We start from the raw sequence: 65,565 nt of genomic DNA on the forward strand, positions 1-65,565 counted from the left end.
CTTGTTGTTATTCATTTTCAGAATGTGGTGTTGAGGAGTACTATTACAACAAAAAAACAAACAAGAAGGTAGGGGGAGAGAATAACACTCTTTCCTCAGGACATTAACGACAACATTGTAAAAACTGAGGAGGAAGACGAGGTAGGGAAGAGCATTGAAGATGTTTTTGAATGTATGAAGTAGCACGGTTGCATTCTCGAAGAATCTTGCATCTTCAGAGGCTCCTTTGGTCCCCAAAATCCACAATGAGAAATCATTTTTCGAATAAAAGTTTTTTTTATATTTTTTTATAATTAAAATAGAATAAGTACAATGAATAAAATTAACTATTTTAATTACAACTCAAATGATTAATTCACAAAAGGGATAACATACAAGACTCCAACACATAAAAAGTTACAAAAATAACCGATTTATATATAGTTCAAAGGGGTAACCCACCAAGTTACAAACACATAACAAGAGGTATTTATCACCTTTAATGTGAACAAAGATTAAGATAACAAGAGTCAAACACCAATAATAGTTATATATATATATATATATATATATATATATATGTGTGTGTGTGTGTGTGTGTGTGTGTGTGTGTGTGTGTGTGTGTCTGTGTGTTTAATAATGATTCATACTCACAATGTGAATGACGTCTGAAGCATTCAAATGTTTACATTACATGAGGCGTCAACTATGACACCGATTGAAATTTTCCAACCAACTACACTAGTTGATATTTCCAACTCAATTGTGCCACTTAAAGTATAGACATTCTCTCTATTAGCAATTATGATAACTGACAAGTTTTATTTAGGCTAAATTACCTTTTTGGTCCCTTAACTATTTAATTGGTTTCGGTTTGGTCCCTTAATTAAATTTTGATCCCTTAACTTTCTCTTTTGAATTATTTTGGTCCCTTAACTTTCTCTTCGTTATACATTTTGGTCCTTCCCGTTAAATTTAATTAAAAAACGTTAGGGTTTAGAAACTCAGCAACAACACCGTCAACAGCAACAAGAAAAAAATCCAAAAACTCATAAAATTCATACACAAACCCAGAACTTCATAAACAAAAAGAAATCCAAATTTTATAACAAAAACCATAAACAAGAAAAATCATTTCTAACTCATCTTCCAATTATCTTTTCCATACAAATTCCAAAAGCATAAACAAAAATCATAATCATCATCATTTTTTCAACTCTCAATAATCATAACCCAAAACCATAAGTCCAAAGACCAAATAGAAAAATAACAAATGAGGCACACAAATTGCACCACATTCATGCCAGCAAACACAAGAAAACAACAAACACAGCAAACCGCACACAAATCACACTCTCAATAATCATAACACAGAAAACATATCAATTGGGGAAAACGAAATTGATTATTGTTCTTAAATTGGGGAAAATGGAAAAACGATTAGGGTTTCAGAATTGGGGAAAACGGATTCAACAATTTACGATTTGAGAAAGAAATTGTTGGAATTGTTGTTGCTTAAATGATTTGTTGAAATGATTTGATGGAATTGTTGTTGTTGACATTGAGATTGAGTATATGTGGTTGTTGAAAAGAGAAGAGAAGAAAATAGATTTTTTTTTGCTGTGAGAAGATGAAGATCTGGAAAACGTGAAACTGATCTGAAAATTTTAATGAAGAAGTTGAAGATAAGGAAAAAATATAATAAAAATTTTCAGAGCCAATGTTATAATGACATGTGTACAACAGTTAATATTTTTTTTATTAAACCCTAACGTTTTTAATTAAATTTAACGGAAATGACCAAAACGTGTAACAAAGAGAAAGTTAAAGGACCAAAATAAATCAAAATTTAGTTAAGAGACCAAACCAAAACCAATTAAATAGTTAAGGGACCAAAAAGATAATTTAACCTTTTATTTAATATATTCTACCGTAGCTTCCATTTTATATTCACGTAAATTTTAATGTTATTGCTTTTAACAACTAAAACGTGGACAATTACTACCATCCAAGGAATCACACAGTCTCCAATCAACTGTTTATATATATATATATATATATATATATATATATATATATATATATATATAATTCAAGAAATTTCACAACACGCAACAAGTTGTTTGCAAGAGAAATAGTTGCAACATCACGAAACAAAAATTTAAATCTCACATCTGATAGATGTGATATGGTTATTAGTGTCACTTTTATTAATAAAAATTATCCTTCCCTAAGTTTTTATAATTTTTTAAATATAAAATCCATGAGTAGAAGTAAGAAAATAAGAATAAATTCGAATCTTATAGCTTAGCCATTATTCGTTTAAGAGGAATATATATATATATATATATATATATATATATATATATATATATATATTTTCCTTCAAATTATACCAACATATTTCCTTACACGTTAGTGCTTTTAAACACACTTCTAATCTATTAACATTCAAATGATTTGACTAAACTATGCACAAAAGATGAAAATGAAAGAAAAAAAATTTAAAAGATTAAAATGAAAGAAAAAAAGCTTAAAAATTAAGTGTCTAATGTTGACAAAATAAGGAACCAAAAAAATGTGTAAGCTAAACAACACATAATCTACTTCCTTGTTAACACAATTCAGATTTTATAATCCAAACTATTTATTAAAGGTTTAGTTTATACACTATAAAATTTGAACTCTTTATTAAAGATTCACTATATACATTATAATCTATCTCTAAAATAATCTTTTAGGATGTTTGAAACATTTCAGATTATATCTTTTGAACTATTTTGAAATGTTTCAGTTTTTATATTTCAAACTATATATCTACAAGTTTTGGATAGATGCGAGCAAAACTCTATTACTGCCTTAAATTTTAGAACAACAAACATAGTTTAGAGTATATATTCTAAATAAAAAGTATTTTTGGAAGAAAAAAAACAAAATGCGTGAGAAACAAATAAAGTGAAAAAAGTAATAATCAAAAGAATTCTGCTCTTTACCCAACACATTTTGCGCGCGTTCAACTGAAATACTGAAAATACACTTGCGTGAGTTAACTCACGTAGGTGTTAAATATGTGCAGCTTAACTCACGATGCGTGCTGTTTTAAACACAGACAAAATCTCATTTCCTCATTTTTCATCTAAAATCTCCAAAATCTCTTTCAAATCACCCAAATCCAAAATTCCTTAAAGTTCAAATCAAACAACACTCCATTAACAAGTAAGTTTTCATAATCAAACACCATTAAACTTTTATGTTTATATGTTAGATTTTTTCTCTTAAATTAGAATTTTTTTAGATTTAGGGTTTGTTTAAATTTTGTTTTTTTTCTTCAAGAAATCATACAATGTTTACATGAAAATGACCTGTGTTGCTTAAATGTTTAGATGTTTGCATGTTTATGTTGTAGTTATGAGTTTTAGGATTTATGTATAATTTACACTCCAAATGTTTGATGAAATGTTTGAATGAGTTTTTCATTGATTGTTTTTAATTTCTTATTGTGTAGATTTGAAGCAATGGCTGATATGTTCGACGTTCAAGCACAGTTCAACGGTGGAGAACCTCAGAGGTTAAAGGTTTGGTACCTTGGTGTCACCTTAAGAGATCTCAAGGATCAACTGAATGAATTCAACCAAGGAGTCAACCCCGGAGACACAAGGAGGGTGGAATACGTTCGGTATAAACGTCCAACATTCGACGATGAGAGAATATCATTCAGTTGGGTGGAATTAGCGAACAACGGCGACATGAAGAGCATGTTTTGGGAGCACAACATGTTACCGTGGATCGATATGTGTGTAACGTTGCTGAGATTAACTGATGATATTCTCAACAGCTCTGAAATTAAGTTTTATTGTCAACAGCTCAACAGTTTGATTCCGTCAGAAGATCGTGATTAGGTAGAGAATGCACCTTTCAACTACAATTGTCTTACCTCTGAAATTGGATAAATTCAAACTTGCTAAACAACAGCTCTCAAGCGTTCACCCAAAAGTTTTATTGTTCCTTTCAAAACAACATTTATTATGCATAATCAGCTATACAAGTTTAAAAAACGTGTAGAATTAAGTTTTTTACAAGTTAAAAAACGTGTAAAAAACATAGGTTAGAATTATGCTATTCTCCCAACACATTTTGCTTGCTCCCAAGTGAAATATCGAAAATACCCCGCGTTAGTTAAGTAACACAGGTGTTAAAATATGTGCAACTTAAGTCACGCACGCACGCCTAATACCACAACGTGACTTAAGTCACGCACCACTAACCGGTGCGCGTGTTAACTCACGCAGGTTTGTCGGTGGTCTGAACTCAAGAACACACGTTTTTTGGATTGTGTTCAAGTAATTTTAATTGGTTTTGCACATTTTTTTACTATGTTTTACACGTTTTTTGACTATATTTGTGGTAGATATTACATATGTTACAATCCCCCCTATAAATACACCTCCAAACTTCAACATTTCCTCAGACCTCCTCACTCTCCCCTTATAAATCTCCTTCTTTTCCTTTTTTTTTAGTCTTTATATATTTTGGTGTAAAAAAAAGGCCAATCAAGGGGTAAAAATAAGTCAATCGAGGGGTAAGAATAGGCCTATCGACTTGGGATAAAAAGTGGTCAACCATTGGGGTAAAACTAAATCTGCTTCTTTTTACCCCTAAAACTTTTTACCGTGCGTAAAAAGAATCTTCTTGGGGTATAATAAGAACCTGATTTAGACTTACCCCAAGGGGTGATGTCTTTTACCCCAAAAAGATTGGGCTCTTAGCTCAAAGTTGGTCTCTTTTTGCCCATGATTGGTCTCTTTTTACCCCAAAGAACTAGATTTTGTAAATTCGAATAAAATGTATCAATTATTGTAATTGTATCAATGATATTAATAAAATGAGATGTTTTATGTATTATTTTATGATTATTTTTGTTCAATTTTTATTCTTTTATGATTATTGTAATTGTAATTTATGTATTATTTTATGATTATTTTTATTCAATTTTTATCAATTAGTAATTGCATTTATTTTAATTATCTTTGTTCCATTCTTTTTATTTATATAGAATAAAAAATTGAGACCAACCTTGGGTAAAAAGAAAATTTATAAGAATAAAATGTATCAATTAATTTTATATAGAATATAAAATTTCTTGGGGTGACATAGCGTGACTTAAGCCACGCTATGCAATTAGGTGTGCGTGAGTTAACTCAAGCAAGGGTGCGCGAGTGATTTTTGCTGGAAGAAGAGCAGAATTCGAAAAATTATGATCAAGATCTAAGAAGATTGCTTTTTAGGCCCCCCAATATCTCTTTAGGCCCCCTAAAAATACAAAAATAACCTTTATAATACATCCGGTAGTTACATACCGGTAGTGCATTTTAAATTTTCACATTTTACACCTTCGGTATGTACATACCAGAGGCACATTTACAAATTTTCGCGTTTATCGCATTATGTTATTTAAATGTACATGTTCTGCTATGTTGGAAAATTCACAAACTTTTGGTAGGGTGCATAAAATTTACAGAAATAAAAGGATCAAACTTTTCATTGAATATGACAGAACTCTAAAAAAATTATGCAGAAACAATACGAGAGAGGAAGAAGCAAGGTTTACCTTCTAAATGATTGCAATTAAGTAAAGATTGACGCCATTTGTTCTATTAATTGTGATGAAAACACAACAAAAATTGGCCAACAAACGCAAGGTATGGAACAATATTGAAGCTTAGAAAATAACTCTTAAAAAACTACACCATTTTATACAGATAACAACGTGGGTGGAGTACGGTATATATATACCGGAGGTGTAATTGAGAAATCGCAAAATGAATGTTCCTCCAGAACATAACTACCGAATGCGATAAGCGTGAAAATTTGTAAATGTGCCTCCGGTATGTACATACCGAAGGTGTAAAATGTGAAAATTTAAAATGCACTACCGGTATGTAACTACCAGATGTATTATAAAGGTTATTTTTGTATTTTTAGGAGGCCTAAAGAGATATTGGGGGGCCTAAAAAGCAATCTTCAAGATCTAACAGAAAATTGGGCCATGGGTAAGCCCAAATAGAAAGGCCCGGCTCGCATAACTATTGGCAAGTCCATCGTATATAACAAAGAGAAAGTAAATTAGGGTTTAGAAGATTGCAGCGCGAAGGGATTAGAAAGGAGTGTTCGTTCGCCGCTGAAGTTTCTGTTGTGCTGCTTCTACATTGCAATCATGGTATATCATTTTCTCGACAAATCGAAACTTCATTTTAGCTATTCCAATTTTATTCATTTTTTTTGTTTAATTTTATCAGATCATTACTGAGAAAAATCGTAGAGAGATCTGCAAATACCTCTTTCAAGGTATGTTAATCTTGTGAAATAATCTAGGGTTTCACTTTGTTGTGATTTTATCGTGTTTGAATTGGGTAAGTTGTTGTTGTTGTTCAGAGGGAGTTTGCTATGCAAAGAAGGATTTCAATTTGGCTAAGCACCCAGAAATTGATGTGCCAAATCTGCAAGTGATTAAGCTGATGCAGAGCTTCAAATCTAGGGAATATGTGAGGGAAACTTTTGCTTGGATGAACTATTACTGGTTCCTTACCAATGATGGAATTGAGTTTCTCAGGACTTATTTGAATCTTCCATCTGAGATTGTTCCTGCTACTTTGAAGAAGCAGGCTAAGCCAGCTGGAAGGCCCTTTGGTGGTCCTCCTGGTGATCGCCCTAGGTAATTAATTCGACGTTGTTGCTTTGAGTTTTTTTTTTTTTTTTTTTTAATGTTTTGTTTTTTTAGTTGTTTGATTGAATGGACTGTGTTTGGACAGGGGCCCACCAAGATTTGATGGAGAAAGGAGATTTGGTGGTGACCGTGATGGATACCGTGGAGGCCCTAGAGGACCTGCTGGTGAATTTGGAGGAGACAAAGGTGGAGCTCCAGCTGACTACAGGCCTTCTTTTGGGGTAATAATCTTATTAGATTATTGTTTCATTTCAATGAAGTTTGAATGTTGTGTTTGTTATGATTTAGTCTATTCATTTAGATACAATGATGATTCTATTTATCACGATTTCGTCTATTCATTTAGATACAATGATGATTCTGTTCTGTTCATTTTGTAATGGGGTTTTATGCGTGTTAATTTTGGTAGCTTAATTTTTACCTCAATATTATCTTTGATTTGATCTCCACAGTGTGGTTCCCTTGTGTCTTGTGTATATTGCTCTGTCTAATTTTCATTGACAAGTAGACTTGGATTCAATTTAGATTAATTTCTCAATCTTAAAAATTAAAAATTTAGTTAATTTGTCATATAAAAGTTTGCAATTGGTTGAGAGTACATCTCAAACTTTTTAAGAACTATGGTCATTTCATAACTTCTAAAATCTTGGGTCTGAGTTATGTTCCCTGTGTTCATTATAAGTTATAATTTGAACATACAAGTTTTCTTGTGTTGTACAAACTGATTTGTCATGTTTGTTCAACTATTAGATGATGATGAACATTTATGTGCAAAACAAGTGTAGTGGTACACTAGTGTAAGATCTTTAATTGTTTTCTAGTTTAATAGAGTTGGTTCCAATGGTTCATTGTTCTATACAAGTTGAGTTGATAGGGTTGAGCGTCGGAGGGTTCGGACATGAACTTGTCATGATGGATGAAACCGATCACCGCTCAATTCTGCCCATAAAAACATTTGGTTTTGGATGGTCTCGGCTAGGGCGGGTCACGGTTTGGGGGGGGGGGGGTTGGGTTGATTATGAGCCACATAAAATGAGTAGGTTTGGATTTGTACAGAAAGAGAAATATGAAAAAGAAAGTGATAGCTTTTAACACCTAGATTTTTACTTTATAGAAAGAAAGAATGGAGATAAGAGAGTAATGTGACTAAATTTAGTAGTTCTTACAAGAAGAGTAGTCATAGTGCTACCTGGTTTTGAGAGAAGAAAAAAAATGGAGATTATGTCTTGCTGTCTGTTGCTAAAACTTTTTTCTCTCAGAAAATATAAATACCCAGATTGAGAGAGGAGGCGTCAAAAAATTGGAATGATTGTCAGATGCTTCTTTTATCTCGGATAAGTAGCAAAGGTTTCGTTCCATTTTAATATTATTGAAGTAAATGAAAGTAATATTAGTATAAATAAATATAAAAATTGAGTGGGACAGTGCTTGGATAGACATATGAGAATAGACTAGTACTATTATCAGTATGTCACAGGTAGGTGTGGCCACCGCTGGATTTAGCTTTTGAAATCCAAGGCCCCCCGAATCGCCTCATATTGACTCGATTTCCTTTGTTTTTCACCCGTTACCCGTCTAAATCCGACCTGATCACCTGAACAGCAACCGGTTTGGACAGGTTTCTGTCGGGTCACGGGTTGTTGCTTGGCCCTTCAATTTGGTATACACTATGCTGTCTCTACCTTCTTACTTTGAATTATGGTGCATTGTTTCAAGTTTTAGTATTATTTGGATTTCAAGTGTTAGATATATCAGTAATTCACATTCTGTTCCTGCTTTCCTCATGTATATACTTCTATTGGTATACACTATGCTGTCTCTACCTTCTTACTTTGAATTATGGTGCATTGTTTCAAGTTTTAGTATTATTTGGATTTCAAGTGTTAGATATATCAGTAATTCACATTCTGTTCCTGCTTTCCTCATGTATATACTTCTATTGGCATATGATTCTGATCAAGTTTTATTCTCCTGACTTTATTGCAGGGCCCTGGTGGTAGACCTGGCTTCGGTCGTGGTTCTGGTGGCTTTGGAGCACCAACTAGTTCAAACGATGCTTAAATGTAACGATTTCCGCTTCAGCTCATGCAGTTTTGGCTGTCATTAGATTCTATAGTATTTCCCCCTCCACTACAAGTTGTTTGAGACATTTTATTTTATTATTGTTATTCATGCAATGAGAATTTTGAATCTAGTGTTTTTGCTTTAGTAGAATGATGATTTTGTTAATGTTTGGATGATAGATCACTGTTGGTAAAAATGCATGTTCTATTGATGGTTCCTGATTTTGGATTAAAAATGACTTGTACTTTGAAGATACTTAAGAGTGTTTTACAAAGCTAACAACTCCCAAAACTTTCTAAAATCATTTCTGAATTGGAGATTAGTCATGTTAAACACATTTTTTTTTAATTTAATGTTATTTTGTTCCTTTTCGATAACTTCAAAAATAATTTCTCTGTAGTATGTACGTGTTTGTGTAATTTATTGGCTACAGATATCATGGATTATGTTTTTTATGTGGAAATTCATTTTTACTTGGTTCCTACAAGAATAAAGGATTATTGATTTTTTTTTCCTCTCGTAAAAGCTCCAAATTTTGTTGACACCACCATAAAAATGTTTATTTTTTGGCTGCTATTGAAATTTATAAAATTTAATTGTCAAGAAACTATCGTTTAATCTTTCTTTCTTTCCAAAAAAAAAAAATAACAATCGTTTAAAACAACAAGTTTAAGTTGAAAGATTAAGTTAACGAAAAAATTTAGCGACTAAAACTTTAACTAATAGATATTTAAGTTCAATCATATTTAAGTTCTATAATACACTTATTAGAAGCAAGATATTTTTAACAACTAATAATTTCTGTTTTTGATTGACAATATATTTAACTTCATCAACTATTAATGTCTGTTTTTGATTGATTTATTATTTGGAAAATTAACTAAATAATGAGTATAACTCCCTCCATAATGTAGGAAACATTGCTTCTATTATTGTACAGGAGAACCCTCCATAATGTCTTAAGATGATAATAGTCTCAAGAAGAGGTTGTTGTACTTGTAGGGATAAATATTGTGAAAAGGTCTCATGTGATGATGTGAACATGATTTACAAAACCACTAGCAAGTTGTATGCTCAAGCCATCGCCAGCTTCTATAATCCTACAACTATTTTTTCGGTCAAAATTAATTGCTTCGTATTTTAAACTAATCGTATTAAAGTGGTGGTTTTCAATATAGTTATGACTTAGTTGCCACTTGCCAAGGAATATACCTACCGAGCCTAAAATAGAAACGCATTAAAACATATTTGAATGTTACTTTTTCCACCCTGCGTCTTTCCTTGCGCGTCCTATTTTTTTTTTTTTCAATTTTACTCCTGGTCCGTTTTTTTGGATTGTTTTGTTAGAATTTTGCGGATGTTTCCGGATTTGAAAATCCGGAATAATGTTTTACCAGAACTTTTGCAATTTTAAGCTTTACCATTCGTAAAATAAAATGCAAATAAAATAAAAAACAGAAATAAAAAGACACAAACATAAAATTAACTCATTTTATTAATATATGAACATTGACCCATATGACCCTCAGATGAACCGCACTTCGTTGCAGCGCGGTTCCATCCTCATTGACCGTTCATACAAACCCTGAAAGTTTTCAACAAGACCTTTATCTATGAAAGGACAACGATGGAAAACCATGGTTGTAGAAGGAAGAAGAGGAGGAGAGAATGAGAGAGGATGGTGTGAGAAATGGTGAGGTTTGAAAGGCTATTTATAAGTTATCAATAGGCTTCCATCTTCAACAAATACCTTCATTCTTCACTTCACATCTTTTCTTCCATTTTCTTCAAATGTTTTTAGTTTTTTAGAGGTGTCGGTGGTGTCATGGTCATTGTTGATCATTCATATGAACCCTGCAATAGCATTGCAGCTTGTGTGGGGTTCATATAACATTAACAGAGACCATTGACATCAAAGAAAGACACAAAAAAGCACATAACATCTTGTCCAGATTTAATGTTCCGGAAAATCACTAACAATCCGGACCAGATTATATAATTCGGACCAGGGGTATTTTTGGAAATTTTGGAAGGCGCGCGAGAAGGCATTAAGGTGGGAAAAGTAATACTCCCTCCGTCCCAAATTGTATGACGTTTTGGGCATTTCACACATATTAATAAATGTAATTAATATTGTGTGGGAAAGAGATATTATGAGTTGTTTTACAAAATTGTCCTCAATAAATGATACGGGAAAGATAAACGAAAGAATTGAAAGAAGAGAGAGTAATAAATAGTTAAGGATATAATAGGAAAAATAACATTAATTTTTCATTTGTATTGTAAAGCGAGATATAATTTGAAACAAAATAATTTGGGACGGAGGGAGTAGTGAACATATTTTGTCAAATGCATAATACGTTTAGGACTCCTTAGAGGAGCCGGTCTTACAAAATCCGTTGAAAATCACATTGAACAACTTGCTCAATAATATATTTTTTCCGTGCTGAACTTGATCCTTTTACGTCAATATACATCATCATAAGCAGAAAGTTGTTTAATTAGAATATAAAAAAAAGTCTTATAGATAAGAGGGCGATACAAACAATACTAGAGAATTGAAGTGAAGGAAATTTGGCATCACAAGAGTTAAGAGAATCGAAAGATGGGTAGCAAAAGCCAAGATAATAATGATAGAGATTTAGTAAAGAAGGTTTTCACTCACAAAGGTCGATACGTGCAATACAGTTTGTATGGAAACTTGTTTGAAGTGTCCTCCAAATATGTTCCTCCTCTTCGCCCTATCGGTAGAGGTGCTTATGGAATCGTCTGGTTAGTTTCACTTTCGCAACTTCCCTTCCTTTTCTTTCTCATGTTATGGATTAAATTGACTTATTTGTGCTTATATATCGACATACATATAAGACTGTTTGAGAAAACTCATATCAACAGCTTCTAACATGTCCGTAAACTATTTTTTGCTTATCTACATAGTTTATGTATAAACACTTATATATGCATAAATATTACTGTAAAAAAAATTCATAAATATCAATATCACACACTTTTTTACAATATTTTCAGTGCTGCTGTTAATTCTGATACACATGAGGAAGTTGCCATCAAGAAGATTGCCAATACATTTGACAACATTATTGATGCTAAAAGGACTTTGAGGGAAATTAAGCTTCTTCGTCACATGGACCATGAAAATGTACTATTCTAACTTCCAAGGTTTTTTTATTTTTTATTATTATGCTATAATAAGGTCCTGATGATGAAAATTATTCACAGATTATTGCTATTAAGGATATTATACGACCTCCACAAAAGGATAATTTTAATGATGTTTACATTGTTTATGAATTGATGGACACTGATCTTCATCAGATTATTCGTTCTAATCAACCTCTCAACCCAGACCATTGTCAGGTACGCTTTTCTGTGATCATCTTATTGCTAATTTGCTAAGATATTATAAGCTGACGACCATTTTGAGTGCGATGGAGATTTGCGGAAGTGGATTGTCCTCAGTTACTCAATCATGGTGTTGTACATCTAGATTTTCCAATCTTTATCAAATAATCCACATTTTGTCTTTGATCGGCATTGCAAAATTGAAATTAACCAGACGGTTGAGATCGTACGACTGTCATAACATATCAAAAAAGTGTTATTGAATTTTAAGGACATAGTCTCATTCTCGCAACAAGATGTTTTGACTTGTGTTTTTCCTTTTAAAATGAGCTTGCAAATTGATATTTCATGAATTCTGCAGTACTTTCTATATCAGCTGTTAAGGGGACTGAAATATGTGCATTCGGCAAATGTCTTGCACCGTGACCTTAAACCAAGTAATTTACTTTTGAATGGAAACTGTGACCTTAAAATTGGGGACTTTGGTTTGGCAAGGACAACATCCGAAACAGATTTTATGACGGAGTATGTCGTTACTAGATGGTACAGAGCCCCAGAATTGCTCCTTAATTGTTCAGAGTACACATCTGCAATTGATGTCTGGTCTGTTGGTTGCATATTTGCTGAAATTATGACCAGAGAACCCTTGTTTCCTGGGAAGGATTATGTTCATCAACTAAGGCTTATAACCGAGGTATGAGCTTGGTGCTTCTATTTTAACTATTATACTTAATGTATTACATTGCCTATCTCTTGCGTAGTTTTTTCATTTGCTTTTGTTCTGTAAAATTAACTAATACATGTTGTAAAAGGAACTCATGCATTTTGTTTTCCTTTCGCGCAAAAGTTGATAGGTTCACCTGACGATTCGAGCCTCAGATTTCTACGAAGTGAAAATGCCAGAAAGTATCTTAGACAGCTTCCACAGTTTGGGAAGCAAAACCTTTCGGTGAAATTTCCTAGTATGTCGGCTGAGCCTCTGAACTTGCTAGAAAAAATGCTTGTATTTGATCCTGTTAAACGAATTACAGGTATAACTTGCTCTCATTGAATCATGTAGTTTCTCTTGTCTTTTCACATTTATGAAGTATTTTTACTGAATTGCAGTGGATGAGGCACTATGTCACCCATATCTTTCATCACTTCATGACATCAATGATGAACCAGTTCCTCCTACGCCATTCAGTTTTGATTTTGAGCAGCCAGGATGTACTCAAGAGCACATTAAGGAGCTCATCTGGAGGGAATCAGTGAATTTCAATCCCGATCCACCGTCTCAGTAATTCTTACTTCTTTGTGTAAATGGAACAATATGTAGTACTTCATTCCCATCATATGCAATGTATGGTCATCATTATCATGACACATTGCTAAGTGCAGAAAGTTCCTTTCCTTGTAGTCTAGTCCTAAACAGTCTAGGTTGCCATGTAAAATGAGTAATTATTCAAAATCCAGTTAAATATTGCAAGTTACAAAAGCTTTGTGTTATGTTGAAGTTTGTTAGGAGGAAGAGTCTATATATAAACTTAAAAGGTTTGTAAAGTAAGGGGTGTTTCACTTTGTAAACACCAGTGAGGCTTATGGTGACAAAAATCGATAGACTCTGATCCTATATATAAACTAAAGTCAGACTATATTGGTTTTTCCAATTAAAATTTCTTTTCCCATGCACCATACTTCACGCACGCCCTCCACATTTCCAATTTTACCTTATTTTGATTATATAATCCGAACCAATTCTAGAACATTTCGGGATTATATAATTTGAATCTTCTAAAAACTCAGAAAACACCTACAAATTTCCCTAGTTCATGAAATTCTTTTTTGTTATGTTTTCGTCTTTTTCTTCGTTTTTTCAAGTGTTTTCCTTCTTCGCTTTAGTCTTAGGACTTGGGACAGAATTTCCACAACTTGTAACGTCTTCATAGGCTTCTTGAATTTCATTCCATGTCTTCCAAAACTTCCATGAGGTTTCTTGCTTTGCGGAATTACATGACTTTTCACTAAAAGACTTTATTTAAAAACATTACAAAATTTCCCTTAAATTACGAGCAACTTCTCTAAAACTCATCTTTATTGACTCAATTAACTACCAAAATGATTGAAACTCATCAAGTAACAAAATAGCTCAAATCTTAATTTTTTGCACAAATTTTTAGAGAACATATCTTTTCAAAGAAGTTTCTAAGATCAAATTTCATTTCATCTTGAGGCTTGACTAACTTACCATTTTCATGCAAGCAGGACAAGCTTATAGTATAGATTATACTCTCAACCACACTCTTTTCAAAGATACATATGTGTATCTTCTAAAGCAAGTGGAGCTAGTCACATATGCCCACTTCAATCGTCACATGAATGTAGTTCTTGTTCTTGACATAGTCTAAAAAAACATTCAAGATCAATATTATATACACTTTAGAGGTCGTTTTAAAGTTATAACGCGATTTATTTTAATATGGGATATATTTAGGAAAATATGATGACAAATCAACTTGAAGTTAGACTATACCCTACGGATCCTTAAACTCTAAAGTATTACCAACCTTTCATTTTTTAGGCCAAAACAAAATTGGATTCTAGCAGAACTGTTTTTTTTTTACCAATTTTTTACTCCTGATTTTCTATATATATATTTTTTTGTGCAGACCCACTTTTTTTGGTTTTATCTACATTTTTTTTGTTATAATAGAAAAATTGAAAGATATTTGGCTAGATTACGCCATCTGTTGTACACGTGGCGGATATATTTTGAGTTGAGAAAGTTCGGGAATTTTGTAATTTCCATTTCCGCTTCTTCTTCGGACTTTGTTTTCATTGATTCTTCTGAGTTCTGACTCTGCTTCTGTTTCGTGGTTCACCTTTTTGTAAGTTTTCATATTTTACTCGCATTCCTATACGATCTTGAAATTCATCAAATTAGGTATAACTTATTCAAATTCATCCATTATTTTCAGTTTCTCTTATCTTCAGAATTAATCAGTACTCTTATTTGTGCTTATTTTGCTCTTTCAAAATTAAACCTTAGATGCTTTTTTCAAAAACTTCACTATTGTTGTGATATGCTAGCTTTATAGTAGATTATTAGGTTAGCATGTCCTTTTTAAAAGAAAAATTTAATTAAAATATTCTCAAATTCGTTTGAGTGTTTCACTTCAAACACTTGATGTTAGAATTAATTTGTTAGCTGTTTTTTACAAGAAATTATTTTGTTAATTTAATTGATCATAGTTGTTTACAAAAAATACAATTCAATAATATTATACAAGTATAATTCTATTTTATTAACAACCTCTTGCTGGCGTTTTAACTGTTTCAAACTCAGTAGCACAGACACTTTTATACCAAAGGCGTGTCTGATGTCCGACATGACACACTAGGACATGTGGTTACATTCAATAATTTTATTTTCTCAAATTATTATGGGTCAAGGGCACTGGTTAAGGAATCTATAAATAGAAATTTATGTCTTGGAAATATAAGCTGTCACTTTTTATTAAGTAATAATTACATTACTTTTTAATAAAAACTTACTTCATTTGGTGCTTAACCAATGCCCCAGGGGCCCTGGTTAACATTCTCCTTATTGACGTGTCAGTATCGTGTCCTGGTTTGTGTCGCTGCTTCAGTTGCATCGAGTTTTTCATGCTTGTACTTCAGAAATCTATGGCTTGCTTTCTTCCAATTGCAGGTGAGTAACTATATAGCTATAGATAAAGTTCATGCGTGGACTTGTTGCATTTCTACTGCTGCGTGCGAAAAACAGATTTAAGCCGGTGTACCAAGTGAATGGATCACAGGGTATGTGCAATCGCTTTGATTTCTATATAAATTGCAATGATCATATTGATTCTGAGTTTGTTAGATAATATAGTTTTTACTGTTAGATACTAGTTGGAGTGTTGAACAATGGGAACTTTTAAATATAAGAAAAATATTAAAATTTTGTACTTGAAACAACATTTTGTTTTGAAATGATATTTTGCATTAATATAGGTATATTGGCACCTAAGAAACAAGAAAAAGATGAATCTGGCGAGATGGGGCTAGCTACTAAAGAGATGAATGACCCAATAGTCGCCCATAGCCGGCCTCCACCACTTCCTCCTGTTATAGGATCGTTGGTTGCACTCTCGTTGTTGGATACATGGTGGAACCGCAGCACCGATGAGGACAGCAAGTGATGTGAGATATCATAGCCTCTACTTAAATATAGTCTTAGAAATAAACATCGCAGCACTGAATGCGTAGCTTAGCAATCGTATCATGAAGCTCCATAGCTTTATGTAGCTATCTAGTAGTGGATTAAGGAAAGGTGCTACAAGTATATTGTAAATTTTCATTATCCATATTAGTATTGCATGAGGTCTTCGTAAGAACCCTGCAGGAACATGCATGTATGTTAATGGATATTTTTGGGTTGATTTAGAGTCAATGAAAAACCTATAAACCATGTTTAACTCACATTCAGCTGCATTTGGAAAGTCATCAAACAATGAAGTCATGGTCTTCAACACAGTCTGAATTTCTCAAGAGGAAACAAACACCAATTGAATCAATCCAAAAGAAAAGAAAAGTACAAAATTGGATATTATGTATAAGAATTACAACACTTGAAAGAGTTAGGTTCTGTTTTTGGAGTTACCAAAACTATGCTTCCAGGTTTGACTAGTGATTCAATAAATATCTCAGCTCTCCTGAATTCAATTATATAGTGAGTATATGTTTTACAAAATAGAAACTGCTGATTAAAGAATTTGTTTTGCTACGTACCTAATTGTCATGTTTTCTTCTACTTTTTCTAATTGGAAGAAGCTGCAGCCTGTTGTGAATGGGATTTGTTCCTTTTTCCATTCTACCATGCCAAAAAGATATTCGTCAGGCTTGTACCATTTATACTTAGGAAACAATACTTAAATAGCAGAAAAGCAATAAATCTTGGAAAGGAATATGACCTAAGTGCCATTTTGCCGCCACAGTTAAATCATCTCCCTCACATATATTTTTGACTATGAATTTCACATTCTGGCCCATGCCAGCAGTAAGCTGCTGTAAGAAATGCATCACTTCCTGCAATGTTATGTCTAGATTATCTGGTGTAGCTATTTACTCGATGCAATCGGGGTTACTTCTAGGTTATTACAACTTAGAAGGATGGTTGAGATACAAACCTTCTTTCCTTGAAATGGATTGATGAAGGTATAGTCATAAAAGCAAGCATCTTGTGATATGTATTCATCCAATTGTTTTAGCTCTTTCTCATTGATACATGTGTAGAAGTGATCTACTATCTCTGCTGGAGACATTGAATTTTTCCCGGATTTGGGGCCTCTTTTTGATAATATGGCTGAAATTCTATTGCTATCCCAAGTTCCGTTTTTGACATTCTTGACACAAATGCTTCTTTGTTGTATCTCTATCTTTTTGTGCAAATTGCATGTTGTTTTGCGAGGCGAGAAACTGAGGGTGAGTCTCTTTTTAATGTCTAAGTATATTCCCGGATAATGGCATGAAACTCTGGTTGGGAATTTGGCTACAACATCCATTTGTAATCTTTCTTGAGAAATATTTCTATGAACGTTTGCAACTAATATATTGCTGCCTATTTGATTTACTGGAGGAAATGAATAAAGACCTTTCTCTAGCTTTGGTCCAAGGAATCAAATTCCTAGATTGTTTAGTTTCTTCGTTTCCTTTACTTCCTCTTCCTTGACATGAAATCCAAGAATATTACCTCATTGCCTCATTCCATGGTCCTGTATAGATTTATTACAAATACTACTGCCAACATCTTGTTGCATGAATCTCATCCTCTTATGTCATGACACACTGCTATTTACCTTAGCCTCAACCATTGTTGTCAAAATTTAGTACATAATTATTAGAATATTAACCAATTTAACAAAATACATAGTAGCAGCATTGAATGTAAATTAAAATTTAGTCAAGATAAATTGTTATTGATTGATAGAATATTTTAGTTCCGTCTAAGTATTTAGCAGATATGACTTATTTTTGACACCCTTGGTTTTAATTAGGATAATGGAATTTGATTGATGTATCATTGGCCTTGCATACACTTTATTTTAAGCAGCAATGCCCCATATACCAAACCATAGTTATTAATTATTCTTCTATATTAAACACGGCTACACAATACTATGCCGTTGTGTAAGGAGGGTTAATTACATGCGGAAACACCGGTGAGATGTTATGATACAGCTTAAGAGACAACACACGTCCATGCCTTGCCAAACAGGAGGCAGTACTGAATCTTTCTCTCAATATATATATAATTGAGTCAAGAAATCACAACCTAGACAAACATTCATCAGAAACAATGAGGAAGCAAGTAAAATTGGAGAGACATTTTTTTACAATTTAAAATTGTATATAATGTGATAGAAGTGGTAGGTAGATACTTGGGGTCCTTTGATCATTTGATTTTGAATTCAACCCTTGGACGGTGTGTATGAAAAACATTTGATGAGAGAGGTCAACCTCTTAAATGAATCTCATTATCACGAGAGAATTAATCTTAAAATTATGCATTGAGGATGCATTTGGCTTGCTAACACAAAATTGGTATATGTAAAACAAGTTTCATGACATGTGACGCCGCATCATCATCATCATCATCTGTACATAAACAATAAACTTTTGCTTCCTGAATCCCACCTAATTAGCATGCCAAACATTAACAAAATAAATCTCCTTTTATGACTAAACCCCGTTACCAGATACAAGACAGGACAGCTTTTAGATACCACATTGACCCGCACGTGTTCATCATTAACACTAGTAAAGGCTGAAAGCAACACTATTGTATCTTTGAAGCTATATAAATAGAGTAATGATACATGTACCACCTCATGTGGCAATACACCCTTTACACCCATACAAAATTCTGACACGTGGCAATCTGGACCCCACACAAATAGAAGATAAAGTGTGGTTGTGAGATGAACTTACCAAAATATCCCTAATACATAGGGTGTACAATGGGATGTAGGAATAAAGGGTGTTCATGTAACATTTTCCATATAAATAACCCTATGACTTGTTCTGCGTTGAGCTGAAAGGAATCTTGTAAATTATTCAAAATTAGCTGTCATGCTCCCTAACCTCCACCACTGAGACAGAATTGTCACACCTTCTTTCTAATATCAATTTCTAATAATTTCATTCAGGGTTCTATATAAACTCTTTGTCCTTCACCATTTTCATAACAACACACACTACCTTACCTACATTCAACATATATCAGTTTATTTCTGTTGTTAAAAGATAATAATGAACACTAGAATGGGTCGTGTTGCATCTGCTGAAGTTGTCAACAACAGGAACAGGTTTAGAGGCAAAAAGTCTCTTCCAAAAAGAGGACAAATAAAATCAAAGATAGCAGCAAGTGCTTTTCATTCCATTGTCTCAGTAATTTCAAGGGCTTCAACTTCATCTGGTTTGCTTTCTCCAAGAAAAAACTAGTCTCAGTTGATATGTATTATTATAGTATAAGGACATTTTTGTTTGTATATTGTATCTAGTTTTCATGTTTTCCTCTATAATAATAATAATAATATGTCTTTGGTTTACTAAGCGTTTGATCCATGCCACCTCCCTTCTTATCTTCCTTATTTTTAGTTTTTGATAACAATCATTTGACTGATTGTAAGAAAATGTTAAATGAACTATTAATTAATTAACTAATTGTTTGGATTGAAACTAATAAGTTGTTAAAAAATTATACTTAGTCACTTATTTTATCTTTATATTCAGTAAACATGTAATTAAGTAAATATGTTCTAATATCTTTCGATTTCTTTTACCTAATGACTTAATAATATGATGTTAGAAGAGTTGGTAATGTGGCTCTCGTGGAGAAAGAATTCATGTTTGATTCCAAGAGCTGGTCATTTGAGGAACAATCCAATTTCATGTGTAAAAAATTGTATGTGTAAACTCATATATTTTTTTAAACAGTGAAAATTCTATTGTTAAAGGAGAAAATTATAGAGCACTTAATCCACAAGCTGAAAAAAAGTATAAAGGATACTCGACCACCAAAAATACCCCCAACTAAATCATGACAAATACAAATCAAAGGATTTAAAAATCATTCATAGTACATATAAGACTCCATTGTTCCTAGCTAGCTAGAAACCATCTTCATGAAATCACTTTAATTGCTTCGATAATCTCATCTGCCTCTAATTAAAAATTGAATACCGAACCTTACCAACAAAACAAAACGACATCTACAAAAAAGGTGACCCTCCTCCTCGGTGGCAGAGCCATTCGTGGTCGACCCAGAAAAATTAAAAAATTAACAACTATAGCTCTATGATGCGAGAGTTTAAATTTTTTTTTGTCGGTTTTAGTTTTCGACAAATCCAAATTTCTACAAAGTGCTGTAGTGATCCGTCGAAATTTTATTAAAATATAAGTCTATTTTGCTTGATTTTAAACAACTTTTCAATGGTTTTAGTTATTGCAGATTCGAAAAATGACATACATGATTTTTGTTATGGTTAGCGATGGTTTATAGAACTTCTAATTTACGGGGGTTTCAATCCTCCCTTATATTGTCCTCAATTGATAATTTTCTAGTTAACAGGTGTACTATAAAAAAGCAGTTCCAGAATTTATAGCAACAGTAAGCAAATTTCACCATTTCAACTTCGTGCTTAATTCTGATTACAAATTTAATTTTTTGTTTATATATTATAATTTATTTTAATGGTCTATCCGAACTTTTTTTTCCTACCTCCATCACCTCCCTTCCTCCACTATTCTCAGACACCACACACAATAAGACCATCCCCATCCAACGACACTCATCTTCTAGACAAGTTTCTTAAGTAGGAAGCCTTCCAAAAATTAATTGTCAACTCATAAATTCCTAGTTTCATAGTGGTCCAAAGTTCTAAACTTGTAGGAATAAGAGATAAAAGATGCCTCGGTCCCTAAAAAAAGTTGCCAAGAAATTTAATTAAAGTGGATGTCAAATGCTCTAGTCGCAGTGAATTAGAAGAAAAATACGACTTACTAATTTTTTGTTTGAAACAACAAATTATTAGGTAGAGTTGTCGCAAGATGCAAACAGAACTCGCAAATGAAGGAGCTACAATAGACATCAAATATAAACGGAGACCCAAAAGAAAAGACCACCAAATATATAACTTTACTATTTGATTAAAAAGAATCGATCAAAATCACATATAATTCAAACTAAAGAAACCACAAGTGTAATTAGGTCTAAAACTTATGGCAAATGCCTATTGAAAAACAACCTACAAGTTTTAACTTAAATGCATTTTTATCCCTCTTTTTTCACTAATTTATGATTTTAGTTTCTCAACCTTTAAATATGAAAATATGGTCCCTAGTTTTTAAAGTTTTGGAAATTATCTCCACCACGAGATTTGAGGTTTGTTTTTATGATGTGTAAAGTTGAACAAATAAGTTGACAATTTATTGGGTGATGTGGCATCTGAGAAGAGAATTGTCACCATAAGCCACTCAAAGATGAACAGAAACTTTTGGACGTATTATAGACCCAAATTAATGTGATTTCTTACAAAATAAGATTCAAATATAAGCAAAGTGTAAAAATATGTGAAAACATTGTTACAACATACGTACAAAAAATATTCATTGACAGCAACAGTCGTTGACTAAAGTAAAATTATGTTGTTTAGCATTGACATCATGGTTACCATTTTAATTTGTTGATTGAAAACTCCAAACAATAATAACTTACATCATGGTAGTACGGAATAGAAATGAGTAATTTTTTTCTTCTTTTTTCCTCAAGCAAAAGTTACTTACTTTTATTAAGAAAAAGTAACATTGCCAAAGTAAAATAAGTGTTTTCGTCTGAAATTAGAGTTTTAAGAGGAAAACTGCTAAGTATAATTTGTTCTTTATACATTTATATAAAAGTTACCGAGTATTTCTAGTTACATATTACCAAAACTTAAAATGGGAATTTGTATGGTAATCTAATTTTGTATTGTATTTGCATTTAGTCATTAACGACAAGATAAGTAAAAAAAAAAAAGCCAAATTGAAGACTAACTTATTTGTAGATGATGATGAGTTGTTTAGTCATTGGGATCAATAGAAAACACAAGTTAACCTACTCAAAATGTAGAAATAGATACCCAATGGTTTATTCATTTGCTATTTATGGTTTTAATGTAGCCCCACGAAAGCCCGACATTAAAATATTAGAAATTTAGACTTTTTCATAGATTGGAAATTTAGACGTTTCTTTAACAAATTGTGTTGTACAAGTACTAGTAGATTATCTATCAAATTCATTCATTAATTTCATTCAACCATTGATACTCCAATTATATATAGAATAATATATTTATACACTAAGTTGACAACAAGTCACACTCAAAATCAAAAGCTTAGTTTAAAGCCTCTCTCATTTAAGTTTGAGTCCCCCCACAAAATAATTATCATAAAAATATTGGTATTGAGACACTTTCAGTACATGAGTGGGTGCAAGTGCAACCTGTCACCTCTGCATGCTCTTGACTTTACCCTCTCTTCTCTGGTGTTTTCCTTTGCAGCTCCATTCTCTTCCTCCTCGTTCACATCGATTCTTTTCTTAAATCTTTGATTTCACAACTATATATTTACCTTTATAATAATATTTCCTTTGTTTTTTCTGAGTTATCTTCAAATTGAATGACCTCGTACATTGTGTGTTGTCATGTACCTCAACAATTCTACAAGATCTGATTTAATCTAATTCATAACAAAAAACAAAATATAACATTACAAAAGGTTTTTTTGTTGTTAGCTTTGTTTTTAGCTGTAAATTGCATTAGGCTAGTTTTTTCTATTTATCATTATAGAAAACAGAAACTAACATTATTAGAAAAACAAAAATATGAAAGATTCAGAAAAACTAAACCCAACCTTAGTGAATCCTACAACACAACAACGACCTTCACATTCACACTCAGCAAAGATTATGCTATGGCTAATCCTAGCTGTTTCTCTAACCTACTTCATTTACACTCTCAAACTCGTTTCCACTTCAAGCAATTGCAACCATGGTCCATTTTCCATCAATCACCACTCTTCCAGCATCAATGCAGCAAACAGCACTACCATTTCTTCTTCTAAAAGAACCGAGCTCCGGCATGTAGTGTTTGGAATTGCAGCCTCATCAAAACTTTGGGAACAAAGAAAGAACTACATAAAACTATGGTACTGATTTTGCATCAGTTGATTCCACTTTAGTCAATTGGTCAATACATGATTCGACTAATTATATATTTTTTTGGTGTAAACAGGTACAATGAGAAGAAAATGAGAGGAATAGTGTGGATGGACGACAACGTGAAAACAAATCCAAACGAAGGTCTACCACCGGTGAAAATCTCAACCGACACATCAAATTTTCCATACACAAACAAACAAGGCCACCGTTCCGCTATTAGAATCTCACGCATTGTTTCTGAAACGTTGAGATTAGGCCTTAAAGATGTGAGGTGGTTTGTAATGGGAGATGACGACACGGTGTTTGTGACGAATAATTTGATTAGGGTTTTGAATAAGTATGATCATAAGCAGTTTTACTATATTGGGAGTTTATCAGAGAGTCATTTGCAGAATATATATTTTTCTTATGGTATGGCTTATGGTGGTGGTGGATTTGCTATTAGTTATGGTTTGGCAAAAGCTCTAGTGAAAATGCAGGATCGTTGTATTCATAGATATCCAGGACTTTATGGTTCTGATGATCGAATGCAAGCTTGTATGGCTGAACTTGGTGTTCCACTTACAAAGGAAATCGGTTTTCACCAGGTACGGTACCCTATTGTTAATTATTTATTTATTGAGTCCTCTAACCGGTGCCCCTGTACTGATTAAGCATATCATAAAAGGGAATTATTACCGTACTTTTAACTTTATTATAAATTAATTACACAATTTCAATACATTAACTACTAAATAATTTTCTTTTTCATATCCTTAACAAGTGTCCCGGAGACACCAGTTAGCATTTCCATTATTTATTTATGTAGGATTAGAAGACATGACTGCGGTTTTTTTGCATTGTTTAACGTAATTATTTTTTCTGTTATGAGTGGGTAACTGCTAGCTTTTACAGTAGTTTGTCCCATGGAAAATGAATGATGTAGTGTCGGTGTCTTCACCAGTAAGACTCTCTCTCTATTTTTTTTTTTAATGAGAAAATAAATAACTTAATTAGACTTTCTTACTTGAAGATGTTACAATATAGTGGTTTGGCTCTTGATAGATTACTATGTGTGATATGACAACATAGGAATAATGAAGGGAGTACTCCCTCCGTCCCAAATTGTATGACGTTTTGGCCATTACACACGTATTAAGAAATGTAATTAATATTGTGTGGGGTAGAGAAATTATGAGTTGTTTTACAAAATTATCCTTTAATAAATGGTATGGAAAAGATAAATGAAATAATTGAAAGAAGAGGAAGTAATTAATAGTTAAGCATATAATAGGAAAAGTAACGTTAATATTTCATTGGTTTTGTAAAGCGACATATAATTTGTGACAATTTTTTTTCCAAAGCGACATACAATTTAGGACGGAAGGAGTATTAAATATGTATGCCCCTAGAATTCAAGGTAGGTCCCGCGTTGTACCAAGCTTTGGCTACAAGCACAAGCATGAAACAACTTTACACTAAGGAATGGGCTCTGTCTTGTGTGTGCCCTCTGCAGTTATAACTCAGATCATCCCTTCCCTGCCCTTGGTCAAAATATAAAATATAAGAAGAAAATCCATAGAAAATATATATTAAAATCATAAAGATCATGAAAGCATCTTTAGATTGTCACGTATGCATGCATGGTATTATGATTTAATTAGATTTGTTCAGCCGTTAAGTTGATCGGTTGTTGCTGAAATTGATTGGTTTGATAATGATATTTTTGTTTCATATAGGATGGATGGTGGATAACTTATTTGTGCCTCTTCTAGTCTTCTATTCACATAGGTTTCTAAAATTTGACTTATTTTACCATTTCTACTTAAATTCATGGAAAGTGGAGCTTTAGCTATTTTAGTGTATATTCACCTTTGAACAATTTAGTTTTTCAGTAGTTGAACTATAAAAGATAAGCACTTTTAATGTTTTTCGACCAAACTAGGCCTTTTATTTAGCCTTTCTTTATTAATTAAGTGGGGGAAAAAAAGGGATTTTAATTTCTTAGTTCTTTTTGGTTTAATCAAAGTGATCTTGGTCTTTTATGTTAGCAAATTTTGGAGAGCCATATATATCTTCAGTTTTTATTGAAAATAGAAGTCTCACATAGGATAAAACAGCGAGGCCACAATAGTTTATAATCATGGTGAAGTAAAAGTCCAAAGACCACTCTCGACACAAAAAATCGATACATGGTCATCATCAATTTAGAAATGGACCGCTGAAGAGACTAACCCAGTTGGACTTAGGGAGAATGTTGAAAATAGAAGTTTCACATCGGATAAAATAGTGAGACTAAAAGAGTTTATAAGGAACATGAGGTGAACGACCAATATGTTTAGACTTTTTGATCCTAAACCTCCAAGGTTACTCGGCATGATTTATAGGAGTTGTGTATCTTGATGTAGTTTGAATATCCCTTGTAATCTGTTTAATTAATCAAACTTTGATTATAAAAAATGATTCAACGAATTAATGATTGCTATTGTGCTAGTTTTGACACTGATATAGTCCATGTGTTTATATGAACAGTATGATGTGTATGGGAACCTCTTTGGGCTTCTTGCAGCTCATCCAGTAACTCCATTGGTATCACTGCACCATCTTGATGTGGTTGAGCCAATCTTCCCTAATGCCACAAGAGTAGAAGCACTTCAACGCCTTACAATACCAATGAAGCTCGACTCAGCAGGACTCATTCAACAATCCATCTGCTACGACAAAGAAAAGAGATGGACTATTTCAGTTTCATGGGGTTTTGCTGTTCAAATATTCCGCGGGATATTTTCTCCCCGCGAAATTGAAATGCCTTCAAGGACATTCCTTAATTGGTATAGAAGAGCTGATTACACTGCTTATGCTTTCAACACACGTCCTGTTACTCGACACCCTTGTCAGAAGCCTTTTGTGTTTTACCTTTCAAAAGCAAAATTCAATTCTACAATACAACAGACAGTGAGTGAATATGAAAAACATCGTGTTCCTCATCCGGAATGCCGATGGAAAATGGCTAATCCTTCTGCTCTTGACAAAGTTGTCGTATATAAGAAGCCAGACCCGCATCTATGGGATAGAGTACGTTCTTCTTCTCTGATATTGTTAGAATTAGTTGAATATTGTTTAAGGTAGTTACGAGTTAGTTATTACCAGTTCGAATTAGTGTAGGATAGTAAATTCAACTAATTCTAACTAATCTTAGCTAACTTGTAACTACGTTAAACAATATTCAACTAAATATACGAGCATGTTATTAGTAATGTTTAGCTTCTATAAGTTCCAACTTGTTTTGAGTGTGTTTTGGAAATTAATATGTTACCTAATTGTGGCTTTATATATTAAATATATTTGGCAGGCTCCAAGGAGAAACTGCTGCAGAGTGATGAAGTCAAATAAGAAAGGAAGAATGGTGATTAATGTGGGTATATGTAAAGATGGTGAGGTCAGTGAACCTTGATTGTAAATTGTGATTGATTAATGTTAGGTTCATGTCTATATTAATTCTTTGTTTTTATTTCTTCATTTATTGAGTCTAAATGTGAAATTTTGTCATTTTCCCTAAAATGGGATGGGGTGTGGAAACAAGTGTGGGCACAAAATTTGTAGTTTATAGTCAATATTTGATACAGATTGTAATTTAATTTACTGAAATAAAGGAGAAGTTCAATTTGTAATTTACTACTCCTTGGAGATCATTATTTGCTTCTTCATATTTCAGATACCATGCTTGTACAAAAATAAATTAGATGGGAGAATAAATAACTTGGATTTAGTCGCACATAGGTAATTCAGTTGATGAGTTTAGGGACACAAAATTGGAGTGATCGAGGAAATCGGGCTTCAGACCACCTAAAAAACCCGGCCATAAGCAAGACGCATCGCAGGCAGAGGTCACAAAAGTTCTATCTCTGAATTGCTATTACAAACAAGAAAACATAAAACAGATACTGAGACATTGAAAACAAAAACGAGTTTGGCAGAAATGTCTGCCATGCAAATCATCAAAATCTGTACCCATACAGCCAAAACAAGTTTTTTGGGGCCATCCTTAGAATGCAACTTCCAAATTCAATCTTCTCATGATCACACCACACGTGATAGATATTCAGAGAGTCAGAGGGGAATCTGGAGACAATGAAAAGCCAAATTCCAGTGTCCAACCTATAATAGGGGACCAACAACATGCTACCTCATGTGAAATTTTACCGTGTCTAATTTTTGCGCACTTCATTATATACTTAGATTCCTCTATAAATTCTGATGTTAAGAACACAGTCGCTGAAGTAGTCCTTGTGCTTGGCATTTCTAGAAGAACCTTAACCCTTGTCCTTGTGCTTGGCTTGAAGCTCAATAAAAGTTTTTCTATTTATTCTCTTCTCGTTGAAGTTGACTCCTCCGCCGTTGTTAGTCTAGTAAAAAAGGTACCTGATTATTGCTCTCCAACCTATCTTGGATGATATTCTTCATTCTCTCAATCTCAAAAATCGGAATGTACGTACAAGTATCTCATATTTATAGAGAAGCCAACACTTTGTGCGGATCTTTTAGCAAATTTGGGTCACGGTAGATCTTTTTATTGATGGATTTTTCTCTATCATTTAAAAAGTAACAAATAAAAACAAAAAACAACATGTTTTTCAGGCTCCAAATGTACAAAACATGGCAACTAGGACCCACACGTACGCCGCCACTTGTCATTGCATAAATACTACTTGGCCTATCATTCATGATAACTAAGATTTTGGATTCATGTCAACCACAAATACACACTCCCCACATGACTAGATGAACCATGAATTCTGACTTATGTATGGGTAAGAAATAAATATGTGACTGAGTAGAATTTCATTCAAAAATATCATGGGCATTGCCATAACATCACTACCACTCTCAGTATCTCAACAAAAACATCTTAAAATCAAACCAAACACTAATTCCAATTATTCTAAGACTAACAACACATACTTACTAATCCAATGTTGTCACAGCCAAACAGACCCTATAGATTCACTAACCAACAACAATGGACATACCAGGTTTCCAGAGAAAAATCCTCTGATAAACCCTTTACTAGCCTCCAAAGTTGGTGCAGTGCCTCCAAGGCCTAGAAGAATAATTCTTGTTAGACATGGAGAGAGTGAAGGGAACGTGGATGAGAGTGTTTACACAAGGGTACCTGATCCCAAAATAGGCCTCACAAATAGGGGTAGGGTTCAAGCAGAGGAATGTGGACAAAGAATCAAGAACATGATTGAAAAAGATAGTGATGAAAATTGGCAACTCTACTTTTATGTGTCTCCATATAGAAGGACTCTCGAAACTTTGCAAAGCTTAGCTCGTCCTTTTGAACGTTCGAGAATTGCTGGATTCAGAGAAGAGCCTCGGATTAGAGAACAAGATTTCGGTATTGAATAATTAATTAACTAATTCAAAAGTTTTTCTACCTAATTTAGTTTTCTGTCTTGTATATTGATATGTTCTCAAATTTATTTATTGTTTCTTTGTGATTTATGTTATGTAAGGGAATTTTCAAAATAGAGAGTTGATGAAAGTTGAAAAAGCGCAACGCCATCTTTATGGTCGTTTCTTTTACCGATTTCCAAATGGTGAATCTGCGGCTGATGTATACGATAGAATCACAGGTAGCAATTTTTTCTATATAGATATTTGTCGCAATTGAATTGTGATCTTTTATATTGTTGAGAGTTACCGTTAAATAAAAAGAGTATGTAAAGTTAATCAACTGATTAGGTTTGTTAGAGGTAGTTAGGCTAAATCACAACTGAACTTGGCATTTTCAACAAGCTTCATATATATACTCACTTGCAGAAGATGCCATGCTTTGTTGCCATTGAGCCGAACCAACAATAATAACCGACTTTATAAACTCTAATAATAAATATGACCGATGAACCTGAATTATAGTCACGCAGGGGGTTGCTGCAGTCTTGTAGAAAAGTAAAAAATCTTGATGTCACGCCTTGATCGCAGACTTTTATTTAAAACATTATCCATACAAAATTCAAGTATGATTAACAATCTAATGTTGGATTTGATATTGATACATAGGATTTAGAGAAACACTAAGAGCAGATATTAATATTGGACGGTATCAACCACCTGGGGAGAAGAATTTTGACGTGAACTTGGTCATCGTGTCGCATGGTTTAACACTTAGAGTTTTTCTTATGAGATGGTATAAATGGACGGTTGAACAATTCGAGGGTCTCAACAACTTTGGCAATGGAGGCGAGCTTGTCATGGAAAAGGGTTATGGTGGAAGGTAACTGATCGATATACTCCTCTCTATAGCAACGGATGTTTGGTATCTGGCACATATCATATATGTCATTACATTCAATTAATTTGTTTTCTCATATTAGTAAGGGTGTCACGTATCAATGTCGTGTACATGTTCGTGTCAGCAGTAATCCTTTATGCTTTTTCATCATTTGTAAACTAAGGTTAACTAGTTAGTTTCCGTATTTATATTAATATTAATAGATTATTAAAAACTAAATGTTGTAACTTGTAAGCACAAATTTAACAGGTATAGCTTATCAATGCATCATGATGAACAAGAGTTAAGACAGTTTGGATTGACTGATGAAATGCTGATTGATCAAGAATGGTAAGAAAGTATAGAATTATGATCCTAATTACTCATAGTTTCTCATTGCTATATATTTGATGAGTTATATGCTGACTTATATGATGGTTTAATTTGTGAAGGCATAAATTTGCAAAGCCTGCTGATCTGAATTATGATTGTCCAATGGTGAATTCCTTCTTTCCTCATCTTCATGAAGAAGCAAACAGAAGCCAACAAAAAGGGTAGTAATCCGCCATAAATTTGTAGCAATATAATGCTCGATGCATTGGCTATCGAATGGTACATATTTTGTAACATAAACAGAAAAAAGGTGTACAAATTTTGCAGTAATTGAAGAAGTAGATGAATGTGGCTATTTAATTCTTACTAATACGATCATTGTTGTGTAGGATTAGTTAATCAATTTGGAAAACACTGTTATATTTATCACTATGTTAAGCTTTTTAATAGTTTTACCATGCGTCGTGTTGATGTTGAAGAAAAATAGCAAAAGATGGGAATTATTGAAAAATGCAAAAAAAAATCGCAACATGGAGATGCGGGGTATCGATCCCCGTACCTCTCGCATGCTAAGCGAGCGCTCTACCATCTGAGCTACATCCCCATTTAATGTATAAAGTCTGCGCTAAACATTGTTATAGTCTTGAATTCAACTCTCTCTCACTTATGCAAAAGTTTCTATTCATTCCTTGGTAGATCTTCACCGTTGAACTTGAACCATCAATGGACAATCTTAATAAAATTAAAAGAATCTGCCAGAAAATCACACACTTCTGATAATGTTTTTGAAAGGAACAAAAGTTATAGCACAACCTTTCTATACAATACCACCCTTCATGGAGGTGAGAAAAGAACTTTTCAAATGATTGTTATGTTTTCAAAGGCTATGAAGCCCAAATATGAATGAATATAATAGTGATTTGGGCGTAAGTTAATAATATAAACAATTTTTTTTTTTAAACATGACGTTGATCCGTAGTTTCTATGACCGCTTAACAATAATTAATCTCCATCAAAGAACATGTAGGACACAAGATGAGTTTTCTTCTTGAATGTGATTTTTTTCACACGCATGAGCTAGATATCGAACCTCTGATCACATGTTTAAGAGGCCCAAATCTCTTACCACTTGACCAATCCATTATATGTATATAAATAATACTATTTAATCCCCTAAAAAAATATATTTAATTAATTTTATTAAGTATTCTCAATCTAAAAAAATATTTTATGATTCGTTTTATGTTTTTTATTTAATTTCACAATTAACATTCTAATTAAAAACTAGGGAGGACAATTATCAATGCAACGAGAGACATAGAGATTGAGTGATAAAAATATCATAAATTAAACTTGTGTCACTGATTAGTTTCAGAAATATATTGACTGGTATAGATAGGTTAGTATTTACAAATTTAGTGTCTCAATGTATCATAAAATGAAAGAAAATATGGAGAAGAGAGCTAGCATATATCAGTGGTTATCTTTTTCATTTTTTCATCCAAATTTAGACATTATCAGTAATATAGTATCCAACCATAAAACGTGCTTTCACATGCCAATTTAACGAGAAATGAGAACAAAACCAATTAGCATAAGCAGTACAAAATATGTGCAAGTTGCTTCCAATTGTCTCCTAAGCCATTTTTTTTTGCCATCATTGATTGTCATGAGGCACAGAAAGATCTGACAAAGTTGGTTCTATGCAATTTTATTTCCAACTTCTCATGGCTTGTGAACTTTGTGATGCCTAATTCATAACTTCAATCAACCTAATGGCAGACAGTTTCTGATACGTAGCTTAATATAAATAACTAAGTCTAAACTGACTAACTAGGCATTACTACTAGAATCAAATTAAGAAATTCTAAGGCAGGACCTAGTTGGCCTGTTACTGCCTGCCACTCCACTTTAGTATTTTGGGTTACAATAAGAATTTAAAAGACTTTACAATCAAAAGACTTTGACAAAATTTTATTTTGGCCGGTTTCCTATACTTAATAATGCTACTACATTTTTTGCAAGTAAAAAAACAAGACAACAATTTAGGCTCATAAGAAGTTTTGACACAAAAAGTTTGGGATTAATACTTGCTTTTCTCCACAAATAACAAGGTTTAATAATGTGCACCATATAGGTTTCCTAGATTATCGGTGTCTTAACTCTCTAATGTCATCCTAACAAATATGTATGCAGACCTACGAAACCCGCATACGGATACGGGTACGTGGATACACAAATTTTTTAAAATTTAGGATACGATACGGTTAAGATACGTTAACAAAAATTTTATACTAAAACTTATATGTATGTAAAATACTTCAAGAAAATAAACATTAATTAAAATAACTCAACACAAATTTTATTTAATGTTGATTAATTGAATCACCTCTCTATCTCTCTTTACCTTCATCCACAGAAAGTATAATTTTAAGTGGTTCATCGATAAACAATTCTAATTATGCATATCTAAAATTGAATCATATACATCTCTACTGAATGTTTACAACACTGTCTCACTTTTTTACTCTTCATCTTTTTTCTAGGATACATATATGTGAAGTATCTTATAAGTAACCTTGTGTATCTGCCGCAAAGTATCATACAAGTATCCGTTAAAATATATTTTAAAAAATTAAATACTTATTTCTGATACACCATAGGTGCGTATCCGCGAATATCCGTAGAGTATCGGTATCCAATATATATCCAATACGAATATATATCCGTTTTGGAGTATCCGGACTTCATAGATGCGGACATAGACACGACAATGATACATAGATATCTCCAATTTAAGAAAAATGCTATTATATCATCGATGAGGATAGGGAAACAATTATAGAAGCAAAAGCAAAGAAAAGAGGAAAGTGTAAGTGTAACATGATATTGTGATTCGGATAGGGATTGAAGTCATTGAGGTTAGACAACGAATGAGACAAAAGCAAAGATAAGAGTTGATGAGTGGGGACTAAATGAGTTTGGAGTTATATAGGTAATGGTGAAAGGAAGGGTACATGAATATATTAGAAATTATGTTTATTTTATTTTAGTGATCGGAGAGAAACAATGGATGTGGACCAATATGGTGTCTTGGCCTCATCAGACACTAATGTCAGAGAAGATTGGCAATAAGGTTATTGCCATTTTTGATGCCTGGTTGGTGGTGGCCAAACCAAACACAGTACATAGCTTCTTACATTTGTGCCTCGTGTCCTGTATGGCCTTATATTGTTGCCACGCCTTCTCTTATTGTCCTGCTTTCCAACATTTCCAACTCATTCTCAATCCTATCATCAAACCCTTTATTCTTACTCTTTCTCACTTGCATTATGTGAGGAATCAACTTGAGAAGATTAAGAAGGATAGTTTATGTTTATGGTATATGTAATAGGAAAATATTTGATGTTTAATGCACCATTAGTCCAGGGAAATAATCTCATTGGCCACAAACCTGTGATTTCCGCCAAAATCAACTGAAAATTTTCTCAATTTGGTCATATAAGATGGTTGGATTAGTATTTGTCATCAATAATTAACTACAATGAACAGAATGCGGGCGGACATCAAACTACGTTGTTAGGTCTTTTTGAATAACAAGTGAGACATGTGATTTTCGCAAATCATTTTCCTCACAACGTATATCAATATATATGGTCTATTGGTTATAGTATTTTCTTTTCCATGTAATTCAAAATTATCATTGTTTTAGACGTTTATGTAGATAATGTGACATATGACATTGCATATATGTTAGGTCAAGACCGATCCAATAATCTTTAAAAATAAGTAAATTTTAAAACATATTCGGATGTATGAAACTTTTTTTTGAATATGAGGCATTTTTACTTATAACATTTAATGAAAATAAACTTATTGTTGGTACTCGGTAGCCGTAAAGCAAGGTCTTTAGTGACCTTACCTTTTGACCGCACTACATTCGACTTTGGTATCAAGTGACATTGGATTGTCACGTTATCGGTGTAAGTTAGAGGAATTTAATATTTCATCTGATATTTTTTATAAGAAACATTTGAGTCAATAAAATTTGATGTATATAGTTAAAAAATTAGATCAGATACATTAACTTTTGTTGACCTAAATATTTCTTATAAACAAGACCGGAGGAAGTATGTTAAAATGCATGCATTCAAGTTAGCACAACCCATGTCATTATACTCATTTATTTTATTTTATTTTATCCAAGTATGTTAATTGTTATGTTAGTTTTTCTCTTCACCATAATTTAAATCTGAATCTCCAACACATTAACTCGGAGAAATGATATTTGTACAACCATTTTTTGACAACTTTTGAAACAACCTTCTCTCTCTCATATTCACATGTTTTTTTATTCTCTCTCTTTTTCTTTCTCTCTCTATTGTTTTTGTCCAATAAAAATAGAGAAAAAGTGATTGTCACAAAGGTTGTACAAATATCACTCTTCTTAACTCTTATACCAAACTAGTTAAGCGATTCAACCCAATATATTCATGTTGGGAATTCTAACAAAAATCACAACAATAAAACTATGATGTATGAAGCAAAGGAAGTAGTAAGCAATGAATAAAGTAGCCTCAAGCAACAACAACAACAAAAACAAATAGGCCTAAATCTAAGTGCAGAGCAACACCACAAGCATATTTAAAGCAATAGAGATAAGAAGGAAGAGAATAAAACAAACGCATCAATATTGTTAACCTAGTTCGGTCCAATATGACCTGCTTTGAGGGAGATAGCAGCTCTTCAATCCACTATGATGAAAGTGATACAAAAGGGTTACAATAAATTAGCTTAAAAACACACAAAGAACAAAACCTAATTTTTATACATTTTTCAAGTCACCCTCACTCACAATGAATCCTAAGAGAAAACACTAAAGGAAGCTTTTTGATCCTTTCAATGGTGAAATTTCACTATCAAAGATGTTTGCAAATGTTTCTTAACCAAATAAATAAACTCTCACCAAAACTCTCAACCATAAAGTTCCTTCATTTGGTTTTTTCAATTTTCTCTCTCTAAGTCACACAAAAAGCGTGAAGAATGAAGTCTTATATGGAGTCTAGATCCCTGGAAAATTGTGCCCCGATTTTCCATTCGTACACATTATAATCCGAACATTACCTCTTAAATTGTGCCACAATTTTACCAAATCGAATCACGATTTTTGTCGAAGCAATAATGTTAAAACTGATCCAAAATCATGCCACAATTTTGGGATGACGCTTCAATGCCTTTGCCTTTGGTGCCTTTAGTTCATCTTTTATGAGAGAGAATGTTGGATGAATGATAAACATAAATTATTTAGATGTGAGAGAATGAATGGTTAAGAGAGATATATAAACAAGAATTAACAAAGACACTCAAAAGCATCGAAGACAAAGACACCGAAGTGCTAACCACGATTTTGGCAGCACTTCGCCCATCAAATTTGAGTCAATATTCAACCATTCGTTTCTTAAAGATCCTTTCAGAGCCAAATGGATAAAGCTAACATTATAAATATAATGCTGAATTCGATTTGTTGATTGCATATGACATGCATCTAATCGATCAACTCCAAACTCCCGCGAAGTTGTTATCATGAAACTGTTTAAATCAAATTAACTTCCATGGGCCCGTCGACATTAATTTGCCTCCAGATTGTCAAAACGTACTTAATGGCATTGGCATTCAAAATAGAGCTTCATATCTTCTTAAAAAAAAAATAGAGCTGATATCACTCATTTTATAATGTTGATACACTCACCTCTCGAGCTTTTAGCATCTAAAAATAAATAAATCTTACTTAAATTTTACTAATAAATCTATCATTGTAGTTTTTTTTTTTTTGTGTGTTATACTTTTAAATAGCCGGTTTGATCGATTATGTGAATTGATTAAATATGCATTAATCAATTAATAAATTTAATAATTCACACAACCACTTAATCGACTAATCTATCATTGTAATTCAAAATCATTAACTTATTCTGATACAACTAATTAAGTGTGATATATCTTGAACAAAATCGTGAAGTCCAACTCTACAAGTAACAAATATGGCCCCGTTGCATTTAAGATGACATTAAATCAACAAGTGGTCAAATTTCACCATCATGGTGCCAGTGCCATTTTTCCACGGCACTATGGTAGGTAGAACCTTATGGTATGTATGTACCATCATATGCACATGAATGTCAAAAAGAAAAAGAGATAGAGTTGGGACATGATCTTTAATTTAAATCAAGCCAAGCCAGATGTCTATCTTATAAGTTAGAGTTAGCAATGCCCCAACTAGAGATAGGACAACGACTCCATTACCATCGATGGTACGTATACTCAATGTAACATCGATCTATCTATTTTATACGTACAATACAGGTGTAGTGCGATTTGAAAAATTAATATATTTACTACTACTACTATAGATGTATAACCGTATGAATCCAAAATTTTGAAAGAAATTCATCCTTTCATCATGAGCCAGGATAATTTTTAGTATTTCTTGTAGTTATTGAAAGTTTTATTTACCAACCATCACTGCACTTGAAATGGAAAAACTTGTGTATTTTATTTTCAACCAGTCAGCTTTGCTACTTCACAGCTTCAAACCACTTTCAATTTTACCAAATTAGTTCAATTCGACCCAAACTACACAAATATGGAATGAAACACATTATGTTGTGTTGTTGGTATGACCTAATTGGGTGAATTAACACCCCTAATAGCAGTGATTGACGGATTGTATTGATTTTTTTTTAAAAATGTCTAGCATAAACTCACATAAATTAAATATAGAAGAATGAGAAATGTAGATTTAAACCCGCATCTTAATATATCAAATATGCTTGCAGTTTTTTTTTTTTAGATAAACGATATCACAATATATACTAAAAACTCATATGCATAAATGAAAGAGTCGGGAGGTTTAAACTCCGATCACAATGTCTAACCTAACAATTTTGATATTTTTATTTGTTGAGGATTTGAGCTAGAATGCTTGTAGTTTTTTTTTTTTTATCATTTAAACTATATTTATGAGTTTTTTTTAAAAGGGAACTATATATACTTATGAGATTTAATTTAATAATAAAATATTATTTTGGCAGAATGTTGACAAAACATTATGCTTTAATGAATATAGGCGACAAAATGCACAATCAAGACAACAGTTAAAAACAGAGTGCTGAGGTTTTCTCAGTCATTTTTATGAAATCGAACTTGATAAAATAAAAAGAAAGCCCATTATTGGAATTCACACATCAAATTTCGGTCCACAGCTTGCAATCTATTTAATGCAGCTATGTTTGTGCATTGTCTGCCTACTGCTAACATAGTAACACACTCTCTCTGTCTTAAATCTTAATTTCTTTCTATTCATCATTCAATATAATCATCTTCTGCTAGCACTGAATCATACATACATACATACATGTAGCAGAATCTCCTCCTAATTTCAGATTCATAGATAACTAAACTAAGCATTTGTGGGAAAATGGGGTTCCCTACGGATATTGTGTTACCAAAGGTGTTTGTACAGATCCTTTCTATACTATCTTTCATCAAAAAACTCATTACCATCTTCTTCTTTTACATCGGTCTCGATTCCGGCTTCGCCTTTCCGGAGAGTTTGCCTGAATTTCAATCAGTTAATCCCTTGCTGCTCATCAGACAAATCCTACCGGTGGTGAAGTTCTCGGAGCTGGAGCTGGAGCTGGAGCTGGCGGTGGAGAGTTGCGCCGTCTGCCTCTGTGAGTTCAAGGCGGAGGATGAGATCCAACGGCTCACAAACTGCCGTCACATTTTCCATAGAAGCTGCCTGGACCGTTGGATGGGATATGATCACACTACATGTCCTTTGTGTCGCACAACGTTCCTACCACATCACATGCTAGATGCATAGTTTGTAACTACTCAGACTTAAGGATGAGGTGTTTTCTTCTTCTGTGTATATATATATTACATACGAAACAAAGATGTCAAAGATAACTTTGGTTGATGTTATGTATCAATTTTGTTATATGATTGTTGTGAATGTAGCACTAGATGTTAGGCTCCTATAATAATAAAGTGTGCCAATGTTCGAAATTTGAATCCCAACTAAAAGAGGTATTGGAATTTCAAGTTGAAATTCGTAAACCTTTGATGCAAAATCCATTTCTCATCACTTTTACCTGCCATCAAGCATTGATTCCAATTTTGAAAGTTCTTTGTATTGAGAATGGTTCCTTCCTACAAGATTAGTCTTCCTTTTCCATCTTCATAGTGTTAGCCCTTTTTCAACAATTGACCAAGGCTAATGAAGTTACTCTTCATTTTTGGGATATACAACACCTCTGAGATGTAGGATTCTTTGCCCTTCTTTATTTGAATCATCACTTTATTATTACATTTTGCATTTACAACACTATTATATCTCTTGACTATTTGATTAAGATCGATAAACAAGACCTTTTACCACTCATGTGATTTCAGCATTCTATGTCAAGATACCATTGATATATAACTCCATCTGATTGAGAGTTATAAACATCGTCAGAAAATCTCCATCTATTTTATCTCTTGCAAACCTTCTTTGTTCAGCATTTAACTGCAAAATGTCCCCACTTTTGACTATTATAACATTGAATGCCCTTCTTGTTGAATTTCTTTTTCTCCCCTTTGTGATTGTTGAAGCCACTTTTTGCATCTTCATGTGAATTGTGTTCTTGACACCTAACTTCTCAAAATATACTAGTAGCCTAACTAACAAACTAACTTGTTTCTTACCACAGAAGCTACACTACTTATCACAACTAATACAACAAAAACAATCGAGCCTTATCCCAATAAATGGGATCGGCTAACTAATCACAGCTAACAATCAACTAATTTGAAATACAACTACTCATACTAAGTTGATAGATTTTTACATATTTTAGAGACTAAATTGACGTTTTTCGTTTACATTAAAACTATTCATCAAATTTAAACTCGAATACATATCACATAAAGCATCATCCCTAGATTTGAGCACAAGGCTCAAATCACGAAATTAACTAGACGTGGCGCTTGGGCGCTAGATTGGGTGTTGAGACTCTGACTTCAAATTTCTAGGATCTTGCATAAGGATGTAAGTTGTTCGAACAAAACCGATAAAAATGAAAAACCAAACTGAAAAATTACCATATATTTTTTGGCTCGGTTCAAAAACCGAATCGAACCAAAAGAAGCCAAATTGGATTGGTTTGATTCTCGATTTTTAATTTTCAAATCCAACGAACTTAACCAATATGTGTACCAAACTTACCAAGTCCATTTTGACTTAATCTAGGTCCAACATTTTTCTAACATCCTCAAATCAAGACAACAAAAAACACGAGCAAACCTTTCCGAACATAATGAAACTTGAAAACAACAAATAACACGAGAAAACCAAATCAAACCATAATGAAACTTTGACATCAACCCCTTCAAATTCAATGAAAGTTCTTAAGTTGCAAACAACATGATGTAGCCTAATAGGGACTAAAATATTGGTTTTTAACTTTTAAATAAAATTACATTTTTTTAAATTATATTTTCCGATGAATCGAACCAAACTGTATATCATCAATTTAGTTTTGTGTGGTTCCATATTTGAAAAATGCTAAAAATCAAACCAAACCAATTTAGTTTTAATCAATTTGAGCATTTTATTTACTGAAAATCAAACCAAGCCAAACCATTACACCCTAATCTTTCATACTGTGTCTTTTAAATATGGTGTCCTTATATTCCTATCATTTTGGAAATCTCCTGCTATAATAAATTAATAATAGAAATATATCCCATGAGGCAAGAAACAACTTGAGATTTTTAATTAAAAATATAAAGAAGAAAAAAGGCAAATTTTGGAAAATTGACTTCTATATATAGCATAGTATGAAGAATAGAAAAAACACACTCACTCTCTCTTCCTTTGGTGCGCCATTTAAGAGAAAGAGACAAGAAGGAGCTAGTAATTAGTTTGGAATTGGCTTGCTATTCCACCCTTTCCTATATATAAATCACACCTCCCCAACTTCAATTGTAGTGTATCAAGAGGAGTTCAACAAAATTTTGAATTCTGTTTCAATGTCTGCTGATAGTGATATCTATACTATTGATATTTCTTTCCACACACATTCAAGTTCAAACATAGTCTCTTATGATCCTAATTACCCTTTCAATTATATTGAAACAGTTCAAGAGGATTTGAACAATTCTCTTGACTCATTTTCCTCTTCCTTCTTTTCTTTTTCTTCTCCAACCAGTGATCAGCTTGGAAATTTCTCTGCTTTGGATGGGTCTAGTTTGAAAACCAAGGAATGCCAAATGGGTGTAGATTACACCTACTATCAAAAGTTAATGCAGAGGAGCTACAACTGTAACAATTTTCATGAGAAACTTGATTTTCCTTCTGAAGCTTACCATAACACACACATGGATTCCCCAATTTTTCAATGTCATGAATTGAGCTCCCCGGAAAACAGTTTCTTCAATGGACAAATAAGAAGGGCGTGCAGTGCAGGAGATTTGCAGGTTAGAATAACCTAACACCGTGTTTTTTCGAGCATCATCACTTCAGATTAAAAAATGTATATGGTGTCTGATACGTATTAATTTAATCATTTCCATTTTTTAAATGTAGTGTTTGATGTCCGTGTTTATATATGTTATTTAATAGTAGAATATGGTTTATTTATTTATTTAATTTTATCTGTATTAAATGTATGTTGTTTATTGATCAGAACATGGCAACACCTGGGTCTCAAACGGATGAAGTAAATTTCAAAGTAGGGCGTTACAGTTTGGAAGAACGAAAAGAAAAAATCTCTAGATATAGAGCCAAGAGAAGCCGGAGGAAGTTCAACAAGATTATTAAGGTATAACACTAATTAACTACTGCGAGTTCACGTATGCTTCAATATTATTTAAATGGAGCATATCTGAGCTCATTAGCTACTATTATAATCTTATACATAAAAGAAAGTCCTTCCCTCACAAGAAGAAAATAAAAGTCTTGTCAACAAAATATTTATATTTGAACGAAATTTTATCAAATATATCAACTTTACTAGTAATAATAATTGAAGGACCAGAATGACGTATTAGTTTATTAAAGATTCCACATAATTTTTTGTTGGCTAAAATATGGTTTTGGTCCCTGCAAATACGTCTCGTTTTGGTTTTAGTCTCTGCAAAAAAAATTTGTTGTTTTTGGTCCCTGCAAATATGCCTTATTTTGGTTTTGGTCCCTGGCTCCACTTTTGTGATGATTTGCACACGTGGCACATGATGACTAAACCCATTTATTAGAGAAATAGTCCCTGCAAAATCTTTTGATTTTGAAAAAAGGGACTATTTCCAAAAACAAAATATTTTGCAAGGACCAAAAACAACAAATTTTTTTTACAGGACTAAAACCAAAACGAGGCATATTTGCAGGGACCAAAACCATATTTTAGCTTTTTTTTTTTTTTTCTAAATGTGGTTACTTTTGTTGTTTTTAATCGTGGTACCACAACAGTATGCATGCCGAAAGACACTAGCAGACAATCGAACACGCATACGTGGCAGATTCGCACGTAACGACAAAACCAACGAGATTCCAAAACCTGTATGTTCAGAAACAGAACAATATCATGAAGACGTGTTCTGGGTAAGTACCATTTAAACTGTATTGAATCTTAACATTTTACATTATTTATTATTAATATTAACTAAATTAAACTGTTTAATACTTGCATCAATGTGGTGTTAATATTATTGAGGTTTTTATTTAGGTTGATTTCATTGAAGGGTTAAATGACGAGCTCCTCTATTAAGATCACAACAACAATATGAGTAGTTTCATCAAATGAAAAGTGTTATTTGGACATTTATATACATTTTGAAAGAGAAAAAATAAATAGAGAAAATGATGTTCGTGATCAATGAAGATTATGAAATTATAAGTGTAACAATATCATTGTGTTGACTAAGAATTTACTTTTGTGAGCCAAAACAAAAAACAAAAAGGCTTCTCAATTTTAATCTTTTTCAATTCACTGAATAAAGTCATCATGTATTAATTTAGATAGTGAGATGCCACAGAGGTCAAACATAAGTTGGGTGGTTGGAATAATCAACCTTTTGCTTACTTGTATTTGATTTCGATTTCTCTTTTGTATATATCACTAGTTTTGATCTATTCAATGTATATAACCATGTATAATGCTCCAATATCATGTAAACTTTTTCTGCTTAAATAACATTTTACTGCCAGCTAGTGAGCTTTAGAAAAAAATATTGAAGTTTCAATTAAAAAACTAAGTAATTTTTTAAAGTTTCTGGGACCCTTCATTAGAGTGTAACATGTTGTACACGTAAACTTAACTCGGTTGGTAACGATAATGAATAATATATACAAGGTCTCAGGTTTGAACCCCAATCACAAAAATAAAAAAGTGTAACAGATTGGGTTGGGTTGGTTCCCTTTCAAAAAAAAAAAAGTTAGGTTGGTTCGGTTTCATTTCATACGAAATTGATGATTTTGCCTAAAACTAACACAATGAAAAAATAGATTGATTATGGTTTGGTTTGTTCATATTATAAAAAAGTGAGAAATTGCAACAACAAAAAAAAGTTATAAACGTGTGCCTCTGCCCTCTGCTACCTGCTTCAATTTATTTGATAATGAATCAATTAAAACTCAAGGAAAACAAAAAAAATTATTAATGAATTAAGCAAAGGACAGATCGATGAACAAAGAGATTCAAATTAACCAAAACAATGGACGAACTAGCCAAATTAAGTCCACGTTCATTCTTTGAATTGAATGGTATAACTAAAAAAAAACATAGTAACCTAAGTTTAGAGGGCATATATAAAAAGAAAAAGAAGCATCAATTAAAAGTAATAATTCACTTACTACTGAATTGGCAAATATAGTACTATTGTTGCATTAATTAATTCAAAATGACAATTTTGTGGAGTGGAACTTATGTTTTCCAATCAAAGTTGGTCAAATAAATTCCAAGGATAAAGGACGGTTAATCAGTAGTTTGTGGGATGTTTACACTCTTTTTGTTGTCAAACCCTTCATTATTTAGCACACAGGAATGAGCAATCTCAATATTTAAATTCTAGTAGTAGTAAGTAGGCTACCTATAACTTAGCTTCAATTTCAAAATACAATTTTAAATCTTATCGGCTTATAATGCATTTAGTAAAAGCTAAAACTCCCACAACGCGATGAATCATAGTTTAAATTCTATTAAAAAGGGTACTCACGTTGGTGTCTAAAATGCTTAAGAAAAATTACTTCAGGTGGAAGGAATACATGAAGACAAAAACATGAAAAATTGAATAATTTGGCTCGTAACTTTTTAAAGACACTAATCAGCTACTAACAAAAAAATTACTTGTTATTATGCTGCGAGCTTTATCCTATCAAGCTTTGCATCTTTCCTGCACAAAATAATTACTTTAGAGAAAAAGACAGATATTTTCCAATTTACTGATTTTGAACCCGAAAATAATTAAGTAATAACAAAATAATTAGGTTCCTACTGTGATAATTAGCTGATAAGGATAAAAAATTAGGTTCCTAATGTCAACAAAAAAAAACTAATTAAGATTTAAGGAGCAAGTGATTTATTTAATATATTTCAAAGAAAAGTAATTTATTTTAACAAATATAAAAAAGTGATTTTTCGTCTCTCTGGTACTTTCATTGGTATATGGTGCTCATCTATTATAATTAGTAATTAAAACAATAGAATTATTATTAAAATAAATAAATAAAACAATCGAAAAGTATTAAAACATTTACTATAAATAATCTAATTCAACCTTATGAGATTTTATTTTCAAAAATAACTTTGTGAACTTTTTAAGTTTTTTTTATAGAATGAATACATTCTCTTAATAGAAACTGATTCGTCGTCTTTCTTATTTGAATAATAATTTTTAATATGTAAAAAGTAACAAGAAGCCCTTATAGCTCAGTGGTAGAGCGCCAGTCTTGTAAACTGGAGGTCCGTAGTTCGATCCTGCGTGAGGGCATGTTTGCATTTCTTTTTTTTTTTTTTTTTTTTGCTTTAAGTCTTGTAAACTGGAAGTTTGATCCTGCGTGAGGGCATGTTTGCATTTTTTTTTTTTTTTTTTTTTTTTGCTTTAAATGAAATTGTGTCTTTTTAACGATTTCATCTTTGCTCCATTTATTTTTGCTCAATTTACCCCATTTCAAGTTATAGATGTGTAACATGTAGAAAAAGAAAATTTTTAATGAAAAAGAAGCTTACGCGCTTATTCACTCTTCTATATCACGCGACCCTTCTTCTTTCTTTCACCCTCGTCACTGTTTCTCCCTTTCCTTCTCGCCGGCGCCGCCGACACATGTTATCCAAGTGGTGGAATATTAATGCCGACACTTTTAGATTTGATTTGTTGCCATTAATATTCGTTTTAGCACTTTCAATTTAGAAAAGTTTGGGTGAAGAAGTAAACCAAATTTATGAATCCAATTGAAAACAAGACAAAAGCTTCACATGGAGCTGTATCCATTATATAGAGAGTCCTTTGTTGAGAGTTACGTTGCAGAAGACATGAATTATATATGATGATTATGGTTCCATTTAATACGGATAAAATTACCACCATTTGATATCATGAGTCAAGAGGTTTGATGCATTCTATCAATAGTTTCAGCAGCAAGAGGACGACACCGCCGTTGGATGGAGGGAGACGGTGGCATGTGTCGGCGGCGCCTGCGAGAAGGAAAGAGAGAAACGGTGATAAGGGTGAGATAAAGAAGAAGGGTCGTGGTTGAAGTCGAAGTAAAACAAAGTAAACACGCGCGCGTAAGCTTCTTTTTTTCATTAAAGATTTTCTTTTTTCACACCTTTTAATGTATAATAACTTATATTAATACTTTTTCATTAATTATAACACTCATTTATAAACTTTGTAATGTTTGAAAATTGGTCTGCAATGTTTTGTTATAAATAATTTGATGCTCTAAGAAATGCATGATAAAATCAATTCAAAAAATATATGACTTTAAACCTTAGTTGTTTGCATCAATTTTTATGATATTTAATTCTTAGCCTAAAATGTAACTATTCTTTCATTATTGGTTCATGCTCCTTTCATGGAGATATAATATTCTTAAACTATTTTATAAATCAGATTTGATGATTAAAATTGTTGAATTATGCTTTAAGTTTTAAGAAGACATGTTTAAGAATGCATTTAATATGAATTAGTGTGTTCTAAATTCAAAAAGGAGTTAATGGTTGTATAAAGTGAAATTTCTGAATAATATTCCCTAATTTTACATTTATTCCTTCTAAGATATCTTTATGAATGATAAATAATTCAACATCATTTCGACAAAAAGAATGATTAAATGTACCTTCATGATTACATGCATGCCTAAACTAAAACATCTCAAAGATACTCAATGGAAAGAAACATTGTGTGCAATCACCAACATGAACTATGAGATAAATTGCATCATCAACAAAATAATTAAAGGTTAATTTACCGAGAATGTATTGTCATCCCATATAGAAGAGAACATTATTAACTCCGATGAAAGAATGTTCTCATGATGGGGATGCATATTACACCAGAAATTATTCTCATCATTTCATCAAAATGATTAGAATCAGCTTTAAAGAGAAATCAATTCATGAATGAATTATTTATTAAATCATTCATTTATGATATTGATCGGAGAATGATCAAAGAAGAAAATTCACGATCATATGCTTTGAGATTCTATCATAAAATACTTATGATGGTCCAAGAATCCTCTATTACTGTTCAAGATATGATTTGGAGAACAGAAATAAATCAAAGGAATTTTGACTTTGAGAAAAGTTTCTCAAAAAAATATTACAATTATTATTTTGTTATCTACTGAACATTCTAAGATTACAAGTGAAGTTGAAAACGTCATTATCAAAGCAAATAAGCAAAATGACATAAATGAACTTTGTGGTACAAATCCAAGAACAATTATTCCCTATGTCTCACCCAAAGAAGATACTTTGATATATGACATAAATGGAAAGAATATCACATGATTACATAAAGGCTTTGCATTTAAAGAAATATTGAAAAAGCATGTGCCTTAAAGAAAGAAGAAAAATAGTTTTACAAAGAAAGAATGTTCTTGAGAACATTCCGGTAAAACTACAAAGGGATAAAGATGATGTCATTATGTCCCATCCATTTAACAGAAGATCATAGCTGGATTATTACATCATGTGTTCTTAAATAAAGAAGAAAAATTGTTTACAAAGAAATAATGTTCTTGAGAACATTCTGGTGAAACTACAAAGAGATAAGGATGACATTATTATGTTCCATCCATTTACAACTAATCATAGCTGTATTATTACAACCTCACGTGGGTTGTCTCAAAAGGCTTGGAAAGAAGAGAATGTTCTTCAGAACATTTTTCACTTGAAATAACACATTTTTTTGCAACCTTGCGCATCAAGCAACAAATCAAATGCACATGGGTTGTTTTGGAACGTACAAACAACAGTTGTATGTTCATGTATATTTCAAGTGAGCTTCAAAGACTCCAACCATCTATAAATATAGCAACATATCAAGACAATTGGCAAGAGCTTACAATACAAAAGAATTCAATCTCTCTCTCACGTGAATATTTTTCATAATTCATATTCAATGTCTTTCGATATGAATATTTTTTCTGGTCCCTTTATTACTTTATTTATTTCATCATATATTCCAGAATTCTCCAGTCCTTTTATTTACTTTATTTTAAATATACAATCTAGAATTCTCTGTTCCTTTTATTTTTAATTAACAAATATTTTTATTCGTTTAACTCTTACCAAGAACTTTCTTGAGTATATAAACTTACTTAAGTTTGAGGAATAATTTTTAAAAGGGTCACAATTCAAACCCCCCTTTCCACTATCATCTTCATCATTGTTATTTCCAATTCCTCCAAAGACATAATCAAATAATCCAGAACTTCTTGGTGGTTCTATTTTTGGTAGTCATATGAAGAATTTGTTGATGAGTCATGGTGATAATTCGCCAACAAAATCACAATCACGACAACATACACAATCAAAGTTCTAACATCAAAGTCCTAATTTTTTCTCTAAAGTTTCATCTAGTATTTGTTACCTAAATACTCAAATTAAGAGTGTCAATTTAAAATTTCCTTGAACTTAATAAATAAGAGATTTTTTTTGGTGGCGTTCGGGATTTGAACCCCACATTGCATATATTATGCATTATCCCTACCAACTAAGTTAAACTCACGGAGATACTTAATAAATAAGAGTTTAAATATGCAATTTGTCCCTGTAAAAAAAATTTAAAAACATCCCTGCAAAATTTTGCCACGTGGCGGTCCACGTCATTAAAAAATTTTAATTTATGAAAATAATTTTTTAAAATAAAAAAACTGAAAATAAATTAAAAAATTCCATTTTTTTTATATATGAAGAAAAAAATTGGAAATTAGTTTTTTTTTTTAAATCTGGAAATAAATGTTTGAAAAATAAAATTAAAAATTATATAATCTCAAAATTTTTGAAAATATAATTTTCAGATTTTTTTAATTTAAAAAAAGAATTTTCAAGAATTTTGATTTTTTTTTAATTATGTGACATGCCACGTGACAAAAGTTGCACGGTCAGCAACTGTGACGTGATCAAAACTATGCTAAATCATAATTGAAGTGGGGTCAGAGACCTTTTTAAATTTTTTTTTTTTGCAGAGATATTTTTAAATATTTTTTTTTACAAGGACGAAAATCAAAACGCGTCTTAAATTACATGGAGGAATTGCATATAATAAATAAGAGATCAATGCAAGTTTAAAATACGTGTGTTATTCACTAAAAAAAAAAACATAACAAAATCGCAAATCGCAAACGGCAAAGCAGCAGGAACAAACTGAAATCGCAAACCTGAAGAAAGAGAGTGAAGCAAGAAACGGCAACACCAGAATCGCAAATCGCAAGCAGGAAGAGAAGTAAGTAAAAAAGATAAGATTCAGATTCCTTCTCCTCCTGTTCTTGTATTCTTGTGCTTTTTTAATATGAGATTCGATTCGTTTTCTCCTGTGATTTTTGTTCTCGGCGTGAAAAGGTACAAAAACGGTCACGGTGGCTGCTGATACCGTTTTGTAACGGCCGCAATCCCGGTACCGGTCCTTTTTTTGAAACCTTGGATCCAGGTGCTAATAAAAAATTAACAGAGTATTAACTGCTAAAAAATTTAAAATTATAAGGCTTGATCATTTTAAACCAGCGTTGTCAAATGGCAAATATAGTGGCGCTATTGCGGTCAGCTTAGCATAATTTGAACAAATCGTTATTGTTCTGGAATACGCTATTAAGTACGAAGTGTTGTCAAATAATGACTGTAGCAGCCTATAGCTTTGCAGTGTAGCAGAATTTGAACAAACTGCTATTTACTGCAATCCACGATTGACTACACTGTTTTAAACTATATGGACTTACAAACTTTATGAAACTATAGGGATTGCCATATTAATTGCTCCTGGAAAGAAAACCCTTTCAGTTCATTCTGCCCGATCTCCTTCATAGCTTCACTCATGTGAACACTTGTCCCTCCTCCATTCAAGTTCCTCCTTTTTTTTTCTTGAAATTTCATGAAGCTTTATTATGACTGTGTTAAGGTTAAGGGAGCATAAAAGAGATGATCTACACAGCAATTGACACATTTTACCTCACGGATGAGCAGCTAACAAATTCACCCTCCAGAAAAGATGGTATAGATGAAGCCACTGAAACCACCCTTAGAATCTATGGCTGTGATCTCATCCAAGAAAGTGGAATTCTGCTTAGATTGTATCCTTTTTCTTATTAGTATTGTTTTCATTTTCAATTTAATCATCTGCAATTTATTCATTTTTGTTTGTAACCTTAACTGTATGGCAGACCACAAGCGGTCATGGCCACTGGTCAGGTTCTATTTCATCGATTCTATTGCAAGAAGTCATTTGCACGTTTCAATGTCAAGGTCTTGTGATATATTTATTGTTTGCTCCTTTTCCTCTCGTGCATGACAAATCAAAATACTCATTGAATCTCTTTCTGCAGAAAGTTGCTGCAAGCTGTGTGTGGCTGGCTTCAAAACTGGAGGAAAACACAAGAAAAGCCAGACAAGTACTCATTATTTTTCACAGGATGGAATGCAGGAGGGAGAACTTGCCCATCGATCATTTAGACTTGTATTCCAAGGTTTGAAGCTTCTGTTTTGCCCCTTTAATTTTTCTAGCACACATACTGATAGAATCATGGATTTAGGCTCAGTCTATGAGAGTATGAAGCAGATGGCATGCCCATCATATGAAAGGTGTGTATGAACATAAGAAAAAGAAAAAAGCAGAACGGAGAGAATTAGAAATCTGCTGACCCGGCAGTTAGTCTCGATGTTCCAATAAACTAATTAGGGGTAGTGGGATTGGCATTATTCAACCATTTTCTGTTGGGACCCTTGCAATTAGGCAGAGATAGTGTGTTTCCCCTTCTTTGAGGAGCTTTGCTCTGGTTTATCTCGTATGAGAGTTCAGTCTCTTTTGGATAATCAATATTATCGTTTTCTGAATTTTTCCCATTAGTCATTTTTCTGTTCTGTGAGTTGGATAGAAATGTGGTATTTGATAAAACATTATAGCATCGTTTGATCCATGTAGCCGGCCCTACTTAGTGGGATAAGGCTTGGTTGTTGTTGTTATCATTTTGCTGCTCTATCACATACATGCAATGGGTATTATTTCTATAATTTTGTCATTTGTATGATTTTGTTTTCTTTTTTACTGAACAGAAATACGTTGATTTAAAAACGGAGCTGAGTAGAACTGAGAGACATATTTTGAAAGAAATGGGATTCATTTGTCATGTTGAACATCCTCACAAGTTTATTTCGAATTACCTTGCTACCCTTGAAACACCTCCAGAGTTGAGTCAAGAAGCTTGGAATCTGGCTAACGATAGGTACATAATTGTAGATATTATTATTATTATTATTATTATTATTATTATTATTATTATTATTATTATCATTATTGTGTATATTCGTGTGTTCCAGTTGACACTTTACGTACCGAGTCCTAAGAGATCCCTGAATTAGATTGTATCTTTTGTTTTGTTAAATTTTTAAGGTTTGCTTCTATAGAAGTTTTAGTGTCCTGTTTGGATAGTTATCAACTGTTTGGATAGTTATCAAGGTCATTTATACTTGGAATCTGGCTAACGATAGGTACATAATTGTAGATATTATTATTATTATTATTATTATCATTATTGTGTATATTCGTGTGTTCCAGTTGACACTTTACGTACCGAGTCCTAAGAGATCCCTGAATTAGATTGTATCTTTTGTTTTGTTAAATTTTTAAGGTTTGCTTCTATAGAAGTTTTAGTCTCCTGTTTGGATAGTTATCAACTGTTTGGATAGTTATCAAGGTCATTTATACTTGGAAGTTGGATGCAACATACAATGTCAAGTGATGGACTGATCCCCTTGGCACATTTAATGAAGTAAAAAAAATCTTGACAAGTCTTTCCATGACATTTTTGTTCACAACCTGATAATGTAATATCGTCCTTTGTGGGCAGTGTTAAACTTTAAGTGAAAAACCTAAGAATCTTAGGCTACGATACAAAACAAATGAATTGATGTTTTGAAGAATATTGCACAGGCTAGGCAGCAAGTATGATTGTATTATGGTACTAAGCTTTTACATTTTTGTGATATTGTTGATCTTGTGGCTGTTATCAAATGAGTGGATGTTTTGAAGAGTATTTTACCTGCATAACAGTATATTTATGCTGATTTGATATCGTAGTTATTATGTAATTTATGTTGTGATTCTATGTCGATTATTTCAGAGCCTATATAATAGTCTCCGTGTGTTGTGTAAACGCGTGTTTCTCCATCTCATGCCTTTATTTTTCTCTCATTCAACAACTTGTTACGATGTTGGACCCGTTTTACTTGTTGCTATAAGCAAACACTCGATGCTTCCTATAATCTTGTGTGACAAACATCTGATCATATCACAGCGTAGTGGAGTACACAATTTATCTACTCATTTAATTGCCGACCAAAAGTTGTGCTTGTATTTTTTATTACGACTTATATTCAATGTTTTTACTAGAACACCGCGCTTACTGTTTCTTAGTTGTATGCCTACCTAACTATATTCTTTATGCAGTTTGCGCACTACATTGTGTGTAAGATTTAAGAGCGAGGTTGTGGCTTGTGGCGTTGTATATGCTGCAGCCCGTAGATTTGAAGTACCCCTTCCTGAGAACCCACCATGGTGGAAGGCATTTGATGCAGAAAAGTCTGGGATTGATGAAGTCTGCAGGGTTTTGGCTCACCTTTATAGCCTTCCCAAGGCACAATATTTACCAATTTGCAAGGAGTGGGACTCGTTTACATTCTCCAACATATCATTGGAATCAAAGTCTCAGTCAACTGCAAAGGTAATGGTCAATCTTGCTTTTGTAAACCTGTATTATCGACAATTAAGATATGGTTTTGATCAAACATTTGAAATCATTGCCACTCTGTAGGATGCTCCACAAAGTAGCTCCCCGATGAATGCTGAAACGTCAGCGCTAAAGGGAGCTCATGGAGAAGCTAATATTGACTCGACTGGTAGCAAGGGTGCTTTGGTAAAGCAAGCTAGTGATAAGCTGAACGATGCTAGGAAGTCTGATGATGATTCCAAAGGCATGGCTGCTGAGAGAGATGTAAAAGATGAACCCACACTGAAGTCTAAACCAGACCGTAAAATGGATGCCAGTGGGGAGTTACACAGGGACCGGGACAGAGAGAGGGACAGATTAAAATCAAGGGACCGTGATCGGGGAAGGGATTCTGATAAAGAACGTGAGCGCGACGAAGCTGAGAGGGTCAGACTCAAGGATCGTGGTCATCGTTCTAGGGAGAGAGCAAAGGACTCAGGTACTTTTATAGATTTTATTTGTGATTATTGTTTTGTTGTTTGTTATTTAGACTAAGATTTAGTTTTTGTATTGGATGCAGGACATTCAGATAAGTCAAAGCGCCATTCATCACATGGTATGAATCTATTTGTCTTTGTGAGTTTGCAGTTTTTTCCTTTCCCCTTTTACTATGTCTCAACTCTTAACACATTTTCATATTTCAGACCGTGACCGTGATTACTACAGTTCGTCTTACTCGTCAAGAGAGAAAGATCGGCATAGATATCATTGACGTAACTTAGAAGAGCTAAGATATACCCACATCGTTTCCATGATGCTCGTCAGAGTCAGTTATTTATATCTTTTCTGATGTGCCTTAATTGTTACCTCTATAAGTCAATGTATTAACAAGTTTTTATGTATTTTCATATCCCTGTATCCATGATGTGGAATATTTATCCTTTTGTATTAATAGTAGTTTATATATTTTTCCTATTATTTTATGTAGGGTTAATTAAGTTTTCAGTCCCTATAAATATTCACAGTTTTGTTTTTAGTCCCTGTGACATTTTCCTTAAGCATTTTAGGGACCAAAAATGCTGATGGAAAAATTTTATAGGGACTAAAAATGCTGATGGAAAATTTTATAGGGACTAAAACGTGCAATTTTATTTTGTAGGGACTAAAAATAAAACTGTGAATATTTATAGGGACTAAAACTTAATTAACCTTTTATGTAAAATGTTCATTTTTGTGTAGTATGTTTTATATAATCAGTATTAACTAATATGAAGATGTTAAATTATATAAGGAAATTCTTATTTGCTCCTGTAGAAAAATGAATAAGTTATTTAGGTGAGAGGATATAATGTTTAGGACTTTGTTGCACACAAATATATATCATTATAACTAAAATATATAATTTATGAGAATAATGCTTTCTATCACTTAAATTGTTGAATTGAAAACAACAATTGGTCTTTGTTATGACGAGAATGCTTGTGTTTGTTTTTTCGCTTTTTCGAACGATGACAACAATCGGTCTTTTTTATGACCTAGTAACAGAGCTACCCCGAACATTATCTTATGAAAGAGCTTAGTTCCTGGGCAACAGCATATGCAAAATGGAATCCAAGGGCCACCCCGAACAAACCAAGATTAGAAACTGATTTTAAATTTTGATGATGTTTATATCAACTATAAATATTAATAGTAAGATATATTACTTTTTCTTTTTGGTGGTATCAAATCAATATTTCAGTAGTCTGCTTTTGAAGAAATAAAAAAGAAAAACTCATAATAAATAACAACATGAAAGAATCTCCACACTCCACAGACCATTCAATGTGTTCAGTTCACGAACATGAAGCACTAACATACAGTAGTTCATAATAATTTACACATACATATGAATATATGATTTGGTCAAAATAGACACAAAAAAAACAAACACACATGCCGATGATGATGGATTAATTAATCCCTTGCCTTGAAAGGAATTGCTCGGATCACTATCTGGTGATATAAAGCAGCAAGTGCAGCTCCAATGAAAGGTCCAACCCAGAAAATCCACTGTTTAATTTACCACAAAATTCAAACATTAATAAGTCACTTAAGCAGCACAAAAAAGAAATTGAAGGCTACAACATCATATCAAAGTGAAAGGACTGGACATACGTGGTCATTCCAAGCATGGTCTCTGTTGTATATTATGGCAGCACCAAGACTCCTAGCTGGGTTAATGCCAGTTCCAGTAATGGGAATTGTAGCCAAGTGAACCAAAAACACAGCAAACCCAATTGGAAGAGGTGCCAAAATCTACAAATACAAACATCACAATACTCCTTAGTCCACAAAAATGAAGCATATATCATAGAGATGCTAGAAATACAACTCTTCATATATACATACCGGAACGTGAGAGTCTCTTGCATTTCTCTTGGCATCAGTGGCAGAGAAGACAGTGTAGACAAGAACAAAAGTACCAACAATCTCAGCTCCAAGACCATCACCCTTGGTGTAACCAGGATTCACAACATTTGCTCCACCTTTGTACAACTCATAACGAGCATTACCTTCAAAGCCCTTCACTACGCCGGCACCACAGATAGCTCCAAGACACTGCATTATTATGTAGAATACTGCTCTTGTCAAGGACAGCTTCCTAGCCAAAAACAGACCGAATGTCACTGCTGGATTTATGTGCCCACCTGTTCCCAACCATCTCGTTAGTTTTGTTCTAAGCAAAATAATTTATAGTGCATCACCATCTTGAAATTGTGGAGTCCCTAATTTAGTAGACCCTCACATCATATTAATCTCTCTCTCTGTTTTTCTTTTTCTTTTGAGAGAATCTCTCTCTTTTTTTAACAAGTCATCATATTAATCTCTTAAATTTACAAAATATCATATAATATTTTATGATGAATCTACATACCGAACCAACATTTCAGATTAAAGACTTGTCCGGTGTTTATGTGACACATTGAAACATGTACTTACATTCAATTACTCATTGGCAAGTATTAGTGTCATATTCGGTGTAAGTATCATGACTCATAAAAAAGTAAAGAAAAGAAAATGAAGTTACCTGAAATTCCAGCAGTGCAATAGACAAGAGCAAAGATCATACCACCAAAAGCCCAAGCAATTCCTTGAATACCAACAGAGGCACATTTAGAGGGTGACCTATTCACACCCATCACAGTCAAGACAGTGATGTAAAGGAACAAGAAAGTTGCAACAAATTCAGCAATCCCAGCTCTATAAAATGACCATGACTTCAACTCTCCTGGCTCAAACAAAGGTGCTGGTGGTGCTTCTTTGTAGTCCTTACTATCACTCTGAGCTCCTGTGCCCAATGCATTCTTTTCTGAGAATTTGTTTGCTCCAACCTTAACATCTTCTTCCCTCTCCATTCTTTTTCCCTCTCTCTCTTTTTTTAGCTAACAAAAACTAATCACTTCTGAGTTCTGTCCTTGGTTGAAGTTTATATTATTAGTGTGTGGGAATTTGAAAAAGTTAAAGTTCATTGTTTATTTGCTTTGCTGGCTAATAATAACGGTAACAACTTTACTTTTTTTAGGGTAGAGTGTGACAATCTTTTGAGTTGTATAGGGACCATTCTAGAATTAAAAACATGTCACCAATTGAAGGTTAAGATATTCAATTAATAAATAATGTTGAGGTGGATGATTCTGGAAACGACTAGTAGATGTTGATGGGTTCTGTTTGTTTGGTATCTTTTATGTTGTTCTTATCTTAACAGAGTGTTCAATGCTTTTTGTTTTGGATTTTAGATGTTCTGTGATTGGTTGTTTAGAGTCATAGGATTCCCTTTGTTTTGTGTAATTAGCTGTTTTGAGTCATGGGATTTCCTTGGTGAAAAAAAAGTTAGTGCCAAGGTTTTAAACTTATAATTAGAATTAGAGATATCTCTGAACTATGGTTCAAGTGTTTTTTTTTTTTTTTTTTTTTTGGAAAGAGTCCAACGACCGTCAATAACTGTTGAGAGGTGAATAATTGTGGTTCAAATCTGTGCTCCAACGTATAAAAGTCTCTTGCAACTACTACATGAATTGTACTTGCAACTACTGCTATAAGAATAAGAAAAACTATGTGATTATATGAGCATTTATTATATTTTTTTGGTAACCTTTCGATTACAAAGGAAATGACCCCTAAAAATATGAAATTTTGGTTAAATTCATTAATCACTTGAGTTTAATTTCTTAAGAAAAAACGAGTAAATTCTTCAAATACCAATAGAGTCCATACTCCTTAAAGTATTATGAGGAAAAGAAAAGTAAAATGGGGAGCTGGCTTCCATTGAGAAGATGAAAAAGGGCAAAGTGATTAACGGTAGGATAGGAAAGTCTGAGGCAGAAGATTGGGTCGTTTGGTGACCGTTGGGAGTGACAGTCCCCAGCAACCATGTGGATAAGGTAAACGGTTCATTTTGTCCGTAAGAATAATTTATTTTGCAACTGCGATGATTAATCTTTCGAGCATTGTATGATCTAATTGGATAGCAAATTCTTTTTAAGAGTTTTAACGCTGCTGCATCTCCAAGATTGAATTCGAACCCAACATCTGAGAAGGGCAAACCTAAACTCTTTTTAATACTTTTGTGTTTATCTCTCTCTTACCAACATATTCTATCTCATCTAAATAATTTATTTTAATCATTCATTCATACATCTAAAATGAACTTATGTCACCAATGGCACCAAAAAACTATGGCACCCAAGTATTTTCCTACGTGATATTTATCTTTTCTCCAAAACTCTTAAATTGATTTAGGGTTCATAATTTTCTGATGAAACTCAGGATTCTCCAAATTCTATCATTATCCACGAGAAAAGTCGTTTGTAACTAATAAAAGCCGTGGGTAGGTAATATTGAATATCATCTTACTACTGCATGACTTCTATAATTAATTTTTTGGAAAAACAAAGGAATGCTTAGCATCTATAATTTTTTAGGAAAACAAAGTGACAAATGTGAAGTTTATAATGGCTCAGCCTTAGATTCAGTTTAACACAGTGCATATTTCAACATAAGTCAAATCGTTATTGTTTTACAAAGCATGTTCATATTTTACAAACCACGGATTCACATTCACATTGATTACACGCAAGTTCACATTTTGCATAACACACAATTATATTTCAAAACTTGTACACATACGACACCTACTTTGTATATATGCAATATAACTAACCTCTTGAGAGTGTATTTCTAGCATTTGTATATGGTTCGGTTATTTGTGTTGACGCTTGATTCTAACTGACGGTTTATTTTTAAGTTGACGATTTTTTCTTTCTTTCTTTAAACCATCCTACTTTAAAAATTTATTCCCCAATTCCCCAAATACTTGATTTTTTGTCCGAATTGGATAGGATACATTCTTGAAGGATCTAAATATTTAATTAGTCTTAATTTTTTTGTCCTAATAGGATACATTCTTTGTTCTTATCTTATCTTTTTTATGTTATTCTATTAAAAAATGTACTCCAAAGAATCAAAATAGAAGACCAATTCATGTAGTCCGTTGAAGAAAACGAGTAACTCAATCATCTTCAACATCAATAAATCCCAAACAACAACCATTCCTGAAAACCCAACACCCCATCATATATTCACCATATATTTACTAGAGAATTGATATTTGTACATTCATTTTATGATAACTTTTGGAACAATTCTCTTTCGATTGTTTGCATACTCTCGTTATGTTCTTAAAAGAAAAGAGAAAACAAAAATTATCCAAAAAATTATCACAAATATATTACTCTATTCACTATCATATAGTTTTGAACTCACAATATTCACCAACAAAGAAACCAAAAACAACATAATCAATATCTCCATTTCAAGCCCCATTCATCATATTTACTAAAATCAAAAGAACAATTAAATATCTCTCTCACGTTTGTTTTTTCATAACCCTGACTTTATTTTTCATTTACGTTTCAGACTTAGAAAGAAGATAACTCAAAAGTCTCATTTTATTCCTTCACAATTGTTTCCTGGCATTTTCTTTTATTTAGTTATCAGTTAATTAACACTTATTTTAATAGTGAAGCACAATCAAGTTGTATTATTTTTATTTTTCACTTTTTACATTATTTTTATTTTCTTATTCTTTGTATTTTTATAGTGAAGCACAATCAATTAAATTCAAAAGGTGAACTCTGATAAAACACACAAAAAATGAAATAAATAATGATTGGAAAATGATTCAAAAGGTGAACTCTTCGCCCTTAGGTAGCAATTTCAATGAGCTAGTTTGGTTTCTTAAAAAAATATTTACCAAATATACACATATGAAATAAATGGTAAATATATCTTTATTTTTTCCCTCTAATTAATGCCATTACAATATAGAAAATATCTGGTGGTCCTGGGTATCACCAGTAGACACTCCACATTTTCTTCATGTGAGCTGAGTATTTACTCTTCTATCTAACAATATATATTCTTATTATATTGACATGATGAGTAATAACCCAGTCTCTGTTCAAATAAGGCAGAACTAGAGCACCTCCTACATATATTGATGTGAATCTCATCCTCACCATGTTCACTTCTTACAAAATTTCAGTTCCTACTAACAATTGCATACAATATGGACTCATAGCTGGCAATAGATATTTTCGCTCGAGTTGTGGTCTTCAATCAGGCTGTGTTGGAATTCAAGTGTGAGAAGACACTTCATACTCGCCCAATAGGCGAAAAAGGCTGGTTCAGCATAGAGGGTCGATGAATTCCCTTGTGAATATTAGACATTTTTCTCTTCTCCTCTGCTATGACTGATTTGATGAATAATTCTACTTCTTCAATAAGTGTATTTAACGAACTGCATTGAGATAACGGTTGATTTTTCGCCTGTTCTGCCTTAGCACTGAAGGTAGATGTGCCATGCAAAATGGCGACGCAAATGGAGAAAGCTTGTAATGAAGATAATTTGGCATGGAAATCAACTGCATATTGCCCCTCTTCAACTAATGTCATGCTAAAGGTAGGATTAATTTCTTTGGTTCCCTGTGCACCAAAAATAGATAAAAAATGTAAGTACTATAGAAAACATCAGAGGCTCATAATTGAAGCATGTTACTGAAAAACTTAATGAAACAGTGAAAGATCCAATCAAAAACTCATTGTTTGTTGTCCAATTAGGCTAATTATCTTTTTTCTTGTTTAACTGATTGTCTATGCATTCTATCTTTAATTCTTTATATCAAATGCCATTGAAAACAAATAACAGGAAATAATTTCCTAGTTAGTTTGAAGAATTTTCTGACTAGCGCGGTTTCATTATTTGGCGCTGACTAGCTTGTGCAATTGTTCTATAAAATTTGCTACCATCATATGAGAAAAGAGAGCACAAAAATTGAATTATGACGATTTAATCGATTGGAACAAAGGTACTTGACCAAACATGATTTTAAATTGCGGAAAAATAAGTACAGGGAAACTAATAGCATGACTGTATTCTTAAATACATGTTCCTGGTATTTGATAGGTGCATATGAATACACACATTCAACCAAATCAATTTTATAAAATCAAAATCACGTCTGTCAAATATTCTTATTTAATTTGAGAACTGGTGTACGAAATTCCATGTATCTAAATTCCTTAAAGAAGGGCTACATGAGATTTAATCTTTACCTGAGGCTGAGAGAAAAGTTCTAGTGGTTGATATTTCTCCACAAGAGGGCGATCTTCATGAAATTGAACACTAGGATTGCCTAAAAGAATAAGAGGGCAGGCCATGTCCCAGCCACCACAGTCGCAACCTCCACCATGTTTCCATCGATCAAGTAACGATGAAGGACCCTCACTTTCAGCACTCGGCAAACCATGGTTTCCAATTGGTAGTACCACCTTCACTTGCTCTACTGGTGAAGAGACATCACTTTGTTTGGAATGTGCTTTAGTTTTCATTCTATCACCTCTTTTGTATTTCAAGCTTTCTCTCTTATGAAAAGGTATTCGCAAAACAATAGCAGCACTTTCAAGGCTAGAAGCATTCAGAGTTTTCGAAGCATCTTGTTTGCTGTAAGACTTTTTCTTTGGTATAACACTTTTTCTTGAATGAGTAAAATCATACAACACAAATTCTGTAACCATATAGTTTCCAATTACTCCATCTTCTAATTCAGAACATAAACTACAAGAAACTAGCATCTGTGCTACCATTGATGATGAATCTTTGTCACAATGTTGAGATCCCAAGCCTGCATTACTCTTCGTTCTAGTATGAAAAGAGTGAAAGGTATATACCCAATTTAAAGCATTACCTACTCTCCATGTCTTTGCAACAAAGACATCTTCAGGGGAATTTACCTTAAACTCAAAATAAGGAAGTCCTTGTTTGTTTTTCATCTTGAGATTGCCATGCAAATGAACATGTGAGCATGCTAGACCAGAATCCTTAATTTCTCTATTGACAAATTCAGAAACAATGTCAGCACCTTTTGTTGTGTTGGAAAAGTCATTCAACAAAGATTTTTGACAAGCCATGTTTCTTGCAACTTTCTTTGACTTTGTGAAAGGATTTAGCCTTTTTCTGATTGGAGTGAATGGGACTTTTGAACTCACTCTTGATGAACAATCACTTTCTGATGGATATGGTTGGTGAGAATGAGTTATTTTCACTTTTTGAAGAGGAGAATTATTACCAATTACAAGAGAATCATTAACCTTATTACTTCTAATCTTTGAATTTACAGAACCTACTACTTCTACTACACTAGATTTTTTATCACAAACACCTGAATTTATGCAAAATTCAATAAAACTACTTGATATGTTGTGATCCATACAAGTACAGGAACAAGAAACCGATGGAGATTGAGAACTCAATTGTGAATCCTGAGATATTACTGAAGAAGGTGTCTCAACCTCAACAGAATCTTCATCATCTGAACCACTACACAATGCATAAAAAATGCTACCCGAATAAGAGTTGTCACTAGTCCTACTTGAAATTTCTATCTTTTTCCTTTCCTGAATTGTGGCCATTTTCTTCTGATTTGGACTCAGATAAATGGAACCTCTTCTAGTTTCTATATTCTCTTCTAGTCTATGAGATCTACATGATTTCTCCTTCTTCACATTCAAACAGTTTTGATGAGATGGAAGAACAGAATTGGGACTGAGAATCACAGTAGACTTGTCATTGAGATCCAACTCTTGTCCCATCAATAATTCCAGAGTCCTATAATTATACTATTAGTTTTTTTTTTGCAAGGGTGAGTAAAATTGAACAGCAACAGTTTATCATTCAGCATAAAGTTTACTACTATTACAAGTAAAATAACGCACATATATTTAGCTCAGCTTCTCATTCAGCATAAACAAAAAAATCACAGAAAAACATGAAAATAACAATTTAAGATGTAGTAAAAAGATATGAGGAAATTGCAAAGAAAACAGAAAGGTAAAAATACTTATGTAACGCAGATATTTTTTTGTAAAGTGATGATAATTGTATTTCAAATGATGAGTATAGTAGTAAGTAACAGTAGTAAAGTTTCTTTGATATCAAATCATAGTAACAGTGAAAAAAGAGGAGAAAGGAAAAGGAAGTGAATGTTGGACAAGAAAAACAATGTGAATACACTACACTAGGCATTCATTGTATGCAAAAGAAGGTAGAGACAAGAGAGAAGGACTGAAAATTCTCTCACACACGAGAAAAACAAAAGACAGCGCAGTGATGGATGATATGATCTTCTGTTAAAAAAACAAAAGCTACATATATATGTCTTTTTTTCATTTCAAGCACTATCATAGTGTTTCTTTTGTCTCTTCTATTATTTTACCTTTATTTTTGTCTACCCTCACCATATGGGTGGGACCACTCATCCATGCCATCCAGTACAGGCTTGTTCACTGTGTTCATGGGGTAAGATAAAGTCAAACATTTTAATTTTTTATGCACAAATTTTCATTAAAAATTTATGATTTAAGATTCTTAAAAAATGTTTTAGAGCCACTCGTTAATATTTCCTTTATTAAAATTGTTAACTATCTACCAAATTATTAAATGTTATTAACCGCATTTTTTCGACAACCCGCTTATTTGTCCACGTGAACTTAACTTAGTTGACAAAGACATTGCATTATATATGTAAGGATTGAGGTTTGAACTCCTGACATCTGAATTATTCATCTTAACAGATCAATTTCTAACCACCAAACTACTTGACAAAAAAACTAATTATGAAGATTAACAGTTTATGTATTTTTATAAAACGTCCTTAACTTGGTAGGTATGTAAACAAGATCATAAAACTATAAAATTTCCATGATATCTGCAAACAAGAGCGTTGATCCTATTGGTTGGAGGATTGAGACGAGAAACAAAGACTTTCAGCACCATCAATTGTTACATCTCAACCACACATTTGATATCATATTTATTCGTAACAAGATTATAATGTTCAACATTCAACTCATCCACTTTTGTGTAATCTTAATCATAACAAACATTTCCTGTTTAATAGAGTGATAACTAGCATCATTAGGTTTGACATTATCTCTTATCATCACAGTTGCTGCTCTTTTAGTAGATTTCACCTCTACAATGCCGGGATATAATTGAGTTATAGCAGCACCCGAGAGTAAAATCGTCATCTTTTGATTCATTGGCAATCTGCAGTGCACGTAATTCATTGATTAGAATAAGATAACTATGATAGTTCAATACAAAATATTTAAGCCGTGAACTTCGTTTTCTATTAACAAAAACGTAAGATGTCATATTTTAAGCCCTTCACCCTGCATTCAACAATTTATCCTTATATGAGAGGGAAATTTTCGCTCCTATTCCTTATCAACTTTAATAAGATGGAGTAATTTACATGTTAATTTGAATGATTATGAATGACAAGTAAGCTTTTTGACGAAATATCTTGTTAATCCAATAAATATATCCCACCATTTCCATTTCTCGCTTCAGAAAACCATTGTCGTTAGGGAAGATGAAATCGTCCCTGCTCCTTCACCTGTTGCGTCAGTTCCAAACAATGTCTCAGATGAGATAGCATATATCAATGCTCAACTTGCCAAACCCGAAGAGGCACCGGCCATAATTCCCGACCTTATGCTTCGAGTTCAGAAGCTGAATGTTCTCTTTGCACAACCTCCACCTTCTGCTGAAGCTACTCCATCCAAGAAGAGGAAGACAACTGAGACCAATGCTGCTGAGAAGGAGAAGAACGACGATCCTGTCGCTTACTATGAAAAGCACCTAAACAAACAGTTCACTGAGTTGGGAAATAAAATCAAAGGTTTGAGACATCTGGTTGAAAATCTGAGTCGCACGGTGAACTTTAACTACTCTAAGATCGATTGTTTGAAGCACCAGATTTCTGAAATGAACAAGGACATTGTTTTTCATGAAGTTCAGATTCATGACCTTGGTTTGAAATTGAGATATGGTACTGGATGTTGATGTTGATAAATTTGTTGATTAAGATTGTAGAGTCAATTATTTTGTAGCTGGTAACTGTCATGACTTAATGGTTTTGCAATATTCTGCTTATCATTGTAATTTCTATTATGAACACATAAAGCATGCACAAGTATTAGTGTTTATGAATTGTTGGTTGTTGGGGGTGAAAATACTCGCAATTATGCATGAATATCGATTTCTAGTTGTAAACAATAGCCCTTATTTGTCATCTTTGGAAAATTGGATCTTCTCGGGATTAGTCTGAAAATCTGTCTAGTATGTACATTTTAATCTCTTAAGTTTGTGTAAGGGGGTCCCTTTTCCTAATCTGCAGTCAGCAGTGGATCTTCTCGGGAGCAGGTAGGTGTCATGGCACCCCTCAATTAAGTTATATATACTATACTAGGCGTGATATAACATGAATGTTGCATCTGTCTGAGTGTCAAGAGTTAATGTCTTTTTTTTTTTTTTTTTATGTAGTATATTTCTTGGTTATTTATAGATTAGCGTTTGATTTATAAAAAGATTGCTCGCATTACTAATTGAGTTTCAATTTTGTATATGTTGTTAGGTGAATAAGAAGATTTAAATGGCGAGAGGAAGTGGATACCACCAACAAGTTGAAGTCGGGCTACTTTCGTATTAGTCGATGTTATTTTGACATACTTGCTTCACTAAACTGAACAAAACTTGTTTACACATTTTGCTGTTACTTTTGGCCACATTTACCTTTGTTGGTACTTATTTTGAAATATTCGAGTTCGTGCTATGCTTGTCTATAATCGATACAAGCCCTCTACTCAACATCTTCCTTTATTACTTACTTATTTTAAATCATAGTTGATATTCAATTACTTTTGGATGCACTAGCAGAAATTTATACCCTTTCTTTATAGAATCCAGCATTCATTATTTGGATGCAGTGGTATAAAATCATACCCTTTCTTTACATGATCCAACATGCATTATTTGCTAGCAATATCTCTGTCTTATGTGTTTCTGGTGTTAAAATGAATGTGGTTGAGTTGAGGTTATTGATATTGTGTTTGATTGCCATGAAGCATTTATCTTGCTTCACTAAATTATATTTGAATTGGCATAGAAAATGTATGTGCATCTCTTCTACTGTTAAGCATTCATATTAGTAGTTTCAACTCGTCATTGGAGGAATGGAGTAGATATTTAAGAACCTTCATGAGGGTATTCAACTGCATTGTTCTGTCTATAGTATTTTGCCTTGTGTGAAGTGTGAACATAGAATTGTTCTGTCTTTAAATTCTGCCTTATAAAGTGTGAAGTGTGGACATATCATGTAAATGAAAATAAGGGTACACGCATTAGCCTTCCACTCAACATCTTCCTTTGTTAGTTACTTATTTTAAATCTTAAATTTGATAAAGACTTGATTCTCTATAGTTCTACTTCAATTACCTTTGGTTGCACTAGCAGAGAATTATACCCTTTATATCTGTCAAGCTGCTTAATCTCTTGGAATTTTCTCTAGAGTTGATCTAATTTTTCCGTTAGACTATGAAATTCGGATACTTCAAAATTGAAGACGGATCTGTTTCAAATAATGATACTCGTGCGTTCCTTAGAAGTATCGTAAGTAACGTAATTATTTATTTTATTTTGTAAAAAATAATTTACTAGATACATATATGATACTTCTAGGTACTCGTGGATACATATATACATATCTATGATGCATGTGAGAAATTAGTGGAGATTATATAAATGATGACAATGAAAGAGAGTATACTTTATTAGTTAGCATTACAAGACTTCTTTTTATATGGAGACAAATTAGTCAACAAAAGTTAATATATTTGATTTATAATGTAGACTAAATACATCAACTTAACTTTTGTTGATCCATTTGTCTCTTATAAAAAATGACATTTTGTCGACATAACATCAATGCTATATGTCTGAGAGGTTTTCATGCAAATTTTCATAAATAATACAGGTTTTCACTCCAATTGCTAACTAGCTAGCATGCGAAGCACCATCACCATTTCAAATCTTGGTACCCAAAAAATACACTTATTGAAATGTTTATGTTATGGTATGCAACTTCATAAGCATTGAAACATTCAATAGATTCAGAGTGTAACCCTACTCATGCAGTACATACTTAACCAATGAAACCAACCAAACACACATAGTACCACCTACTCTGTTTCCAAAAAATAAACATACAACCTACTCCCCCTGCATAAATATTCGGTTTCATTTGTAGATTTGTATCCCACAAGAATTATACCAAAACACCACTCCAATTTCACTTCACTACGGTAGAGTTTCTTATCTTCTTTTTCTCACAAATTCATCTTTTAGATCTAAATTCTTTTTCAAAATTATTTAACCCACCTGGTCGGTCGATGGTGGTGCTGGTTTGAGATGTTGAAGTGTAGACTTAAGAACACAATTTTTTGTAGTTTAGTTTGGTTTCTTAAAAAAATCAATATTAATTTCTATAAAATGTTCCGATTGCTACATCGGATACATACAATTTGTTGTGTTCGTGTATGGCATAAATACGTCTTATCATCAAGACATCATGCGATTATGTAGATAAAGTCTCTAAATATGATAAGTTAAATGTGAAACATTATCATTGTTATTAAATATATTCATATTGTCACGTTTTTAAATATGATTTTGGCATAATTATATTCAAACAATGTAC

The 65,565-nt window shown here is 32.8% G+C and overlaps 11 protein-coding genes, 1 long non-coding RNA gene and 2 other non-coding genes across 15 annotated transcripts; 10 read left to right on the plus strand and 4 right to left on the minus strand.

Annotated features, from left to right (window-relative positions):
- Nucleotides 1-6,039: 6,039 nt before the first annotated feature.
- Nucleotides 6,040-9,022, plus strand: LOC25494515 (40S ribosomal protein S10-1). Its single transcript, XM_024785204.2, has 5 exons — nucleotides 6,040-6,196; nucleotides 6,276-6,324; nucleotides 6,412-6,691; nucleotides 6,789-6,924; nucleotides 8,690-9,022. Exons 1-5 carry the CDS (start codon nucleotides 6,194-6,196, stop codon nucleotides 8,762-8,764), a joined length of 543 nt encoding a protein of 180 aa, XP_024640972.1. The 5' UTR covers nucleotides 6,040-6,193; the 3' UTR covers nucleotides 8,765-9,022.
- A 639-nt stretch (nucleotides 9,023-9,661) lies between these two features.
- Nucleotides 9,662-9,940, plus strand: LOC120580521 (uncharacterized). Its single transcript, XR_005646255.1, has 2 exons — nucleotides 9,662-9,740; nucleotides 9,789-9,940. It is a non-coding gene; the product is annotated as an uncharacterized lncRNA (long non-coding RNA).
- A 1,215-nt stretch (nucleotides 9,941-11,155) lies between these two features.
- On the plus strand, nucleotides 11,156-13,758 carry LOC11435704 (mitogen-activated protein kinase homolog MMK2). Its single transcript, XM_003611017.4, has 6 exons — nucleotides 11,156-11,539; nucleotides 11,792-11,921; nucleotides 12,002-12,139; nucleotides 12,486-12,818; nucleotides 12,972-13,155; nucleotides 13,232-13,758. Exons 1-6 carry the CDS (start codon nucleotides 11,373-11,375, stop codon nucleotides 13,405-13,407), a joined length of 1,128 nt encoding a protein of 375 aa, XP_003611065.1. The 5' UTR covers nucleotides 11,156-11,372; the 3' UTR covers nucleotides 13,408-13,758.
- A 1,481-nt stretch (nucleotides 13,759-15,239) lies between these two features.
- Nucleotides 15,240-16,588, plus strand: LOC120580509 (uncharacterized). The gene is made up of 2 exons (XM_039834177.1): nucleotides 15,240-15,925; nucleotides 16,121-16,588. Exons 1-2 carry the CDS (start codon nucleotides 15,847-15,849, stop codon nucleotides 16,306-16,308), a joined length of 267 nt encoding a protein of 88 aa, XP_039690111.1. The 5' UTR covers nucleotides 15,240-15,846; the 3' UTR covers nucleotides 16,309-16,588.
- LOC11435705 (uncharacterized) lies at nucleotides 15,816-17,696 on the minus strand. The gene is made up of 5 exons (XM_039834176.1): nucleotides 17,296-17,696; nucleotides 17,080-17,194; nucleotides 16,898-16,979; nucleotides 16,770-16,821; nucleotides 15,816-16,644 (listed from the first exon to the last, which is right to left on the minus strand). The coding sequence occupies exons 1-5, from the start codon at nucleotides 17,668-17,670 to the stop codon at nucleotides 16,327-16,329; spliced, it is 942 nt and encodes a 313-aa protein (XP_039690110.1). The 5' UTR covers nucleotides 17,671-17,696; the 3' UTR covers nucleotides 15,816-16,326.
- Nucleotides 17,697-22,521: 4,825 nt separating this feature from the next.
- Nucleotides 22,522-27,037, plus strand: LOC11436775 (uncharacterized). Its single transcript, XM_003611021.4, has 4 exons — nucleotides 22,522-23,353; nucleotides 23,440-23,953; nucleotides 25,878-26,420; nucleotides 26,698-27,037. The coding sequence occupies exons 1-4, from the start codon at nucleotides 23,031-23,033 to the stop codon at nucleotides 26,797-26,799; spliced, it is 1,482 nt and encodes a 493-aa protein (XP_003611069.2). The 5' UTR covers nucleotides 22,522-23,030; the 3' UTR covers nucleotides 26,800-27,037.
- A 1,102-nt stretch (nucleotides 27,038-28,139) lies between these two features.
- On the plus strand, nucleotides 28,140-30,325 carry LOC11436776 (phosphoglycerate mutase-like protein AT74H). The gene is made up of 5 exons (XM_003611023.4): nucleotides 28,140-28,746; nucleotides 28,865-28,984; nucleotides 29,412-29,625; nucleotides 29,893-29,973; nucleotides 30,075-30,325. The coding sequence occupies exons 1-5, from the start codon at nucleotides 28,203-28,205 to the stop codon at nucleotides 30,178-30,180; spliced, it is 1,065 nt and encodes a 354-aa protein (XP_003611071.1). The 5' UTR covers nucleotides 28,140-28,202; the 3' UTR covers nucleotides 30,181-30,325.
- Nucleotides 30,326-30,486: 161 nt separating this feature from the next.
- On the minus strand, nucleotides 30,487-30,559 carry TRNAA-AGC (transfer RNA alanine (anticodon AGC)). Its single transcript has one exon. It is a non-coding gene; the product is annotated as a tRNA-Ala (tRNA).
- Nucleotides 30,560-37,187: 6,628 nt separating this feature from the next.
- On the plus strand, nucleotides 37,188-38,037 carry LOC11425309 (brassinosteroid-responsive RING protein 1). Its single transcript, XM_003611024.4, has one exon. It carries the CDS (start codon nucleotides 37,433-37,435, stop codon nucleotides 37,838-37,840), a length of 408 nt encoding a protein of 135 aa, XP_003611072.1. The 5' UTR covers nucleotides 37,188-37,432; the 3' UTR covers nucleotides 37,841-38,037.
- A 1,818-nt stretch (nucleotides 38,038-39,855) lies between these two features.
- LOC11427046 (uncharacterized) lies at nucleotides 39,856-42,188 on the plus strand. Its single transcript, XM_003611026.4, has 4 exons — nucleotides 39,856-40,479; nucleotides 40,689-40,823; nucleotides 41,468-41,599; nucleotides 41,724-42,188. The coding sequence occupies exons 1-4, from the start codon at nucleotides 40,033-40,035 to the stop codon at nucleotides 41,763-41,765; spliced, it is 756 nt and encodes a 251-aa protein (XP_003611074.1). The 5' UTR covers nucleotides 39,856-40,032; the 3' UTR covers nucleotides 41,766-42,188.
- A 1,726-nt stretch (nucleotides 42,189-43,914) lies between these two features.
- On the plus strand, nucleotides 43,915-43,986 carry TRNAT-UGU (transfer RNA threonine (anticodon UGU)). The gene has a single exon. It is a non-coding gene; the product is annotated as a tRNA-Thr (tRNA).
- A 3,829-nt stretch (nucleotides 43,987-47,815) lies between these two features.
- On the plus strand, nucleotides 47,816-52,402 carry LOC11420517 (cyclin-L1-1). 2 transcript variants are annotated; one of them, XM_003611030.4, is made up of 10 exons: nucleotides 47,816-47,952; nucleotides 48,462-48,539; nucleotides 48,622-48,793; nucleotides 48,884-48,965; nucleotides 49,046-49,186; nucleotides 49,773-49,942; nucleotides 51,166-51,439; nucleotides 51,530-51,923; nucleotides 52,005-52,040; nucleotides 52,129-52,402. In XM_003611030.4, exons 3-10 carry the CDS (start codon nucleotides 48,642-48,644, stop codon nucleotides 52,194-52,196), a joined length of 1,317 nt encoding a protein of 438 aa, XP_003611078.1. In that variant the 5' UTR covers nucleotides 47,816-47,952; nucleotides 48,462-48,539; nucleotides 48,622-48,641; the 3' UTR covers nucleotides 52,197-52,402. The 2 variants fall into 2 exon arrangements, with proteins under 2 accessions (XP_003611078.1, XP_024640902.1); XM_024785134.2 differs by lacking the exon at nucleotides 48,462-48,539.
- Nucleotides 52,403-53,173: 771 nt separating this feature from the next.
- On the minus strand, nucleotides 53,174-55,038 carry LOC11438543 (probable aquaporin PIP1-2). Its single transcript, XM_003611031.4, has 4 exons — nucleotides 54,495-55,038; nucleotides 53,816-54,114; nucleotides 53,582-53,722; nucleotides 53,174-53,476 (listed from the first exon to the last, which is right to left on the minus strand). The coding sequence occupies exons 1-4, from the start codon at nucleotides 54,820-54,822 to the stop codon at nucleotides 53,381-53,383; spliced, it is 864 nt and encodes a 287-aa protein (XP_003611079.1). The 5' UTR covers nucleotides 54,823-55,038; the 3' UTR covers nucleotides 53,174-53,380.
- A 2,661-nt stretch (nucleotides 55,039-57,699) lies between these two features.
- Nucleotides 57,700-61,176, minus strand: LOC25494518 (uncharacterized). The gene is made up of 2 exons (XM_013597949.3): nucleotides 59,081-61,176; nucleotides 57,700-58,450 (listed from the first exon to the last, which is right to left on the minus strand). The coding sequence occupies exons 1-2, from the start codon at nucleotides 60,614-60,616 to the stop codon at nucleotides 58,121-58,123; spliced, it is 1,866 nt and encodes a 621-aa protein (XP_013453403.1). The 5' UTR covers nucleotides 60,617-61,176; the 3' UTR covers nucleotides 57,700-58,120.
- Between the last annotated feature and the right edge of the window lie 4,389 nt (nucleotides 61,177-65,565).

This window comes from Medicago truncatula, chromosome 5 (genome assembly GCF_003473485.1).
Source record: "Medicago truncatula cultivar Jemalong A17 chromosome 5, MtrunA17r5.0-ANR, whole genome shotgun sequence".
Taxonomy (NCBI): domain Eukaryota; kingdom Viridiplantae; phylum Streptophyta; class Magnoliopsida; order Fabales; family Fabaceae; genus Medicago; species Medicago truncatula.

What these genes read in the sequence shown, in the direction of transcription:
- LOC25494515 (XM_024785204.2), top strand. An exon ending in CTGCAAATACCTCTTTCAAG is followed by an intron (nt 6,325 to 6,411) that starts GTATGTTAATCT and finishes GTTGTTGTTCAG; the next exon opens with AGGGAGTTTGCTATGCAAAG. An exon ending in CCTCCTGGTGATCGCCCTAG is followed by an intron (nt 6,692 to 6,788) that starts GTAATTAATTCG and finishes GTGTTTGGACAG; the next exon opens with GGGCCCACCAAGATTTGATG.
- LOC11435704 (XM_003611017.4), top strand. Translation starts at nt 11,373, where the DNA reads ATGGGTAGCAAAAGCCAAGATAATAATGATAGAGATTTAGTAAAGAAG. An exon ending in GTCACATGGACCATGAAAAT is followed by an intron (nt 11,922 to 12,001) that starts GTACTATTCTAA and finishes AATTATTCACAG; the next exon opens with ATTATTGCTATTAAGGATAT. An exon ending in TCCTGTTAAACGAATTACAG is followed by an intron (nt 13,156 to 13,231) that starts GTATAACTTGCT and finishes ACTGAATTGCAG; the next exon opens with TGGATGAGGCACTATGTCAC.
- LOC120580509 (XM_039834177.1), top strand. Translation starts at nt 15,847, where the DNA reads ATGCGTGGACTTGTTGCATTTCTACTGCTGCGTGCGAAAAACAGATTT. An exon ending in CCAAGTGAATGGATCACAGG is followed by an intron (nt 15,926 to 16,120) that starts GTATGTGCAATC and finishes GCATTAATATAG; the next exon opens with GTATATTGGCACCTAAGAAA.
- LOC11435705 (XM_039834176.1), bottom strand. Translation starts at nt 17,670, where the DNA reads ATGGATGTTGTAGCCAAATTCCCAACCAGAGTTTCATGCCATTATCCG. An exon ending in ATCCATTTCAAGGAAAGAAG is followed by an intron (nt 17,195 to 17,295) that starts GTTTGTATCTCA and finishes ATAACATTGCAG; the next exon opens with GAAGTGATGCATTTCTTACA. An exon ending in GGCGGCAAAATGGCACTTAG is followed by an intron (nt 16,980 to 17,079) that starts GTCATATTCCTT and finishes TTGGCATGGTAG; the next exon opens with AATGGAAAAAGGAACAAATC.
- LOC11436775 (XM_003611021.4), top strand. Translation starts at nt 23,031, where the DNA reads ATGAAAGATTCAGAAAAACTAAACCCAACCTTAGTGAATCCTACAACA. An exon ending in AGGAAATCGGTTTTCACCAG is followed by an intron (nt 23,954 to 25,877) that starts GTACGGTACCCT and finishes TTATATGAACAG; the next exon opens with TATGATGTGTATGGGAACCT. An exon ending in ACCCGCATCTATGGGATAGA is followed by an intron (nt 26,421 to 26,697) that starts GTACGTTCTTCT and finishes TATATTTGGCAG; the next exon opens with GCTCCAAGGAGAAACTGCTG.
- LOC11436776 (XM_003611023.4), top strand. Translation starts at nt 28,203, where the DNA reads ATGGGCATTGCCATAACATCACTACCACTCTCAGTATCTCAACAAAAA. An exon ending in GAAAAGGGTTATGGTGGAAG is followed by an intron (nt 29,626 to 29,892) that starts GTAACTGATCGA and finishes CAAATTTAACAG; the next exon opens with GTATAGCTTATCAATGCATC. An exon ending in ATGCTGATTGATCAAGAATG is followed by an intron (nt 29,974 to 30,074) that starts GTAAGAAAGTAT and finishes TAATTTGTGAAG; the next exon opens with GCATAAATTTGCAAAGCCTG.
- LOC11425309 (XM_003611024.4), top strand. Translation starts at nt 37,433, where the DNA reads ATGGGGTTCCCTACGGATATTGTGTTACCAAAGGTGTTTGTACAGATC.
- LOC11427046 (XM_003611026.4), top strand. Translation starts at nt 40,033, where the DNA reads ATGTCTGCTGATAGTGATATCTATACTATTGATATTTCTTTCCACACA. An exon ending in GCAGTGCAGGAGATTTGCAG is followed by an intron (nt 40,480 to 40,688) that starts GTTAGAATAACC and finishes TTTATTGATCAG; the next exon opens with AACATGGCAACACCTGGGTC. An exon ending in AGTTCAACAAGATTATTAAG is followed by an intron (nt 40,824 to 41,467) that starts GTATAACACTAA and finishes GTACCACAACAG; the next exon opens with TATGCATGCCGAAAGACACT.
- LOC11420517 (XM_003611030.4), top strand. Translation starts at nt 48,642, where the DNA reads ATGATCTACACAGCAATTGACACATTTTACCTCACGGATGAGCAGCTA. An exon ending in AGTGGAATTCTGCTTAGATT is followed by an intron (nt 48,794 to 48,883) that starts GTATCCTTTTTC and finishes ACTGTATGGCAG; the next exon opens with ACCACAAGCGGTCATGGCCA. An exon ending in TGGAATCTGGCTAACGATAG is followed by an intron (nt 49,943 to 51,165) that starts GTACATAATTGT and finishes TTCTTTATGCAG; the next exon opens with TTTGCGCACTACATTGTGTG.
- LOC11438543 (XM_003611031.4), bottom strand. Translation starts at nt 54,822, where the DNA reads ATGGAGAGGGAAGAAGATGTTAAGGTTGGAGCAAACAAATTCTCAGAA. An exon ending in CAAGAGACTCTCACGTTCCG is followed by an intron (nt 53,723 to 53,815) that starts GTATGTATATAT and finishes TTGTATTTGTAG; the next exon opens with ATTTTGGCACCTCTTCCAAT. An exon ending in ACCATGCTTGGAATGACCAC is followed by an intron (nt 53,477 to 53,581) that starts GTATGTCCAGTC and finishes TAAATTAAACAG; the next exon opens with TGGATTTTCTGGGTTGGACC.
- LOC25494518 (XM_013597949.3), bottom strand. Translation starts at nt 60,616, where the DNA reads ATGGGACAAGAGTTGGATCTCAATGACAAGTCTACTGTGATTCTCAGT. An exon ending in AACTTTTCTCTCAGCCTCAG is followed by an intron (nt 58,451 to 59,080) that starts GTAAAGATTAAA and finishes TTTGGTGCACAG; the next exon opens with GGAACCAAAGAAATTAATCC.